The following is a 72,089-nucleotide window of genomic DNA, read 5'->3' as shown; positions in this document are numbered from 1 at the left end:
TTCTCTTACACCAGTGAAAGTTTTAACAATTACCATGAAACTACCACATGCTGGGGCCTACCCTCTCACTATCAGTGATGGGATTCACATTGGTTACTGGCCAGTGAGTGATCTAACCGCAAATCTGTATTTTATGGTCTGCTTCCTCCAGCCACTCCTGGCACCAAGTGTCATAGGTTAGCTTCCGCAGACAAGAAATTCTGAAAGGAATTTTGCATGAAGAAATTTTCTTGAGATGTGACCCCCATTATCTGCAACTGTGCAGATGTGAATTAAGCTAGATAGGGCAATAAGGGAAGTTGAATTGCGATTAAAACGTTTCAGTCAATTTCACAGGAAGCTATGAAGCTAGGATGGCTTTACAGACGTCTCAAATTGGAGCAAAGGTATTCTGGTCTATGTATCCCTTCATTTACAGGTTGCCTCAAGGAAGTGCATATGACCTTGAATAAGATGTTTTCTGTCCACTGAAAGCAATTCCTGAAGCTGTCAGCAATTAAGAATCCCATCAGCTGCCGAAATGAGTGCTTTAGTCCTGAAAGAATGGTGTCTGGGAGGCACATCACAGCATCTTCTTCTTTAAGTATACATTTTCCTACTGTTGTAGTGTTTATCCTAGAATTCAAAACATGCCTTGACCTATTAATGCCTATTTTAAAATAGTATCTTTACTGCTTCCCAGACAATGTGAGGACTTTAAAACACTCTGACATCATTTACTTTTTCTGCATTTTTGGTATGGTTGCCACGTATTTAGAATTTATCCGTATTTCAAACTCCATAAGATATATACCTTATTATTTTAAACAGTCAATAATCTTTCCTAATTTTAGAGACACTAAGTTTTACTGGTGCTTTTTTATTTCTATTAAAAACATTACTGTTTTTCCATCTGCGATTAGTTTTCTCCTGTTTGAAAAAAAATCTTCTAATATTACAGTTCTGAAGATAACAAATTCTTAGTTTTGTATATATTTTTCTGAAACTACTTTATTTCACCTTCTACTTTTAATTGAGATTTTTGAAGTACAACTTACATATGATTTTTAAAATCACATATTTTAAACAGAATGATAATTTTTGACAAATATATATACTTGATTCCATCAACCAAATACTGATGTAGAATATTTCAATCACTTCAGAAAGTTTTCCCCTGTTCCTTTTCAGTCAATCTTCTCTCCTACCTGTACTCAGGTAAACACATTATTACTACCACTATTAATTACTATCACTGTTAGGTAGTTTTGTAAGCTATATAGTATAATTTGAATGAAGTCATACCCTACATACTTTTATTGAGACTGGTTTAATTCATTCAGCACTGATGCCTTTGAAATGTATCCAAGTTACTGCATGTATCAAAGTTCATTCATTTTAATTTTGAATGAGATTTGATGGTAGATGTACCTAATTTGTTCACTTATAGATGAAGATGTATGTTGTTTCCAATTTGGGGATGTTATGAATTAAGTTGCCATAATTATTTATACACAAGTCATATGGATATATCCTTTCATTTCTCTTGATAAATGCCTAGAGACGGAATTGCTCGGTCACATGATGTTTATGATTTTTTATTAGAAGCAGGCAAAATATTTTCCAAATCATCTGTACCGTTTACTTTTCCAGATGGCTTTGAGTGAAAGTTTCTTTGGTCCATATATATATATATTTTTTTTTTTTTGAGACGGAGTTTCACTCTTGTTACCCAGGCTGGAGAGCAATGGTGCGATATCAGCTCACTGCATCCTCCGCCTCCTGAGTTCAAGCAATTCTCCTGCCTCAGCCTCCTGAGTAGCTGGGACTATAGGCATGCACCACCATGCCCAGCTAATTTTTGTATTTTTAGTAGAGATGGGGTTTCACCATGTTGACCAGGATGGTCTCGATCTCTTGACCTCGTGATCCACCCGCCTCAGTCTCCCAAAGTGCTGTGACTATAGGCGTGAGCCACCGCACCCGGCCTCTCTGGTCCATATTATCCCCAATGTTTGATATTGTCAGTCTTTTACATTTTGTCATTCTAGTAGATGTAAAGAGGCATGTCTTGCTGATTTTAATGTGTATTTCACTACTAACTAGGCTGAGCATATTTTCATGTGCTTCTTGATCATTAGTGCATTTTATTTTGTTTTCATTGTTTAATTTTATTTTTAATTTAACATACAGTAAAATGGAATTTTCTGGTATACATTACATAAATTCAAACACATGTAAGGATTTATGTAACTACTATTTAACTACCACCACCACAGACAGAATCAAACCAGTTGCAACATAGTCAAAATTTCCTCCTGTTTTTCCTTTGTAGTCAACTTCCTCCACCCTTAACCCCTACCAACTAATGATCTGTAATCTATCACTCTAGTTTTCTGTTTTTGAGAATATCACACACAACCCATGTCACAACTATGCAACCTGTATAGTTCCATGTCTAGAATGTCCTTACTCTTGTTCTGTAGCTAAAAGTTTTTTGAATTTATTAATAGTTTATGAATAAAGGGGCCTGTACTTTTTGTTACACAACAATGCATAAAGAATATAGCCAGTCTTGATGTCATCTAAATAGAATCATATAGATTATAACTACTTGTGATTAACTTTACTCACTTAGCATAATTCCCTGGAGATTTATCCAAATTATTGCACGTATAGATAATTTACTCCTTTATATTGCTGTGGAGCCTTTCATTTTGTGGATATACCAGTGTGTTTATTCATTCATCCATTGAAGAACGTTAGGGTGGTTTCCAGTTATAGGCAATTATAAACAAAGCTGCTCTAAACATTTATTTACAGAGATATCTTTGTGAGAAGAATTCTTCAATTTACTTTTGTAAGTACCTAGGAATGAGACTGATGAGTCATGTAGTAAGTGCAGGTTTAACTTTTTAAAAACCTACAATTTTTTTTTCAATGTGAGTCTATTACTGTATTGTACATTCCCACCAGCAAGGTATGTGAATTCCAGTTGCTATGCACTATCATAGCACTTGGTATTGTCAGTATATTTTGTTTTAGCCATTCCAATAGATGTATAATGTTACTGCATGGTGTTTTCATGTGTTTATTTAACATTTATAGGTTTTCACTGGTGAAATGTACAAGCATATTGCCCACATTAAGATAGGAATATTTGCTTCCTTACTGTTTAGTTTTGACTTATTGATATAGTCTGGATACAAATCTTTTGTTACATAAGTAATTATTTGAAAACATTTTCTTCCAGTCTCTAACTTATATTTTTATTCTCTTAGATGTGTGTTATGCCAGATACATATTTTTACTTTGTTGAAATCAAATTTATTATTTTATAATTTTCTTAATTGTGTTTTCAGTTTTATGGCTAAAAACACCTTGTCTACCTCTTGGTCACAAAGGTTTTCTCCAGTGTTTTCTTCTAATAGTTTTAGAATGTCACATATTACATTTAAATCTGTAATTCATTCTTTGTTAATTTTTTAAAAGGTATGAGGTTTACCTCAAAGATAACTTATTTGTATATGAATGTCCAATTTCCCAAAACCACTGCTTTTGCACCTCTATCAAAAATATGGTGGCCATATTAGTGTCAGTCCATTTCAATCTCTTGACTGTCTCTTCTGTCCTTTTATCCATGTTCCTATCTCTTAGCCAGTACCATACCATCTTGTATACTGCAGCTCTAAATTAAGTCTTAAAACAAGGTAATGTTATTCCTACAAACTTATTCTTTTTTTTTCTTTTTTGCTATTATAATTTTTGGGTTTTTTCCATAAAAATTTTAAAAGAGCTTGTCTATATCTGTAAAAATTTTTGCTGGTATATTCTTTGAAGTGATGTCCAGTATATAGGTCAAACTTGGGAGGAGTAACCTTTTTACCATGTTGAGTGTTCCAATCCAAGAAGATGGTATGCCACTCCAATTATTTAGTACTTTGATTTCTTTTTTATACTTTTACTTAGAATAAGGGAGTACATGTGCAAGAATGTTACTTCTTTGATAGTTCCTCTTGCTGTAAAGAATCTGCTTAGTTCAATTACATCTCACTTATACATTTATTTTACAGTTGCTTTTGAGGACTTAGTCATAAATTATTTTCCAAGACCGATATTGAGAAAGGTATTTCCTATGCATCATTCAAAGATTTTTATAGTTTTAGGTCTTACATTTAAGACTTTAAACGATCTTCACTTATTTTTATATGGTAATAAGTAGGGCTCCAGTTTTATTCTTCTTATATGAATATCCAGTTATCCCAGCAACATTTATTGGATAGGGAGTCTTTTCCCTATTGCTTACTTTCTGAGTCTGTCAAAGATCGAATGGTTGTCAGTGTATAGCTTATTTCTATATTCTTCATTCTGTTCCTTTGGTCTTGGTTTTCATTTTTGTACCAGCACCATGCTGTTTTGGTTATGGTAGACATCTAGTATAGTTTAAAGTCAGGTAACATGATGCCTCTGGCTTTGTTCCTTTTGCTTATGATTGTTATGATTATTCAGACTCTTTTTTCATTCCATATGAATTTTGGTATATGTTTTTCCAATTCTGTGCAAAATGACATTGGTAGTTTTCTAGGAATAGCAATAAATGTATACATTTCTTTGGGCAATATGGCCATTTTAACAATGTTGATTCTTTTAATCCATGAGCATGGAATGTTTTTCCATTTGTTTGTGTTGTCTCTGATTTTTTTCAGCAGTGTTTTGTAATTCTTCTTGTAGAGATCTTTCACCTTCTTGGTTAGATGTATGCTTAGGTATTCCTTTTTTTTTTTTTTTTTTTGCTATTATAGATGGGATTGGGTTTTGATTTGGCTCAATCGTTATGTTATTCATGTATATAAATGTTACTGGTTTTGTACTTTGATATTTTATCCTGACATTTTACTGAAGTCTTTTTATCACTTCTAGGAACATTTTGGCAGACTTTAGTGTTTTCTGGGCATAGAATTATAACATCAGTGAAGAGAGATTTTTAACTTCTTTTCCTAATTTGATGCCTTTTATTTCTTTCTCTTGCCTGATCCTCTGGCTAGGACTTCCAGTATTATGTTGAGTAAGAGTGGTGAGAGTGGAAATTCTTTTCTTCTTCCAATTCTCAAAAGAATGGTTCCAGCGTTTACCTGTTCAGCATGATGTTGGCTGGATGTATATCATATATGTCTCTTGCTATTTCGAGGTATGTTCATTCAATGACTAGTTTGTTGAATGCTTTTATAATGAAAGAATGTTAGATTTTATTGAAAGTATTCTCTGCATCTATTGAGGTGATTATATGGTTATGTTTTTAATTTTCTTAATGTGGTGAATCACATTTATTGATTTACATATGTTGAACCAGTCTTGCATAGCAGAAGTACAGCTTACCTCATTATGGTGAATTAACTTTTGATGTGCTACTGTGGTTTTCAAATATTATGTTGAGGATTTTTGCATCTACATTTAGCAAGAATATTGGTCTAAAGTTTTTCTTTTCTTTTTCCATTGTTGCTTTGCCAGATTTTGGTATCAGGATGATGCTGGCTTCATAGAATGATTTAGGGAGGGGTCCTTTCTGTTCAATATTTTTAATAAAAAGTTTCACTAGGACTGGTAGCAGTAATTATTTATACATCTGTCAGATTTAGGATATAAATCCATCTGCTCCTGGGATTTTGGAGGTGGTTGGGTTTTTAAAAATTATTACTTATTCCATTTTAGAACTCATTACTGGGGTCTGTTCAGGTTTTTACTTTCTTTCTGGTTCAGTCTTGGGGGTTGCGTTTTCTCAGGAATTTATTCATTTACTGTAGGCTTCCAATTTTTAAACAGAATTTTTCACAATGGTCTCTGAGTATCATTTGTATTTCTGTGGAATCAGTTGTAATGTCCTCTCTTAAATTTCTGATTGTGTTTATTTGGATATCTTCTCTTTTATCTTTGTTAATCTACTAGTAGTCTATCAATTTTATTTATTCTTTGGCAAAACCAACTTTTGGTTTCATTGATTTTTTTTTTACATATTTTTGCATCTCAGTTGTATTCGGTGCTTCTCTGATTTTATTTATTTGTTTTCTGCTGCTGGCTTCCTGTTTGGTTTGTTATCTTATTCTAGCTCTACGTGCAATGATAAGTTGTTAAAATTGAGATTTTTCTAACGTTTCATGTAGGCATTTATGGCTATAAACTTTCCTCTTAACACTGCTTCAGCATTGTCTCAAATATTTTCATAAGTTGTATCTTTATTTATATTAGTTTTAAAGAATGTTTTGATTTCTGCCTTAATTTTACAGTTAATTTAAGAGTCATTCAAGAGCAAATTGTTTCATACCCATGTGGGGTTTTGAGAGGTCTTCTTGGTATTGATTTATATTTTTATTGCACTGTTATTGGAGAGTGTGCTTGATATAATTTTACATTTTTTTAAATTTATTGAGATTTGTTTTATGGCCAATCATGTGTTCGTTCATTCTTAGAATATATTCTAAGAATGAATATATTAGAAGATGAGTAGAATATATGTCTATAGTTGTTAGGTGAAGGATTCTGAATGTGTCTCTTAGTTCTTAATTGGTTAAGTGTTGAGTTTAAGTCCATAATTTCTTTGTCAGATTTCTGCCTTAATGATCTAATACCATCAGTGGGGTGTTAAAGTCTCCCACTACTATCTTGTGCCTAGATAAGTCTTCTTGTAGACCAAGAAGAAGGTGTTTTATGAATCTCAGTGTTTCAAAGTTGGGTACATATATATGTGTGTGTGTGTGTGTATATATATATATAATAATTAAGTCTTTTTGTTGGATTCAGTTATTTATCATTATGTAGTTCCCACCTTTGTCCTTCTTGATTTTTACTGGTTTAAAGTCTGTTTCATCTGACAAAGGAATAATGACTCCTACTGTTTTTTCTGTTTGCATTATAGATCTTTCTCATCTCTTTAATTTGAGTTTGTATGTATCATTACAAGTAAGAGGGGTCTCTTAAAAATAGCAGACAGTTGGTTCTTATATTTTAATCCATCTTGCCTCTCTATGCCTTTTAAGGTAGACATTGATAACGTTCGCATTCATTGATGTGTTAGATTTTGATCCTGTCATCATGTTATTAGCTGAGTGTTTTGTAGACTTGATCATATAGTTGCTTTATAGTGCCTTTGGGCTATGTGCTTAAGTGTTTTTTTATAGCATGTGTCTTTCTGTCATTTCTGTGTTCAGCACTTCCTTAAGGACTTCTTGTAAAGCTGATCCAGTGGTGATAAAATTCCCTTAGTATTTCCTTATCTGAAAAGGACTTTATTTCTCCTTTGCTTATGAAGCTTGGTTTGTTGGGATATTGACTTCTTGGTTGGAATTTCTTTTCTTTAAGGATGCCGAATAATGGTCGCTAATTGATTCTGGCTTGTAAGTTTTCTGCTGGTAGTTCTATTGCTTGCCTGATGAGATTCCCACTGTAAGTGACCTGATGTTTATCTCTGGCTGCATTTAAGATTTTTAAATTTCTCATTGACCTTGGTGACTCTGAAAACTATGTGGCTTGGATTGTTATCTTTTATAGTAGTCTTACAAGGGTTTTCTGTATTTCTTGGAATTTCATACCAACCTATTTAGTAATATGGCAGAAATTTTATAGAATATATCCTAAATATATTTTCCAAGTTGCTTACTCTCTCTCTCCTTCTCTCTGAGAAATGCCAAGAAAAAATAGTTTGGTCTTATTATGTAATAACATTTTTTGTAGGTTTTGTCTTTTTTAAATTTTTTTCTTCATTTTTGTCTGAGTTAATTTGATAAACTTGTCTTTGAGCTGTGAGATTCTTTCCTCAGGTTGGTCTACTCTGAGATTAATGCTTTCAATGATAATATAAAATGCTTGCAGAGAATATTTCCTTTCCCAAAGTTCAGATTGGTTCTTTCTTAAAATGAGTATTTCTTCTTTCAACCATTGCACCATTTTACTGAATCCTTTGGATTCCATGGATTGGGTTTTTACTTTCTCCCATATCTTCATGAGATTCTTTCCCATCCAGATTTTGAAATCTGTGTCTGTCATTTCAGTCATTTCAATCTGGTTAAGAATCATTGCTGGGGAGCTAGGGTGCTAGTTTAAACATAATGGGGACTCTGATTTTTTTGAATCATCAAAGTTCTTGAACTTCCTCATCTGTGATGTCTGGTGTTTCTTTGTATTTTTGATTTTTTGTTTTCTAGTCTTTATTTCTGTTGAGGGTTTAATTCTGGTGTACGTTGAGAATTATCAGTTGTCTTCATTTCTCGACGCTTTCTGAGGGCTGAGGCTCTATACTGGGTCTTTATTTATAGCTAAATTCTTATCCTAAGTTTCATAGATGCAGTATACTAGCAAAATATTTTTGGTGTTGTCATTTTGGCCACAATCCAGTAGCTAGACCTAAGAGCAGTGGACTCCAGACAGGCTCTTAGTCACATGGCTCTTTGATATTTCAGTATATTCACAGTGATGCTCTGTGGTGGGAGAAGGGAGAGAGAAGATCCTCTCTCCAGGTCTACTCCAGGGCCTCAGGAGATCCCCTTCAAATCACTGGTGCCACTCCCACATTTTCATTTGCATGTGTTTCAGGCTGCAAGGCGCCTTCAGAAAGAGGCCATGGTTTGCACACAGGTTACATTCTTCTGGGGCTGACCCTGAGGACGGAGGCAGGCCCCACTCTGACACTGGCCCACAAACCTACATCTTATCCCTTCCCAGTATTCTGATAATGAGGGCTCCTCCTCACCTCAATCCTTGGACATATCTTTCAGCTTGGCACTCCCCATCTGTGTGCTGAAACCTAGGCCTAGGGCATTGGGACCATGCCTGCAGCTTTATCTTCTATTCTCTTTGGGTTAGGAACTGGCTGTCCTGGGGGATCTGAAGTACACCCAGGCCATCACAAAGTCACTCAGTGGGAACCGATGGTAAAGCACCCAGGCTGGGAATCAGAGGCTGTGTTGTGCACATATTCCTGCTATAGTGGCTAGGGAAGGGAATCTGGAGTAGCTGGTGGGCAGGTGCCCTCTAGGACAGAGGAACCACAATCCTGTGGGAAAGATGGCTCTGCTCTCTTTGGCCCACTGGTCAGCTGGAGTTAGAGCTACTCAAAGGAAAATGGAAAGCCTTGGGGGACCAGCGCCTATGACTGTGCTGTGTTGCCTCGGCCTGGCATGCAAATTCACCTGGACTCCATACAACTTGGAGTTCTGTCTCTGCCTACTCTTCAGGCAGATATCCCTTACAGTTCAAATGACCTATCTTGGGGTGGGGGAGTAAAGGATCTTTGTAGCTAGGGTTCCAGAAGTCCACAGCGAGTGTGGGCTGCCCTGCCATCATTTCACTTATCTCTTCCCTAGGAGCAATTCAGGGCCGGGAATTCATCCTGGTCCTCCACAGTTCCATGCAGGGTTTCCAGCTTCCTCCCTCTTCAGCCTCAGTATCTATATTGTATCTCTACAGATTTTCAGTGTTTTCTCTCTGAACATGTGTTTGAAGCATGTTGATTTAACCCATATTTTGGTCTCTAAGTAGGAGCAGTACTTCCTCACTGTGTCTAGTAAGACATCTTATACACCTCCTAGTTCTTAACTTTATTTCATCAGTATTTTGTAGTTTTCAACATACAGGTCCTGCACATATTTTGGTAGGTTTATACCTAAATATTTCACTTTGAGAGCTGTTGTAAGTGGTATACATTCTGATTTAAAATATACATATTTTTAAATTCTGATCGTCAATTGTCCACTGAATGTGGACATATTAGGAATGTGATTAATTTTTGTGTTTTAGCCTTATATCCTATTACATTACTTAAGTCACTGATTATTTCTAAAAGTTTTTTGTTGATATCTCTGCATAGTTTCTGCAGATAATCATGCCATCTGTGAATACGGGCAATTTTCTATTTTTTTCTCATTTTTTTTGTAGTAGCTGAACTTCCAGTATAATGGTGAATAAGGGTATTGAGAGCAGGCATTCTTGCTTTGTTCCTGATTTTAGGAAGAAATTATTAAGTTTCACCATTTACTGTTGTGGAACCTGTACATATTTTGCAGATGGTATTACTAGATTGAGAAAGTTTATTTTAGTCTTTGCAGAGAATTTTTATGATAAATGTATTAGGGTTCTCTTAAAGGGACAGAACTAATAGAATATATACACACATACATACACACACACACACACACACACACGTATATGTATGTATATAAAGGGGAGTTTATTAAGTATTAACTTACACAACTACAATGTCCCACAATAGGCTGGCTGCAAGCTGAGAAGACAGGAGAGCCAATCCGAGTCTCAAAACTGAAGAACTGGGAATCTGATGTTCTATGTCAGTAAGTATCCAGCACGGGAGAAACTTTTGGGCTGAGAGGCTAAGCCCATTACTTCTTTTTCATGTTTTTTTCTGCCTGCTTTATATTTGTTGGAAGCTGATTAGATTGTACCAACCAGATTAAGGATGGATCTGCCTTCCATAGCCCACTGACTTAAATGTTAATCTCTTTTGGCAACACCCACATAGACACACTTAGGATTAATATTTTGTATCCCTCAATCCAATCAAGTTGACACTCAGTATTAACCATCACAAGTCCACCCCTTGTCTACATGAACCCATGTACATCTCCTGAGATCATATGTAATCTTCAAATAAAACAATAATGAGGTTGTGATTATACCTAACATAATACAAGTATCCTTCATATAACCAGAAATGTGCCAATCCCAAACCCAAATACTATTACATAAAGTTAACAATACTTACATGCTCATATGAAGTCAATAAATCTTATGTCACATGATAAAAGGAAATAAAATGAAGATACTTTCTTAGTACAAGTATATACATGCAAAAACATGTTTTTAGCAAAAGGAAAAGAAAATGCTCATGACAGTTACAGCCCTCATTTCTGCAGTTGGTCACGTGGTTGTGGCTGGTATTGATGACTACCTTCTTCTACTACCCATTCTATATTCCCTTTGTCTTCAGCAAGTACCTCAGCAGGTCATGTTTTGTTTTGTTTTGTTTTGTTTTGTTTTGTTTCCTGGTGGAGTGACCCAAACCTTTATTCCTGAAGGGTCTGGGACATTTGTAGTCCTGCTTGGATTTGGCTGTTGTAATTTTCCATTGACCTGAATCACAGGGCATGAATAGTATTAAGAGACGCCCTAATAGATCTCCTGTATTCCATGCAAACTCTTCCTTACCTTCGATGTGGAGCTGTAGACTGATTTCATATGGATAGTCTGGGTCAATCACCACCACCAGCACTTTAATTCCCTTCTTAGCCTGTTGACTTAAATGTAGGAAGAGCCCAAAGTGTCCAGGTGGCAATCTTAACTTACAGTTTAATGGAATTGTTCTGTCTCCTGGTTGCCATGTTCCTTCCTCTGGGACTAAGACCTCTAAGGCAGCAGAATGTAATGTCACAGGAGCAGGAAGCAAAAATTTTGCTAGTGTATTACTAAGGGTGATGGTGAGTGGTGCTGCATCCCCTTTCACCCCTTGATTCCTGGACTCTTCAATTGTGGCTATGAAAGAAGCAGTACTATGCATCAGACGCTGATTCAGAGCATACGTGGCCTTCTGGAGAACTTTGCTCCAGCCCTGCAAAGTAGTGTCACCTAGTTGATGTTGTAATTGTGACTTCAAAAGGCCATTCCACCATTCTATCAATCCATCTACTTCAGGATGATTGGGAACATGATAAACCAGTGAATTCCACGGGCATGAGCGAACTACCACACCTCTATAGCCATAAAATGAGTGCCTTGGTCAGAGGCAATGCTCTATGGAATACTATGATGGTGGATAAGACTTCACAATACACCAAATCACAGTAACAGGCCAAGAGCAGTCTCTCAAAAGGAGAGTAATTATCTGCAGAAGACGGCAGGACCTTCCTCCAAAATCCTAGAGGCCTCTGCTGTGATTCACTTATGGGAGTCTGACACTCATACAGGGCTCTTCAAAGATGTAGGTGCTGCCCTCACAAATCTATTTCACAAAATATTGTTCAAGGGTGTATCTTCTGGACCCTTTCAGCTGGGATGAGTAGGTCTAAAGTCACTAATCCATTCCACAGTCCCAATCTCTGTAAGGCTTTGGATCCCTTCCTTCATATTAAACCAAGGGAGATGAGGCATCAGCATGCTCATAGTGGGCCATCTTTTAATCCATATTTCAGCTAACCAAGCAAATAAACATTAGAACCTTTTCTTAACTCCCTGATCTACAACGTTAAAGGCAGAGGTTCAACTTAGTGAACACAAATCAATAAATTCAGCCTGATCTGACTATGTTCCTTTCACCATTATCCCATATCCTTAATATCCATTCCCATATCTGTCTTCCAAATTGCTGTTCATATAAATTAGAGAACTCAAACAGATTTTTTTTGAGTGTGTGTACCTCCTCATGGGTCACACTCTCAACCTCACCTCTAGTGGCCTGCTGGGACTTTAGTCTAGTTATACATCTAGAAGTAAACTGAGGTATTGGGATTGTCTTCTGTGGAGAATCAACATTATCTTGCCTGGCAACTGCCTCAGGTAGTGCAGGGTTTAGCTCCTCAAACAAATGTGGGAAGGCTGATGGCAACATGGGTCAGTGCCAGGGGGAGGGGAATTTTGCTAATACCAGGGATGGGGAAGCTGTTCTTTCTGGCAAAAAAAAAAAAAGGTTCATCAGAGTTTACAAACTCAGTTTCCCCAGCTTCATCAGGATACTCCCACACATCCCTATTCCAAGTTGCAGGGTCCCATTCTTTTCCAGTCAATACCCTCACTTTAATAATAGACACCTGGCAAGGCTGTGTATGCAACTTTTGTTGCAGGTGAGCCACTTGCATAATAACAGTTTGTGTCTGTTTTTACAGAATTTCAGTTCTTTTCCTACAGGAGACAAAACACTCAGAGAAATTTTAGCAGATTTGAGACTCATGATCTGCTTCTGAATCTAGGAGACAGAATCTATGAGTTCATAATTTTCTTCATCAGTTTGTCTATGGAACTTAGGAGCAATCAACCAGCTTTATTATGTTCCTTGGTTCTCCACATATGTTCAAAGGTATTATGTATAGAGCCACTAAACTCCTTGCCTCTCATGAGAAGTGAACCAGGAGTGCCAAATTCATTTATTTCGCATAACTCTCTAAACAATTCATGCCAAGGACTATCAGTGTTCTTTATATTATTATAAGTAGAGTCCAACTTATACACTCACGAAATACCACAATACACTGTCTGCAAGCTGAGGAGGAAGGAGAGTCAGTCCAAGCCACGAAATTGAAGAACGTGGAGTCTGATGTTTGAAGGCAGGAAGCATCCAGAACAGTAGAAAGATATGGGCTGGGAGGCCAAGCCCATTGTCTTGTTTTCACATTTTTCTGCCTGCTCTATATTTGCTGGCAGCTAATTAGATTATGTCTACCCTCCCCAGCCCACTGATTCGAATGTTAATCTTTTGGCAACACCCACACAGAAACACCTAGGATAAATATTTTGTATCTCTCGTTGCAATCAAGTTGATCCTCAGTATTAACCTTCACAATGAGTAAATGTTCAGTTTTGTCAAAAATGTTATCCATCAATTGATATGTTCCCATGATTGCTATCTGAGCTTAGAGATTCTATTTTTTGAAAATTTAACATGTTTAATTTTTTTGGTATTTATGACTACAGATTATCCATTTTATTTTGGGTGAGTTTTGGTACTATGTGTTTTCCAAAGAATTGGCCTGTTTTATTTATGGGGTCAAATAAATGTGGTTAGGGTTGCCTATAGTATTTCTGTATTATCCTTTTAATGTTGGCATCATCTGTAATGGTATTTATCATTTCATTCAAAATATTTGTAATCCATGTACTCTATCTTTTATTTTAGACTCATTAAAAAATAATAATTGGTTAGCCAGTTTATGAATCTTTAACAGAAACATACCTGATTATATTGCTTTTCTGTATTATTTGTTTTCAAATGTGTTGCTTTCTGATCTCAAATTTATAAATTCCTTCATTATTTTCTATTGTGTTTTACTTTTTATAGTTTCTGGAGGTGACAGCTTAGGTCTCTGAATGACAGTTTAAATTTCTGATTACAGTCTTCATGCCCCTCTTTTTGCCGTAAGTTTCCTCTATGCATTGTTTTAGCTGTTATTCAAATTTGACATGTTGAGTTTCCATTTTTATTGAGCCAAAATAGACATCTCTGACACATAGATTATCTATATTTGTACTAATTTCTCAGCATTTGGAGGTTTCTGTATAATTGTTCTATTTCTGTTTTCTAGTCTAATTCCATTATGTCTATAAATCAGACTTTGTATGATTTTTAACTCAAAAGTTTATTAAGCTGTGTTTTATAACACAAATTGGTTAATATATGTCAGGGCAGAGATACCATTGGGTACATATTATTTTGTTCACTAAGTTTCTAAAATTTATATACTTCTACAGTTGATTTAAATATTTTTGATGTACTGTATTCTTTCTCTGTTTTGGCAATTTTAATGACAGAAAAGGCCTTTTAAGATTATGCCACTTGGTGTTGTGGCTTTGCTTATTTTTTATCAGCCTTTGTCTCTTTGCTCACATTGGATAATTTGTATTATTCTTTCTTTACATTTACTGATTTTTTTCTGTCATCTTTTTCTACTATGTAGCCTATCTAATAAGTTTTTATTTTAATTATTCTATCATTGTCTGTAATTACTATTTTTTACATCTTCTATATTTTTCTGAGAAGTTTAACAATATTTTTCTATTTAAAGAATATTTTAATTTCTTTTGGTCCATTATTAAATAATTGCCTAAAATATTTTTTCCACTAATTCCCACATCTTTGTTATATTTTTTCATTTGAATTTTTGATTTCCCTAGTTTTTGTAAATTACATGTAATTCTTTACATTCTACTTTAAATACTTTTAATTCCAGAATACATGTGCAGAACGTGCAGGTTTGTTACATAGGTATGCATGTGTCATGGTGACTTGCTGCACCTATCAACCTGTCATCTAGGTTTTAAGCCCCAAATACATTAGGTATTTGTCCTAATGCTTTTCCTTCTCCTTGTCCCTTACCTTCAACAGACCACAGTGTTTGTTGTTTTCCTCCCTGTGTCCACATATTCTCATTGTTCAGAATCCCACTTCTGTGTGAGAACATATGGTGTTTGGTTTTCTGTTCCTGTGTGAGTTTGCTGAGGATGATGCATCCAGCTTTCTCCATGTGTCTGTAAAGGACATGATCTCATTATTTTAATGGCTGCATAGTATTCCATGGTGTATATGTACCACATTTTCTTTATCCAGTAGATTATTGATAGGCATTTGTGTTGGTTTCATGTCTTTGCTATGGTAAATAGTGCTGCAATAAACATACATGTGCATGTGTCTTTATAGTAGAAGAATTTATATTTCTTTGGGTATATACCAAGTAGTGGGATTGCTGGGTCAAGTGGTATTTCTGGTTCTAGATCCTTGAGGAATTGCCATACTGTCTTCCACAATGGTTGATCTAATTTAGATTCCCAACAACAATGTAAAAGCGTTCCTATTTCTCCACAGCATCACCAGAATCTATGGTTTCTTGACTTTTTAATAATCACCATTCTGACTGGTGTAAGATGGTATCTCATTGTGGTTTTGATTTGCATTTCTGTAATGATCAGTGATGATGAGTTTTTTTCCATATGCTTGTTGGATACATAAATGCCTTCTTTTGAGAAGTGTCTGTTCATATCTTTTGCCCACTTTTTAATGGAGTTGTTTTGTTCTTGTAAATTTGTTTATGTTCCTTGTAGATTCTAGATACTAGACCTTGGGTCTAGATTTTAATGATTTTCAGACGGGTATATTTAAAAAAAATTTTCCCAGTCTGTGGGTTGTCTCTTCACTCTGATGCTAGTTTATTTTGCTGTGCAGAAGCTGTTTAGTTTCATTAAATTCCATTTGTCAACTTTAGCTTTTGTTGCAATTGCCTTTGGTGTTTTCATCACAAAGTCTTTGCACATGCCTATGTCCTGAATGGCATTGCCGAAGTTTTCTTCTAGGGATTTTATGGTTTTGGGTTTTACATTTAGGTCTTCAATCCATCTTGAGTTAACTTTTGTGTAAGGTGTAAGGAAGAAATCCAGTTTTAGTTTTCTGAATATCATGCCAAGTTATTTTAAATTGTGTTCTGGATATTATTAGAATCTGAAGTCTTCTTTAGCTAATGGAGAAGACATCCTGTGGTTACTTTTGTTATAACAAGCAATCAACCCTGTTGTGTTCAGGACACAAGTTCTGAAGTCATTTGTGGATTGTGCTTTTAATGACAGTACAATGGTATTTGTTTTTGTTTTAAAATAGTTTATAGAAGTATGATTGACACAGAAAGCTGTATATACTTAATGTATACAATTTAGCTTGGAGATAAATATACACCCATAAAACTATCACCAAAATTAATGCCATAAACATACACATCACCTACAAAAGTTTTTCTTGCCTTTTTCCTTTCTATTTTTGTGATGATGAGACATACCATTAGATTCACCCTTTTAGTAAATTTTTAAATCTATAATTCAGAATTGTTAATTATAGGCACTATGCTGTACAGTAGCTCTCTTGGATTTTTCATATTGAATAACTGAAATTTTATAAACTTTGAAAAATACATCTATGTTTCCACCTCCCCCAAGCCCCTGGCAACCATCATTCCACAGTCTGCTTTTTCAAGGAAAGCAATATAGACAAATGAATTGGAGCACACTAAAAAGCTTCTGCACAGAAAAAAGTTCAGTGTTGTTTGGATCTCTTCCACATGCGTTTCATTCACTTAGATCTTGGCAGCGGTCTGTCTGTTTAGAATAAAATCTGTGGATGTACAGCTTTGAGGTAAATTTAGAACTTTATAAACAACATTTTGGGTTCACTTTCTTGACCATATTCCCCTCAAAAATATCCCTGATACTTTCCAGCTTCTGGGGATTCCCCATTTTAATCCTCTGGCCATATATATCCATGGCTATATTTACTCTGCTCTGCTCCATACTTATTGTGTCTTTGCCTATGTACAGGTCCAAAGAACAGAAGGAGAGAGAAAAAAAATTAAAATGTAAAGTTTTTTCTATCTTCAGGTTTCAGTCTCCTGCAAGACCCTCTTTCACTATTGAGATAATATATAATTATAAGGTAATATATAATAAAACATAATATAATCTTTAATATTTTTTCAATTCTTTTGTTATTTTCTCCATATAAATCCTGTCTCCTACCACCACCAATGCCACCTCCTTTGTATGGATGCACTAATCAGTGTGTTCAAGCTCTTATTCCACATACCAGTCTATTTTTCTGCACTGATAACCTCCTCATGTATATCAGGCTATTTTGTAAGTATGTTTTAAGCCCACAGTGTTTCCTCAGCCCCTCTAACCTGGGGGATTCAGTCTTCAAACCTTATTTCTTCTGAAGATTCTATTAGTGTTGGGTTTCAGGCTTTGTTAGTGTAAATCTAGATTAATTCTTAACCTAGGGCATTTTTCTAACTTTTCAATTGTGGCGTTTCTGGGGTCACATGCTTGGTAATCAGAATATAAGATGGTCTCTGAACTCTACAAGGTCTGGCTTTCCAACATTCCTAAAGACTGTTTGACCTTTTTTATCTTTCTTCTTTTCTTATGATTATAGAAGTTATTCTGACATAAGCCTCATATCATCTCACCCAGAGCATGGAAAGTCTAGTTCTTGGCCAAGAACTTACAGAGAATACAGATTTCTGGGTCACTACAGATTAGCATCCTCCCCTGCAATGCTGTGTTCCACAGATTATAATCCCTTTAGCTGACTGGAACTCTGTGATCAAAACCACTGTGTTCGGCTATGGCTAATGCTACTATTAATAAATAGTTTGTTATATTTAAAAACAGACTTTCAACTTTGTATCTGAATCTCTATGATACAGAATTCAGAAAATAGTTAAGGAAACAGAGCTCCTTTTTACAGAAAGGGGCTTTCTAAATGTCTAATTCCTTAATGTTTTCATCTGGAATAATTCTGTCACTTTATGGTCTTTATTATTTTCTCCTATCAAACACAATAAAGTCAGATTTCTGGTTTGGACTATGAGTGTAGCTGGCATCAGCATAACCCTTTCTGCTGAGAACAAATATGAATGCTGGATACACTTCTAGGAATAATTATATTCAAATATAATTCATATACCAAAATAGTCACTCATTTAAAGTGTATAAATCAGTGATTTTTTAGCAATTTACAGATGTGTGAAACCTTTACTACAGTCAATTTTAGAATATTGTCATCACCCCAAATAAATAACACCTTGTACCTTTTAGCTATTGCCTCTATTCTCACATATCCCTACCCTAGGTAACCACCAATTTACTTTATTGAATTGTCTATTCTTGACATTTCATGTAAATTAATCATAAAATATGTGGTCTTTGTGACTGACTTCTTTCACTTTACAGAATATTTTTTACGATTAATCCATGTTGGCCAGGCATGGTGGCTCGTGCCTGTAATCCCAGCTACTCGGGGGGCTGAGACAGGAGAATCACTTGAACTCAGGAGACAGAGGTTGCAGTGAGCTGAAATCATGCCACTGCACTCCATCCTGGGCAACAGAGTGAGATCTTGTTTCAAAAGAAAAAAAAAAAAGGATTAATCCATGTTATGTCATGTTCCAGTATATTATTTCATTCTATGGTTGAGTGATATATACCACATTTAGTTTATCCATCTGTCAGTCAATAAACATTTGAATTTTCATTTTCTGTCTATTATGAATAATGCTGCTATGATCGTTTATGTGTAAGTTTGTATCTTTATGTATGTTTTCATTTCAGTTGAGTAGACACCTAGAAGTGGAATAATTACAGGATAGCATGGTATTACTCTTATTTACTTATTTGTGGAACTGCCATACTATTTCAGAGAGGGCCTGCACTATTTTTTATTTTCACCAGAAATGTATAAATGTTCAAATTTCTCCACATCTTCAACACTTGTTATTACCTGACTTTTTTATTAAAGCCATCCTAGTGCACATGAGATAGTTTATTATTCTATTTGAATTCATATTACCATGATTAGTAATGATTTTGAACAATTTTTTTGCATGCTTATAGGCCATTTGTGTATTTTTTGGGGGGAGAAATATCTGTTCAAATCTGTCACCCATCTTTTTATTGGGTCATATTTTTTATTTTTAAATTGTGAGTGTTCTTTATATATTTCAGTTATAAGTTCATTAACAAAAATATGATTTGCAAATATTTCATCCCTTACTTTGGGTACTGTTTTCACATTCTTGATAGTGTCATTTGAATTATAAAAGTTTTTCATTTTGATAAAGTCTTATTCATTTTTTTCTTGTGTTGCTTATGCTTTTGGTGCATTTGTAAAAATTCATTGCAAAACTCAAGTTCAAAAATGTTACTCATTTTCTTCTATGAGTTTTACAGATTTAGCACTTATACTTAATTAATACACTTAAAGTTAATTATTGATATGTTGTGTTGTAAGAGTCCATCTTCACTCTTTTGCATGTGGCTCTTTTGTTGTCTCAAACCATTTTTTGAAGACTATTTCCAAAATGAATGATCTTGGCAACCTTGTCAAAAGTTGATACATTCTAAAAAGTTGACTGAAGGTATCAGAGGATAACCAAGACAAGCAGAAGATGAAAAGTCATAATTCACAGAGACATGTGGAAACACACTGAGGCAAGATTCGCATTGTCATTTTTACTCTTGGTACATTTGTCAATTCCTCATTCAATGTATAAATGCTGAACTGAATGCAGCAGCCTGTATGTTACCATAGTCTCCCTGGCTGGAGTAACAATATTGGAATTTAGTGGGACAAAGCAGTTTGGAGACACAGGGCAAAAATCTCAGGGAAAAGGAAGTTTCAGAGAACTGACCCTGTTTTTGTGCATGAAATTCTCTCTCGAATTGGTTTTGTACCCATGACCTGGGTTAGAGGCAAATAAGTAAAGGTGATGTTGTAATAGTTTCAAAGAGCCAGAATGTATAGAAAAGAATCCAGTATGTTATCCTGGGGAAACAAGAATCTAGATTCAGGGCATTTTTTTTTCTTTTCATTTGAGGTCCAGGAAGTGCTTTATCCTATGTATAAAGTCAAACCATATATAGACCAATATTTTATACATCAAAATTATCTATTCCTACTCTACCTGCCAGTGAGAAAAAATACAAATATTTATGGAGAAAAATACATGATCTAAAGCCTTTATAATTTTTTAAACAGTATGTCCAGCACCAAAAACCATTGCCAGGAAATAGGTCTATGATATGCTAGGCTTTGGGTCCCCAGTCAAATCTCATCTTAAATTGTAATCCCCAGGTGTTTAGAGAGAGACCTGGTGGAAAGTGATTGGATTCAGGAGGTATTTTCCCCCATGATGTCCTGGTGATAGTGAGTGAGTTCTCACAAAATCTGATAGTTTTATAAGGCAATTTTCTCTGCTCTTGCGGGCACTCTCTCCTGCCACCATGTGAAAAGGTCCAAGTTTGCATCCCCTTCACCTTCCACCATGATTGGAAGCTTCCTAGGCCTCTGCAGACATGTGGAACTGTGAACCAATTAAACCTCTTTTCTTTATTAATTACCCAGTCTCCAGCAGTATCTTCATAGCAGTGTGAGAACGAACTAGTACAGGACAGAAGTTTGAAAACCAATAGAAAAAAAGATACAATATTACAAAGATATCACAGAATATGGAAGTTATCTGTGTCATCTGACACAGGCATTAACAGAGCTACACTTAATATTTTCAAGAAAATGGATTAAAACATAGATAATTTCAATAGAAATATAAAATCTAGAGCAAAAAATCAAATAGAAACTCTAGAACATAAAAATACAAAAATTGACATTAAGAAGTAAATATTAAGATGTAAATAGAAAGGTATACATAATAAATGGGATTATCAGTGCAGTTGAAAGAAAATGAAGAGATTTGTGATTCCTTTCAGCTGCAAGTTTGCCAGGTTTAGTACACAAAAATACAGGCTACTCAGCTAAATTTGAACTTTATATAAACAGTAAATAACTTTTAGTAGAAAAAAATACTTAAATATTATTGAGAAGCTTACTCATTGTGAATTTGAATTTCAAATTTATTTGAACCTCCCTCATTTTGTCTCAAAACCCTAATCTGCTCAACTTTTCATTATATGAACTTGTAATATTCTTGCATTTTGAAATACATAGGTTCAAGGGTGCCTTAAAATATATTTACTGTGTGACTCATTTGAAATATTATTTTCCTGTTTGTCAAAATATATGTAATCTTTGTCTAACAAGCTGTGCATGATTCCCTTTAGATATTTACTGTTGTTTACATTTTCTGTAAATGCAATATTTTTCCAGTAACTTCCCTGATTTCCAATGGTTTCTAAAGCATTTTACTTCATCATGTAACTTCTCTTTTCTTGAATTTCTTGTGGTACTGCTTTAAAAAGAAATATAAGCAATCAAGTTAATATTGACCCTGTCCTCCTACCCCATGACTGTCTACTATAGCAGTATCCAATTGAATAATTTCATAATTGTTCCAAGCTGTTAACTTTTGTAAAGTTGTTTATTCTGATTTTGTAATGCATATACACACATTAATGGTTTATGCATGTGTTCCTTTTCTATAAAAATATGCTTCTTTTATCTATTTGTTGTTTATCTCATTTGCAAATCTGTGTAACTATCTACCCATCAGAAAGATTTGTTTGCCTTCTTAACCAGTCTGATGGTTGATTCCGACTTCAGAGGATAAGGATAAACAAACTACTCACGTAGTGGGGACTCATTCAGACAGGTATATCTCTGACTTTTTAAACTTACAAAAATCAGGTTTATGATACCTATGTGTCTCATCAATTACTTCCAATTGCTTTCATTTTATTTTTCTCTTATGCCAGTATCACTACCACATTTTAAAATGTGCATTGATATTTTAGTGGATTGCAAATGACCTTTTATTTCTTTTTTGGGATTTTTTTTTGGAGCACCTATATGAAAAAAAATTTTCTCTTTCAAAATGTAGCTGTAAAATATGCACACAGGTACCATAAGGACATGCTTTGATTTTAACTCCCCATCCTCCAAGTGGTAGTTACAGATCTAGGAAAATACTAAAAGTGTATATTTCTTCAGAGCTAGTAATTAATTTGATATTCTGACACAATATATATTTATAACAGCTGTATTCTGTCTATAGCTTTTCTGTTGCATGCTAAACAGCATGTATTGGAATAATTTGAAAAGAATTAAGAGATTTGCAGTCTTTCCAGGTATGAAAGTTTAGTAAGTAAATATTTTGATTTATAGAATTCATGTGAATGGAAATGATTGCTCCCTAAAAAGTACTTGCCTATTTCTGAGCTATTCCTTGGTACTGACAAAAATCTTCTAAAACCATTAAGCGAATGAAAGATCAGATTTGTATAATCACATTTGCACATTATATACTAGGCATTAATTCAAAAACTGTAAATTACTGAAGCATGCAGCATTTTCAACAGCTCTCTGTAGAAATATTGAATAGGATTTTCCAAATCATAAACGTTTGGTAAACAAATGAACACCTATGAGCTGTATTCATCTTTTTAAAGAAAGAGCCAATTTATATATAAAATAATGTAACCTTGTGTGTGCCATTTGAATAATATGTTTTTATTCCAATGCTATATAAACTTTTGTAATAGATCATTAAAATAATATTGACTAAATGATTCATAGTTTTCGAAACAAAGCCAGATTTATTTCTAGGCTTTTTACAGGAAAAAAAAATGTTTGAATAAATTATGTTATATATAGATGTGTGTACATATATTTATAAATATATATGATAGATATATACATATATACATGTATATTTGCAAATACATGTATATATACATATAAATTTAATGTTTCCTTGTACATCATCTTATCTTGAAAATTCAAGATCTGAGGCATTGGGGCATAAAATATGTTTTAAATTTCTAACTACCTAAAATTAAAGAACTTTCCTGAAAAAGATTTACTTTGTATGAGGGACAGGCCCTGGAAATTTTTAGAGTATGAAGATAATAATTATGATATATTTACATAATAGTAGACAATGAAATCTATTATATTTCTAATGCAATTGGTTTTTTTAAGGAAAATTTGTATTGTTTTAATTATTTTTATGTACAGAAAACTCCACAGTGTACATTTAACCCAGTTTCGTGGCCAGTTCTTTAGCCTTTGCCTTTTCGAGCTTGGCAATGCGAGCCACAGACTTGGGACCCAGGACATTGCCTCCCCAGTGACAGCAGATCTCATCATATCTGTCATTGTAATTGGTGCAGATAGCTTCCACCAGCTTAGCCAAAGCACCTTTGTCTTCCAAGTTAACCTGTGTGAACATGACAGCAGTTTATGTCTTCCTGTGGACTAGACATCCCAGTCTTGCCTTCCCCTTGATAATGCAGTAAGGGACTCCCATTTTACGACACAGGGCAGGCAAGAAGACAACCAGCTCAGTGGGATCCATGTCGTATGCAGTCACCACCAGCTGAGCTTTCTTGTTCTCCACTGAGGCAGTGACAGTGTTAACTCCTGCTCGAAGGACAGGTGGTCTCTTAGTGGGGACATCCCCTTTGCCAGCCGCTTTCTTCTCGGCCAGGGCCAACAGCCTCTGCTTCTTCTCTTGCTTTGTCTCTGGTCTATACCTGTGGGCCAGCTTAAGCAGCGGAGTAGCTATTTGGCGTTCCAGGGCCCGGGTGAACTGGTTAATTGCAGGAAGCCCTTTCAGCCGCTTATAGAGGATGGCTCTCTGCCGCTGCAACCTGATAGAGTGGGGCCATTTCACAAAGTGGGTGAGGTCTCTTTTGGGCTGGATGTCCTGTCCAATGCCAAAATTCTTAGGCCTTTTCTCAGACAGGGAATTCGCCACTTTCTTAGCCTCCTGCTTCTTCATGACAGCAGGGGCCGGAGCCACCTTCTTTCCCTTGGCCTTCTTTCCTTTCGGCATCTTGGGTGGCAGGAAGAGGCTGCAATTGGTTTTTATACAAATTTAATATAATTCTGTTTGTTATGTTTTTATGTGCATTGTTGTAAAACAAATTATAATTAAACAAGTCAATCAACATATTTTAGAGGCTGCAATTGGTTTTTATACAAATATCACATAATTCTGTTATGTTTTTATGTGCATTGTTGTAAAACAAATTATAAATTAAGTCAATCAACATTTTAATTCCATGTGATATTGGCAACTACACAAGCTGTTCATTTCTAACTAAAGTTTTTATTATCAAAAGCATATTCTCATGGTAAAAATGCAAAAGCATGAGAATGAATAGAATCAAAAAGTGTATATCCCCTCACTACTATCATTACAATCTAGAAAGATACTACTGAAAAGATTGCATGTCTGTATCCTTCAAGAAATGGTTTACAGAGGTACATATCTATGCACACAGATAATAGGCTGAGAGAGAGAGAGAGAGAGAATGTAGATAGGGAGTTATACAGCTATATGTAAATACACATGTGTACACACACACACAACAAATAGTATAATGGTCTCTGGACATGTATATGAATACATCTATAAATTCTCAGATGTAGAAATCATATTTTAAATTCTAGTAGATATAGTCAGGTCCTCCTTCCCCACAGATAAGTAACGGCTTACTTTCCCACTACAAATACCAAAGTATTAATTTTTTACTCTATTCAACAGTGAACTTTATCAAAATTTAATCCATTGCCACTTTGATAGATAAAATATAGTACCTCTTTGGTACTATTTCAACAGTTTATGTTTTCAACTCCATGTAGAACTTGTGATATTGAAATAAATTGCAGATCCAACAAAGCTGTAAATAGGGACAAATTATTTTTATAATTTTGGAAGTCTTGGATCTTCCTAAGGAGTAACTCAAATCCTAGAAATCATATTAAAAGTTTATTCAATTGGATTTCATTTATATTAAAATCCAACATATATTTTGAGAGTATTTCTAAAATGCCTGTGTTCTTATCTTTGTTAATCTATTCAAAAAGAGTATCAAATTATTATTATTATTTTTTGAGATGGGGTGTCACTCTGTCACCCAGGCTGGAATGCGGGGGCATGATATCTCACAGCAACCCAGGCTCCAGGCTCAAATGATTCTCCCACCTCAGCATCCCAAGTAGCTGGGACTACAGGTGCATGCCACAGCACCCAGCTAGTTTTAGTATTTTTTGTAGAGATAGGGTTTCACAATATAGCCCAGACATAAGCAATCTGCCCACCTCAGTCTCCCAAAGTACTGGGATTATAAGCCACCTTGCCCAGACACAAGAAAGAGTTTCAAATTCTTTTTAAATTGTACTTTAGGTTCTGGATTACATGTGCAGATCATGCAGGACTGTTGCATAGGTACACACATGGCAATATGGTTTACTGCCTCCCCATCTTATTTTAAAATCTGGAAGAAGAACCAGTATGACTAATTATTACTTTTTATTAATGGTCATCTGGGTGACATTTCAATGTCATCTGACAAATTTGCATTGAAATAATGTGGCTTTGTATATGCTATTTGAATAGCTTCAATGCAAATTTGTCAGGATAGTTTTATTATTTTTGTTTGAATAATATTTAATTTTTATATTAATGTAAGGAACAGGGATATCTTCTCTGGATTATTTGAGACCCAAAACAAAGAATATTTGTGTATTAATTTAGCTCTTAATTCTTTCAAGAAAGTTTTAAATGCCATGCACCAAACTTGTTAAATATCTTAGTGTTTCATATCTGTTGCTGATGCAAATGATATATTGTTTCCTTATATTTTCCCAGTTTATTACTTACTATATATTGAAAATCTATTGCACTTTGTATATGAATTTTGTACCCAGCTACCTTATTGAATTACACTATTGATGTTAATTGCTGTGCAAATATTGCTTTCAAGAATGCAATCATATAATCTAAAAATAGCATGTTTTGCTAAGTATTTATTCCCTATTTCTTGTATTTATCTAATGTTGTTATCCAAAAAACTCAGAAAAGCATACGGGTTGTTATCTGTTATCCAGAAAATTCAGAAAAGTAACAAAAAAATGTATTGTTGCTTTACTCATAGCTAGAGTTTTACTAACAAAAAATGATCCCGGTTTTGTTGTGAGATATTTATACTGAGATATATGTAGTTATATCTAACACTTTGAAAGAAATATCAAATTACTGCTATCTCATTAAGAATTTTTTGTTTAATCATATGTCTGCAGGGTACATGCACAGGTTTGATACATGCATATTGTATAATAATTGGGTTTGTGCTTCTAGTAAGCACATTACTCAAATAGTAAACATAGTACCCAATAGGTAGCTTTTCAACCCCTGCACTCTTCCCTGCTTCTTCTGTCTTGTAGTCTGTAGTGTCTGTTGTTTCCATTTTTAGGTCCATGGGTCCCCATTGTTTAGCTTCCACTTATAAATGAAAACATGCCATATTTTATTTTGTTTTTGCATTACTTCACTTAGAATAATAACCTAGAGATGACAAAAAGCACCATTTCATTACTTTTTGTAAATGTGTAGTATTTTGTGGTGCTTTTATACCATATTTTTAAAATCCAATCTACCATTGATGGAAATTCAAATTGATTCTATGCCTTTGTTGATTCAATCACTATTGTGAATAGTGCTGTGTAAAACATATGAGTGCTGTTGTCTTTTGGCAGAAAGGTTTGTTTTCTTTGGGTAGATACATAGTAGTGGGATTTCTGGGTCAAATGGTAGTTCTACTTTTAGTTCTTTGAGAAATCTGCATACTGTTCTTTGTAGGGGTTGTACTAATTTACATTCATATCGACAGGGTATAAGCATACCTATCTCCCACCACCTCACCAACATCTGTTATTTTTTGACTTTCTTAATAACAGCCATTTGAATGGTGTCAGATGGTATCTCATGATTTTGATTTGCATTTCTCTGATGAATACTGATGTTGAACATATTTTTTATATGCTTGTTGACCCCATGTGTTTCTTCTTTGAAGGTGCATTTTCTTTGGAGAAGTGTCTTCTCATGTTCTTTGTCCACTTTTTAATATGGTTATTTGTTTTTTACATGTTGATTTATTTATGTTCCTTATAGACTTTGAATGTTATTCCTTTTCTGGATACATAGTTTGCAAATATAACTTTTGTATTCTGTAGCTTGTCTAATAATTGATGTTTGTTTTGCTATGCAGAAGCTCTTTAAGTACCATTTGTCTATTTTTGTTTTGATATATTTGCATTTGATGTGTTATAAATTCTTTGAGTAGGCCGATATCTAAAGAGATTTTTCTAGGTTTTCTTCTATGATTTTTATAGCTTCAGGTATTACGTTTAAGTCTTTATCCACCTTGAGTCAGTTTTTGTGAGAAGTAGGAGTCTAGTTTTAATCTCCTGCACATGGCTAGTCAGTTTTTTCAGCATCATTTATTGAATAAGGGGACTTTTCTCCCTTATTTATTTATTTATTTATTTTTTTTACCTTGTCCAAGATCAGTTGGTTGTATGTGTGAGTCTTCGTTTCTGGGTTCTTTCTTCTGTTTCATTTATCTGTATGTCAATTTTTGTACCAGTACTATAATGTTTTGGTTGCAATAGTCTTGCATAATAATTTAAAGTCATGTGAAGTGATGCCTCCAGCTTTGTTTTTTTTAGTTCGGATTGCTTTGACTATGTAAGCTTTATAGGAGTGTTACATATTAACTTCAGGGTTATTTTTCCTAATTCTGTGAAAAATGACATTGGTAATTGTATTAAGGTTCTCTAGAGGAAGAGAACTAATAGGATATACACATATATATGTATGTGTGTGTATATAAATATATATATAGTCGTTTATAAATATATAGTTATTTATTGAGTATTATTAACTCACATGATCACAAGGTTCCACAATAGGCCATGTGCAAGCTCAGGGGCAAGGAAGAAAATCCAAGTCTCAAAGCTGAAGAACTTGGAGTCCAAGGTTCAAGGGGAGGCAGCATCCAGCACAGGAGAAAGATGTATGCTGGGAGGCTAAGCCAGTCTAGCCATTTCACATTTTTCTGCCAGCTTTAGATTTGCTGGCAACTGATTAGATGGGCCCCACCCAGATTAAGGGTGGGTCTGCCTTCCCCAGCCTACTGACTCAAATGTTAATCTCTTTTGGCAACACCCTCACAGATACACCCAATATCAATACTTTGCATCCTTCAATCCAATCAAGTTGACATTTAATATTAACCATTACAGTAATTTAGTAAAAATTGTTTTGAATCTCTAGATTGCCCTGGGAGGTATGGTCATTTTAACAATATTGATCTTTCCAAACCATGAGTATGGAAAGTTTTTACAGAGGTGTGTGTCTGTCATCTACTGTTTTTTTCGTTAATGTTTTATAGTTCTCTTTGTAGAGAGATTTCACCAATTTGGTTAAATGTATTCCTAAAGTTTTTATATTTTATGATTATTGTAAATGTGATTAAGTTTTTTATTTGGTTCTCAGCTTGAACATTATTTGTGTATACTGATTTTGTATGTTGATTTTGTATCCTGAAACTTTACTGAATTTATCAGGTAGGATGTCATAGGAGGAATCTTTGGGCTTTCTATGTATAGAATCATGTCATCGGAGACAGATAATTTGACTTCCTCTTTTCCCATTTGAATGACTTTTATTTCTTTCTCTTGCCTGATTTCTTTGGCTGTGACTTTCACTGCTATGTTGAGTAGGAGTGGTGACAGTAGACATCCTTGTTTTGTTCCACTTCTTACGAGAAATGCTTTTAGTCTTTCCCTAGTTAGTGTGATGTTAGCCATGGATGTGTCATGCATGGCTTTTATTATTTTGAGGTGTACTCCTTCAATGCCAGGTTTTTGAGGGTCTTCTTATCACAAAGGGATGTTGGATTTTATTCAATTTTTCTTTTCTGCATCCAATGGGATGATTGCTTTCTTAGTTCTGTTTATGTGGAAAATAGTATTTATTTATTTATTTATTTATTTATTTATTTATTTATTTATATCCCAGGGATAAAGATCACTTAATTGTAACGAATTATCTTTTTTTTTTTTAAATATGCTGCTGCATTTGGTTTGTTAGTATTTCACTGAAGATTTTTGTGTCTATGTTCATCAGGGATACTGGCCTGTAGCTTTCTAGTTTTTAGAGTCCTTACCTGATTTGGGAGTCAGAATTATACTGTTTTCATAGAATTAGAGAAGAATCCTTTGTTCTCAACTTTTTGTTAAACTTTCAGCATGATTGGTGCCAGCTCTTCTTTATACGTCTTGTAGAATTCAGCTGTTAATCCACCTGGTCCAGGGCTTTTTGGAATTGGTATTTTTTTTGTTTTGCTTTCTTTTTAAATACTGCCTCAATTTTACAGCTAATTATTGGTTTGTTCAATCTTAACAGGTTGTGTATTCTCAGGAATGTATCCATTTTCTCTGTTTTCTAGTTTGTAATGCATAGAGATGTTCATTATAATCTCTGAGGATCCTTTGTATTTTTGTGGTATCAACTGTAATGTCACCTTTGTCATTACTTACTGTGCTTATTTAAATCTTCTTTTTTGTTTGATAATCCAACTAGAGGTCTATCGCGTTTTTATATTTTCAGAGAACCACCATTTGTTTCATTGAATCTTTGTATTTTTTTGTCTCAATTTCATTTAGTTCTCCTCTGATCTTTGTTATTTCTCTTCTTCATCTAGCTTTAGACTTGTTTTTTTTTCCTAATTTTCTAGTTCCTTGAGGTGCAACATTAGGTTGTTAATTTTACATCTTTGTATATTTTTGATGTAGGGATTTAATGCTTTGATCTTTCCTTTTAATACCACTTTTGCTCTATCCTAGAGGTTTGGTATGATGTATCTCTATGTTCATCTGTTACTAAAATTTTTTAAATTTCTGCATTAATTTTGTTGTTTACCCAAAAGTCATTTGGGAGCAAGTTTCTTAGTTTCCATGAATTAGTGTAGTTTTGAAAAATTCTCTTACTGTCAATTTCAAATATTATTCCACTGTTGTCCATTAACTTGCTTGATATAATTTTAATTTTTCCAATTTATTAAGACTTGCTTTATAACCAAGCATGTGGTCAATTTGACAGAATGTTACATGCACAGATGATAAAAATGTATATTCTGTGGTTTTTGGATGGAGTATTCTGTTAATGCCTATTAGGTCCATTTTGTCAAAAATCTGGTTTAAGTCCAGTGTTTCTTTATTAATTTTCTAACTGGATAATCTGTCTTGTCCAGTCATTGGTGTGTTGAAGTCACCCAGTCTGTGGCTGTCACACAGTCTGTGGCTGTCTGTCTCTTTTCTTAGTTCTAGTAGTATTTGTTTTATAAATCTGGGTTCTCTAATGTTGGGTGCATATATATTTAGAATAGTTAAATCTTCTTGTTGCATTGAATCCTGTATCTATATGTGAAGCCCTTTTCTTTTTTAATAGCTTTTGGTTTAAAACTGGTTTTACATGTTATAAGAATAGCAATCCATGCTCTTCTGTGTTTTCTATTTGCATGATTGATCTTTCTCTACGTTTTGGTTTGAGTCTGTGATTTAGTTTGAGTCTGATGGGATTTCTTTTATAGGTGATTTGACCCTTTTTTCAGGCTGCCTTCAATATTTTTTCTTTAGTGTTGACTTTGGATAGTCTGATAACTATATGCCTTGGGGACCATCATCTTCTATGGTGCTTCACGGGTGTTCTCACAGGTGTCATTTTACATGAGATGGATTTCTTGAATGAAACAGAAGATTGAGTCTTGTAATGTTTTTGGATCTTTTAAATGAAGTATGTAGGCTATTTATATTCAAACATAATATTGATATGTAAAGTATTATTTCTGTCATGATGTTGTTAGCTAGTTTCTTTGTAGTCACAATTACATAATTATTTTATAGAATCTGTGAGCTTTGTATTCATGTGTGCTTTAATGGTAGCACATATCATTCTTTCATTTCCATCAGAATTTCTTTGAGCATTTCTTTCAGGAGAAGTCTGGTGTTGATATATTCCATTGGTGTTTGCTTATCTGGGAAATACTTTATTTATTTTACCTTTATAAAGCTTCATTTCACAGGGCATTAAATTACTGGCTGGCATTTTTTTATTTTATGAAGGCTAAAAATAGGCAACCGCCATCTCTTCTGACTTATACTTTCTGTTGAGAAGCCTACAGTTAGTCTGATGGGATTTCTTTTATAGGTGATTTGATACTTTTCTCAAGCTGCCTTCAATATTTTTTCTTTAGTGTTGACTTTGGATAGTCTGATAACTATATGCCTTGGGACCATCATCTTCTATGGTGTTTCATAGGTGTTCTCTGAATTTATCATATCTGTATGTGAACTTTTCTAGCAAGATTAGAGAAAGTTTCCTCAATTATTTCCCCAAATATATTTTCCAAGTTGCTCACGTTTTTAAAACTCTCTTAGAAATGCCAATAAGTCTAGGTTTGGTTACTTTACATAATTCAAAATTTCTCAAAATCTTCATTCATTGTTATTTTTTAATTTATCTGAATGGTTTGAGAAACCTGCCTTGAAGCTATGCAATTATTTCTTCTGCTTAGTCTAGTCTACTGTTAAAGCTTATGATTGTATTTCAAAACTTTTCTAGTAAAATTTTCAATTCTAGTTGGGGGACTGGCAAGATGGCCGAATAGAAACAGCTCCTATCTGCAGCCCCCAATGAGCTTAACACAGAAGACAGGTAATTTCTGCATTTCCAACTGAGGTACCTGGCTTATCTAACTGGGACTGGTTAGACACTAGCTGTAGGCAACTAAGGGTGAGCCAAAGCAGGGTGGTGCATTGTCTCACCCATGAAGTGCAAGGGGTGGAGGAACTTCCTCCCTAGCCAAGGGAAGCCATGAGGGTCTGTGCCATGAGCAAAGGTGAATTCCAGCCCAGACACTATGCTTTTCCCATGTTCTTTGCAACCCACACACCAAGGGATTCCCTCAGGTGGCTACATCACCAGGGCCCTGGGTTTCCAGCACAAAACTGGGCAACTGTTTGGGCAGACACTGAGCCAGATGCAAGAGGTTTTATTTATTTTTTTTTTCATATCCCAGTAGTGCCTGAAATGCCAGTGAGACAGTACTGATCACTCACCCAGAAAGGGGGCTGAAGCCAGGGTTCCAAGTGGTCTAGCTCAGCAGATCCAATCCCCACAGATCCCAATAAGCAAACATTTACTGGCTTAATTCTCTTGCTGCCAGCACAGCAGTCTGAAGTTGACCTGCGATGTTCAAGCTTGGTAGTAGAAGGGGTGTGCGTCATTACTGAGGCTTGAGTACGTGGTTTTCCCCTCACATTGTAAACAAAGCCACCAGGAAGTTTAAACTGGGTGGAGCCCAGTTTAACTGGGCAGTGCATCTCTGAACGAAAGGCAGCAGCCCCAGTCAGGAACTTGTAGATCAAACTCACATCTCCCTTGGACATTTTACCTGGGGGAAGGGGCGGCTGTAGGTACAGCTTCAGCAGACCTCAACATTCCTGCCTGCCAGCTCTAAAGAGAGAAGCAGATCTCCCACCCCAGTGCTCGCTCAAGCTCTGCTAAGGAAAAGACTGCCTCCTCAAGCGGGTCCCTGACCCCTGTGCCTCCTAACTGGAGGACATCTCCCAACAAGGGTCAACAGACACCTCATACAGGAGAGCTCTGGCTGGCATCTGGCAGGTGCCCTTCTGGGATGAAGACCTCAGAAGAAGAAACAGGCAGCAATCTTTGTGGTTCTGCAGCCTCGCTGGTAATATGCAGGCAAACAGGGTTTGGAGTGGACCTCCAGCAAACTAAAGCAGACCTCAGCAGAGGGACCTATTAGAAGGAAAACTAACAAACAGCAAGAAATAGCATCAACATCAGCAAAAGGACATCTACACAACAGCCCCACTCAAAGGTCACCAACATCAACAACTAAAGGTAGATAAATCCACTAAGATGAGGAAAAACTAGCACAAAAAGGCAAAAATTCCAAAACCCAGAGCACTTCTTCTCCTCCAAAGGATCACAACTCCTCACCAGCAAGGGAACAAAACTGGACAGAGAATTAATTTGATGAACTGTCAGAAGTAGGCTTCAGAAGGTGAGTAATAACAAACTCCTCTGAGCTGGAGGAGTATGTTTTAACCCAATGCAAGGAAGCTAAGAATCTTGAAAAAAAGGTTAGAGGAATTGATAACTAGAATAATCAGTTTAGAGAAGAACACAAATGACCTGATGGAGCTGAAAAACACAGCATGAGAACTTTGTGAAGCACACAGAAGTATCAATAGTCAAATAGACCAAACGAAAGAATATCAGAAACTGAAGATCAACTTAATAAAGTGTGAAGACAAGATTTGAGTAAAAAGAATGAAAAAGAATGAACAAAGCCTCCAAGAAATATTGGACTATGTGAAAAAACCATACTTATGAAGGTTTACACTCTTCAGGATATTATCCAAGGGAGCTTTCCCAACCCAGCAAGACAGGCCAACATTCAAATTCAGGAAATACAGAAAACACCACAAAGTTACACCTCAAGAAGAGTAACCCCAAGGCACATAATTGTTAGATTCACCAAGGTTGAAATGAGGGGAAAAAATGTTAAGGGCAGCCAGAGAGAAAGATCAAGTTACTCAAAAAGGGAAGCCAATCATTCTAACAGTGGATCTCTCTGCAGAAACCCCAAAAGCCAGAAGAGAATGGGGACCAATATTCAACATTCTTAAAGAAACTAATTTTCAACCCAGAATTTTATATCCAGTCAACCTAAGCTTCATAAGCAAAGGAGAAATAAGATTCTTTATAGACAAGCAAATGCTGAGAGATTTTGTCACCACCAGTCCTGTCTTACAAGAGCTCCTTCAATAAGCACTAAACATGGAAAAGAAAAACTGGTACCAGCCACTGCAAAAACACACCAAATTTTAAAGACCACCAACACTGTGAAGAAACTGCATCAACTAACAGGCAAAATAACCAGCTAGCATCATAATGGCAAGATTCCATTCATATATAATAATATTAAACTTAAATGTAAACAGGATAAATGCACCAATTAAAAGACACAGACTGGCAAACTGGAAAAATGGTAAAGACCCATTGGTGTGCTATATTCAGGAGACCCATCTCACATGCAAAGAAACACATAGGCTCAAAAGAGATCGAGAAACATTTACCAACAACAAAAAAAAAAAGGAAAGCAAAAAAAACCAGAGGCTGCAATCCTAGTCTCTGATAAAACAGGCTTTAAACAAACAAATGTCAAAAAAGACAAAGAAGGGCATTACATAACAGTAAAGGGATCAATATAACAAGAAGAGCTAACTATCCTAAATATATATGTACCCAATACAGGAGCACTCAGATTCATAAAGCAAGTTCTTAGAGACCTACAAAGAGACATAGAGTCCCACACAATAATAGCGGCAGACTTTAACATCCCATTGTCAATGTTATACAGATCAATGAGACAGAAAATTAACAAGGATATTCAGAACTTAAACTCAGGTCTGGACCAAGTGGACCTAATAGACACCTACAGAAATCTCCATCCCAAATCAACAGAATATACATTCTGCTCAGCACCACATTGCACTTATTATAAAATTGACCACATAATTGGAAGTAAATCATGCCTCTGCAAATGCAAAACAATGATAGTCATGACAAAAATTCTCTCAGAACACAGTGCAATAAAATTGGAACTGAGGATTAAGAAACTTACTCAAAACCCAACAGCTACATGGAAACTGAACAACCTGCTCCTGAATGACTACTGGGTAAATAATGAAATTAAGGCAGAAATAAAGAAGTTATTTGAAATAAATGAGAACAAAGACACAGTGTAAAAAGAATCTCTGGGACGCAGTTAAAGCAGTGTTTAGAGGGAAATTTATGGCACTGAATGACTACAGTAGAAAGCGGGAAAGATCTAAAATCGACACCTTAACATCACAATTAAAAACTAGAGAAGCAAGAGCAAACAAATTAAAAAACTAGCAGGAGACAAGAAATGACTAAGATCAAAGCAGAACTGAAGGAGATAGACACAAAAACATCCCTTCATAAAACTCATGAACCCAGTAGATTGATTTTGAAAAGATTAACAAAATAGGTAGACCTCTAGCCTGACTAATAAAAAAGAAAATAGGGAAGAGAGAACAATCAAATAAACACAACAAAAAATGATAAAGGGGATATTGTCACTGATCCTACAGAGATACCATCAGTGAACACTATAAGCACTTCTATGCAAATAAACTAGAAAATCTAGAAGAAATGAATAAATTCCTGGACACATACGCCATCCCAAGACTAAACCAGGAAGAAGTCAAATCCCTGAATAGACCAATAATAAGCTTTGAAATTGAGGCAGTAATTAATAGCCTAAGAACCAAAAAAGAAGCCTAGGTACAGACAGATTCACAGCCAAATTCTACCAGTGGTACAAAGAGGAGTTGGTGGCATTCCTTCTGAAAACCTGGAAGACACATAACAACAAAAAAAGAAAAGAAAAGAAAATTTTAGGCCAATATCTGTGATGATCCTCAATAAAATACTGGCAAATCAAATTCAGCAGCATATCAAAAAGGTTATCCACCACCATCAAGTTGGCTTCATCTCTGGGATACAAGGCTGGTTCAGCATTCGCAAATCAATAAACATAATCCATCACATAAACAGAACCAATGACAAAACCACATGATTATCTCAATAGATGCAGAAAAGGCCTTTGATAAAATTCAATACCCCTTCATGTTAAAAACTCCCAATAAACAAGGTATTGATGGACTGTATGTCAAAGAATGCTATTTATGACAAATCCTCAGCCAATATCATACTGAATGGGCAAAATCTGGAAGCATTCCCTTTGATAACTGGCACAAGAGTAGGATGCCCTCTCTCACCACTCATATTCAACATAGTATTGGTAGTTCTGGCCAGGGCAATCAGGCAAGAGCAAGAAATAAAGGGTATTCAAACAAAAAGAGAAGAAGTCAAATTGTCTCTGTTTGCAGATGACATAAACAAATGGAAAAACATTCCATACTCGTGGATAGGAAGAATCAATATCATAAAAATGGTCATAATGCCCAAAGTAATTTATAAATTCAATGCTATCCCCATCAAGCTACCATTGGCTTTCTTCACAGAAGTAGAAAAACTACCTTAAATTTCATGGAACCAATAAAGAGCTCATATCGCCAAGATAATCCTAAGCAAAAAGAACAAGCTCGAGGCATCATGCTACCTGACATCAAACTATACTACAAAGCTACAGTAACCAAAACAGCATGTTGCTGGTACCAAAAGAGACATGTAGACCAATGGAACAGAACAGAGGCCTCAGAAATAACACCACACATCTACCGCCATCTGATCATTAACAAACCTGACAAAAACAAGCAATGGGGAAAGGATTACCTACTTAATAAATGGTGTTGAGAAAAATGGCTAGATCCAGGACAATTCTCTGCATTACCAGACAGAGAGTTTGGTTTTCTTCCCTTAATTTCTCCCAGACCAACAGAGTCTCTTTCTGTTCTGAGCCACTTAAGTCTGGAAGTAGAGTGATACAAACACTCCTGTGGCTACACCCCTGGGACTGTACTGGTTCTTGCTCAAGTCCTGCTTTAACTGCTCCCTGGCTACTTCCTATGTTTTCTTAAAGCCTTAGGGCTCTACATTCAGCATGTGGCAATGCTAGCAAGGCCTGTTTCCTTCAAGGTGGTGGCAAGTTCCATCAAATCTCAAGTGGGTGCAGAGGGGACATCTGTTAGTCAGAGACTAGAGTCAAAATCCTTGGAAGTCTACCTGGTGTTATATAGTATTGTGGCTGAAACCGCTAGATAAAGCTATTCCCACTCTTTTCTCCCCTTAAAGACAGAGGAGTCTAACCATGAGACCACTGCCACCACCTTTTTTTGCTGCCTGGCCTGGGACTCACCCTTAAGGACAGTGAACTCTCTTCTGGCCCAGGGCAGGTCCAAAACTGCCTTTCAGGACTCAAGTCTTGGAGTCAAGGACCAGAAGAGCCCTTCTGGTGCTCTATCTCCTTGTAGCTGAGCTGGTACTTGAAGCTATTAAGTCTTACATGCTTATCCAAAGCCCTCAGTGTAGTTCCTGGGTGTTGCTATTGTTTTCTCAGGATCCACGAGTCCTTCAGTTAATAAATCATGAATGCTTCCAGGACTGGATTTTTCTCTTCAAAGTAGTGGCAGTGGGTCCCAGGGTGTGTCTAGAACTGTTAGCAAAAAGGTAGAGCCTAGAACAGGGGCTCGATGATTCTGACAAATGCCCTATCCTTCTGTGTCTCAGCTGGTATCTAAAATGCAAGACAGCATCCTCCCCACTATTCCCTCTCCTCTCAGTAAGCAGAAGGAAGGAGTCTCTTTTGGAGCCATGAGTTGAACAGCCTAGGATTAGAGGAAGGGTTATGCCCACACTCCATTACCTCAGCCAGCTTGTGTCTAACAAATTATGTGTTCTCCAAGTCCACTGTCTCTAGGCAAAGTTCAGCATTAGGCCTAAGAGTTACAGTCCTTGTGGCCTTGACTGCCTTTCAAGCTCACTTAGAGATGCAGAGAACTTTAGCCTCTGGTGGCAAGAATTGTAGGAACTCAAGTTCTGACTGCTGTGGTAGGCGTATCTCCTCTGTCTAGGAGTGGTTTAAATGCTCCCTCTATGTGAAAGCATTACTTGAGTTTGGCCTGGTTTTATCGTTTGTTCTATCTGGACTGCATTGAGTTCAGTGCCTCACAATTGTTGTGCTCTCTCTCCCCCAGCACACAGAAATGATCTGTGCACCAGGCTACTTCTGCTGGGGAAAGGGGGAATGGTGATGTTGGTGAGTCAACACTGCTTTTTCTTTCCTTTCATTACCTTTTTCAGCAATATGAAGTTAAAAGCAGGTACTGAGAGTGCTCACCTGAATTTTGGTTTGTATGAAGGTGCTTTACTTATGTAAATAACTTAAATTGGTGTCTTTGTAGTAGAAGGAATCAGTGGAGCCTTGTAGTCCACCATTATGCTCCTTGGCACATTTGTTTCTAGGAATATATCCATTTCTCCTATGTTATCTAATTAGTCGCCATATACTTATCTAGTAGTCTCTTGTGATCTTCTTAATTCTATGGCATCAGTTGAAATGTCTCCTGTTTTACTTTTATTTTTGTTTACTTGATTCTTCTGTATTTTCCTTAGTTAGTGTTTTGGATCTGTGTCCCCATCAAAATCTCACATCCAGTTGTAATCCGTACTACTAGAGGTAGAGCCTGGTGGGAGGTGAATGGATCTCGGGGGTGGTTTTCCTCAATGCTGTTGTCATTATAGTGAGTGAGTGAGCTCTCACGATATCTGGTTGTTCAAAAGTGTGAATAGCACCTTGCTCTTCTCTCTCTTGCTTCTACTCTGGCCATGGGATGTGTGTGCTTCTCCCTTGCCTTCCACCATGCTTGTATGTTTCCTGAGGCCTACCCAGAAGCTGAGCAGATGTTGCCATGCTTCCTGTACAGCCTGTGGAATCATGAGCCAATTAAACTTCTTTTCTTTATAAATTACCCGGTCTCAAGCATTTTTCTGTAGCAATGTGAGAATGGACTAATACAGTTTGTCTACCTACAGGTTTGTCAGATTTCTTCTTTGCAAAAACCCAACTCTTAGTTTTATTGATCTTTTCTGTTGTCTTTCTTGTCTCTATTTGATTTTTATTCTAATGTTTACATTTCTTTCTTTCTCCCAACTTTTAGCTAAGTTCTTTTTCTTGAGATGCAAAATTTGACTATTTGAGACCTTTTTTTTCTTAACGAAGGCATTTATTGCTATAAACTTTACTCTTAGAACTTCTTATGCTGAATCTTAAAAGTTTTTGTATGTTATGTTCCCATTTTTCATGTTCTCATAATGGTTTTAAATATCCCTTTTATTTTTTGACTCTTAGTTGTTTAGGAACAAATTGTTTAATTTTCACATTTTTAAAATTTTACAAAATTTTTCCTACTGGTGATTTCTAGTTTTATAACATAGTGGTCATAAAAGATATTTGATGTGAATACAATATTCTAAAATTTGTTAAAGGTTTTTTTGTGGTATTCTAATGAATATTCCATATATACTTGAAAAAAAATTGTGCTAATGCTATTGGATAAAATGTTCCATATCTCTTAGGTCCATTTGTTCTATGCCTTTGAATGAGCAAACACGTCTTTCAGTATTTGCAGACTACTTTTGGCAGATAAAGACCTTCTGTTGAGTTCCTGTGCTGATTGGATTGTCTCTAAAATGGTGGCCAAGTGGTGTTTGAATCAGGTCATGTGACCGCTGCTGGTTTTGTGATGGAATTTGCAGTTATTGGGCTTGTTACCAGGGACTCTAGTGAGTATGGATCCTATATGTTTTTCAAGTTGACAGGACTGACTCCAGTTCTTTGGTCAGCATGTATGGCACTAGAAAAGGGATCGATTCAAAATCTGCAGATGGCTTTCTTGTTTCCAGGTGATGAATGGGTACTGCTTCTTCTGGGTCTCTAGGAAAGCTTAGACTGGGGAATTCTGAAGGTCCTCAGACAGGTGATACTGACCATAGACCATGGCTGGAAGGGCTTTGAACTTTGTCCAGGGCTACTACAAGTCTGTAGCCATGACTGAGGCCTGTAAGCCTGCCATTGCTTTCACAGGTGGGTATGTCTTCTAGTGAGTCTCTTGGAAATCAGAACTATTCTTAGACCATAGCTGACATGAGCTGGAGTCAATTTACACAGCTGTGTTAATACTCACAGTAGGGCCATGGTTAGTAGGCTTGCCTACAGAGGTAATGATGGGTGAATTTTTCTCTAGGTCCCACTGCAGTGTGAGAAGAACTCCTCTCAAACCACAGCTTAGAGGGGCTGGGCTGAGTTACAGAGCTATACCAGAATCTGCTGTTAGGCCAATGTCACCTGGCCTAGGTATCCCTCCATAGACATGCATGTATTCCTCTAGGCAGAGCTGCTCTCAAACTACAGTAAGAGAGACTGGTTCTAAGTTTGAAAACCATTTTAGTATCTACTGTGGGAATAAAGTCAGAAAGCCTTCCCCAGTGACACTAGTGTGCATGACTCCTCCTGGGCCTTTGACAGAGATTTTTTGTTATAGGAACAAGGTAAAATACTGCTGTAGACAAGTCCACAGGGAAACAAGGCTGTTTCTAGGTTTGGCACTAGGAATATAGTTTTTGAGTCTAGCACCAGGGCATAGGTCTTGACTCTTAAAAAGGCATTCTTAGGTCCTAGGTGCCACTACAGTTTCACAACCTCCTATCTCAATCCTAAGGTTTCCACAAAAGCACTTTTGTCCATGGATGCCAGCAAAGTTATTGCTCTGTGGCAATATGAGTGCAGCGGCTCCTAATTCTCCATTTTGCTGAATATCACTCTTCTCATTTTATGATTTTTATCCACTGACTTTTGATTAGTATGGTAAAGTATGTTAAATATTTACCTAAGATTAAACCTTTTCTAGCTGATATTTTATTTAAGGTTTTACATCTTTTCGAAAGTGTACTGCATTTTTCTTTTTTATCCATTTTCTATATCAGTTTTGCTGTCAGTATCATGTGAACTTTAAAATAAATGCAAGTTTTTTTACTCGTGTTCTGAAACTGTTAGTTTGCTAAGGTTGTCATAATGTTATAAGAGTTATTAAGAAATTATTTTAGGCACATAGAAAAAGAGGTCCTTGGAAGTTTTTATATATTTTTTTAATTTTTTATACCAGGGGAAAGCACAATTGCAGTCCCCCACTACTACAAATTATTCAGTAGAGTTTCCCACATTTGGGGAAATCACAGGGGTCAGCACATCCAGAGTGCAATGGATAAGCCTTGCCCTGGGAAAACCACCTTCGTGATCATGGTATCTCCCCTGCCAGGTAAGTATAGTTTTTGTATTTTTTTAAAGCAGCTCTGGAAACATTTCTTGTCTAGAAGGAAAGCCCCGGCTCTTAGAGCCAGGCTGGCAACTTTTGATATGCAATTGCCAGCCATAAGAAACTGGGTCTGCCCAAGCATGGTGATTCCTGCTGCCTCCTTGCCCTTGCCCCGACATGTGCCTGTCAACATGGCCACCTCCATATATCCCCATCTGTAGAACATCATGGCACCCTGTATTTGCATATTAAAAGGCTAGGGTGGGAGGGCCACATTTTTCGTGGACTATGTGAATGACATGCCTTGTCCAACCAATCCCCTGAGCCCTATGCAAATCAGACACCACCTCCTCCAGCCTACTCATAAGCAGCCACCTTTCTGTGGCACATGGGGTCTCCTTTCTGGGCTTTGGAGCCCCCCTTCCTCTGTCTCTGTACAGGGGAGCTTCTCCCTTCTTTCTTGCCTATTAAACTCTCCATTTTATAAATGTCCATATTGTTTTATCCAATTCGGATGAGACAGAAGCCCTGGTGTTCCTCCACTCATTGGAACCATATCAATAGCAACAGACCAAAGACTTGGGTCTCGAAACTAATGGCTTCATTTTGACTGAATTACATATTTAGGGGCTACATCTGAATAGTCACATTCTGAGATATGGAGTGCTAGAGTATCAACATCTGAATTTTAGGGGACCACAATTCAGACCATCACAGAAAGAGGTAAAATAATACTGGATTCATCTGTGTTCTAATGATTTAATATAATTGACTTACAAAGAAATTCTATGACTGTTAAGTTTTAAGTAGTTCTTTGACTACATTTTCAAATCCAGTTTCTCCAATGACATTTTGTCTGCTTAGATTTTTCTAGCTTTTTAAAGAAACAATTTTGTCACTTTATATTTCCCAGGAAATCAGGTATTTCATCTATGTCTCTGATATTATTTTCATAAACTCGATTTAATAATGTTCTTATATCATTTTTTCTTCTTCTGTATCAGTTTCATTTTCCCATTTATATTTTTTACGTGTGCATTTTGTACCTTCTTTTTTCAAATATTTAGGAAAGTTTGTGATTTATCTATATTTAAAGAACAAATTATTTGATTAACTTATGTGTCTACTGTTTATTTTTCAATTTTTAAAATTTTCATGGTGGTCAATATTCTGGTTTAAAACTATGATACTCTGTAGTCTTGAGTTCATCCTGGGAATGTATGAGAAATAAATAAATGCTTCACAAGGTAGAGAACTGTAGTATTGGTAATTTAAGAGCCATGTATTCAGAGTCAAATAGGCATAAAATTAGATCCTGAACATGTATGATTTCAGACAAGTTATTTAAACTTCAATATGTTTGCTATTTACAAAAGAAGTGTAGTGTGCCTATCAATGTGGGTGATGAAAGGACTACATAAGATGGCAGAGGAGTTAAGAGGAAAAGTTCTGCAGAGTGATTGGTCTTTAATCCTCAATCTATTTCCTCTGTGTGTGACTGTGTTTAAATGATTTATCTTTTCTCAGCCTGAGTTTCCTCATTTGTAAAATAGAAATAATAATACTGATCCAGACTACTTTTGAATAATGATTAGAATTAATATTTTTAAGCTTTTCAGAGAATGGCCCTTAGTAAAATAGTAAAAGAAATGAAGAAATCGTATTACTACTAGTGTATTTGGGCCCTAATATTTAGAAGAGGCCTCAATGAACAATAAATGACTATTAATGAGGAAGGAATTTTTAATATATTAGAACTGGCTATGTGTACATTTATCTGAACACCTGACCTATAAATATGTTGTAAATTAATTGGCTTAACCAATAATTTTCATGAGATCAATATTTCTTATTGTCAACTACTTTTTTAAAATTATAAGATATGCTAATACAAAATTTCCTATCTGAATCGCTTTTGAGTGTACAGATCAGTGGCATTAAATATATTTACATTGTTCTGGAACCATTGCCACCATCTACCTCTAAAACATTTTTATATTCAAAAGCTAAGAATATACCCATTAAACTATAATTACTCATTTCTTCTACATCCATCTCCTGGCAACTACCATTCTACTTTCTGTCTCTATGAATTTGACTATTCTAGTACTTCTATATCAAATATAAATGTACTTGTCCATTAATGACTAGCTTATATCACTAAGTTTTGAAAATGTATTTAAGATTTATCCATGTTGCAGCACGTGTCAGAACTTTCTTCCTCTTTAAGGCTGAATAACATTGCATTGTTCATATATTAGGCCCTTCATATTTTTGGGTTGTGCATCCATAGGTTCAAATAGCCATGTATCAGAAATATTTTTTTTAATGGCTAAATGCTTCTGTACTGAGCATGTGTAGACATTTTTTCCTTGATATTATTTTCTTAACAGTAGAGTATGACAACTCTTTACATAATACTTACATTGTATTGGGAATTATAACTAATCTAGAGATTACTAAAAATACAAAATCACATGTGTATAGGTTAAATGCAAATGCTACATCCATTTATATTAGGGACTTTGGCATCCATAGATCTTGGTATCCACAAAAGGCCCTGGAACCAATCCCCCATAGATAATGAGAGACTACCATATATATATCAAATTTTGTGTATTTATTTGTCTGTGAATGGACACTTGTATTGCCTCCATCTTTTGACTCTTGTAAATACTGCTGCTATGAACATGGGTATACAAATATCTGATTGAGTCCATGATTCAATTCTTTATCTGATAGAATTCTTTACTTAATTAAAAAATAAAACCTACCAAACTATGTTTTGCTGCAGCTGCAATACATTTCTAATGGCAGTGCAAAAAGATTCCAATTTCTCCACATTCTTACCAACACATATTTTCTGTTTTTTCTTTTTCTTTCTTTCTTCTTTTGGGGATAATAGTTTTAATGGTTGTAATGTGTGATCTCATTATGGTTTTTATGTGCATTTCCTTAACAATTAGTGATATTGAACATATTTTATGTGCTTATTGGCCATTTGTATCTTTAATGTCTATTCAAGCCTTTTATCAATTTTATAATTTTGTTTGTTTTTATGTTATTGAATTCTATTTCCCCCATTCTCTGGATTGACTTTTCCCTCTGTTGATAGTACCCTATAATGCCAAAAAATTTAATTTTGATGTAACCTAATTTACCCATTTTTTAATTTTGTTTACTGTGCTTTTGATGTGCCATTCAAGATATCATTACCAAATCCAGTGTCACAAATCATGTCCTTATATATTTTTCTAAAAGTTATATTGTTTGGGTGTTTAAATATATGTTTTTGTGGCTGGGCATGGTGACTCATGCCTGTAATCCCAGCACTGTGGATGGCTGAGGCAGGTGGATCATGAGGTCAGGAGATCGAGACCATCCTGGATAACATGGTTAAACCCCATTTCTACTAAAAATACAGAAAATTAGCCAGGTGTGGTGGCATGTGCCTGTAGTCACAGCTACTGAAGAAGCTGAGGCAGCAGAATCCCTTGAACCTGGGAGGGAGAAGTTTCAATGAGACAAGATTGGGCCACTGTACTCCAGCCTGGGCAACAGAGCAAGACTCCATCTCAAAAATAAATAAATAATGTTTTTTGTTATATTTTTAATATCTTTGTATATAAAGTAAGGTAAGGGCCCAACTTTATTATTCTTTTTTATGTGGATACACACTTTGCTCAGCATTTGTTGAAAACACTCTTATTCACCAATTAACTGGGTCTTGGCATTGTTGTCAAAACTCATTTGAACATTATACAATTTTTTTCTGTAGTATCTGTTCTACTCTTTTGGTCTATATATCTTTCTTTATGCCAGTCCCAGGCTGTTTTGATTGCTTTAGTTTTATAATATGTTTGCTATCAGAAAGTATAAGAGCTCCAATTTTCTTTCAATATTGCTTGAGATATTTGGTGTCCCTTGAAATTTTATATTAATTTTAAATATATATCTCTATTTCTGCAAAAAACTATACTGGAATTTTGAAAAAGATTTTTTACTTTATTTTACTTTAGGCTCTGGGGTGCATGTGCAGGTCATACAGGGTTGCTGCTTAGGTGTATACTATATCCTGCATATCCTCCCCATATTATCCCTCCCCACCCTTCCCACCCCCCGCTGTTCCACCCAAAGCCCCGCCAATTGCCCCCAGTGTGTGCTGCTCCTCTCCCTGAGTCCATGTGATCTCATTGTTCAACACCCGCCTATGAGTGAGAACATGTGGTGTTTGGTTTTCTGTTCTTGTGTCAGTTTGCTGAGAATGATGGTTTCTAGATTCATCCAAGTCCCTACAAAGGACATGAACTCATCATGTTATATGGCTGTGTAGTATTCCATGGTATATATGTGCCACATTTTCTTTGTCCAGTCTATCATGAATGGGCATTTGGGTTGGTTTCAGGTCTTTGCTATTGGAAACAGGGCTGCAATGAAGATACATGAGCATGCATCTTTATAGTAGAACCATTTATAGTTCTTTGGGTAAATACCCAGTAATGGGATTGCTGGGTCAAATGGAATTTCTATTTCTAGATCCTGAAAATCACCGCACTGTCTTCCACAATGGTTGAACTAATTTACACTACCACCAACTGTGTAAGAGTGTTCCTATTTCTCCACATCCTTTCCAGCATCTGTGGCCTCCAGAGTTTTTAATGATCACCATTCTAACTGGCGTGAGATGGTATCTCAATGTGGTTTTGATTTGCATTTCTCTAATTACCAGTAATGATGAGCATTTTTTCATATGTTTGTTGGCCTCATATATGTCTCTTTTGAAAAGTGTCTGTTCATATCCTTTGCTTACTTTTGAATGGAGTTGTTTGCTTTTTTCTTGTATATCTGTTTTAGTTCTTTCTAGGTTCTGGATATTAGCCTTTGGCAGATGGGTAGACTGCAAAAATTTTTTCCCATTCTGTTGGTTGCCGGTTCACTCTAGTGATGGTTTATTTTGCTGTACAGAAGTTCTGAATTTTAATTAGATCCCATTTGTCTATTTTGGCTTTTATTGCCATTGCTTTTGGTGTTTTAGTCATGAAGTCCTTGCCTATGCCTATGTCCTGTATGGTTTTGCCTACATTTTCTTCTAGTGTTATAATGGTGTTTGGTTTTATGTTTAAATCTTTAATCCATCTAGAGTTAATGTAGGTGTAAGGTGACAGGAATGGGTCCAGTTTCTGCTTTCTGCACATTGCTAGCCAGTTTTCCCAATACCATTTGTTAAACATGCAGTCCTTTCCCCATTGCTTATTTTTGTCAGGTATGTCAAAGATCAGATGGTTGTAGATGTTTGGTGTTGCTTCTGAGGCCTCTGTTCTGTTCCACTGGTCCGTTTTGGTACCAGTACCATGCTGTCTTGATTATTGTATACTTGTAGTATAGTTTGAAGTCTGGCAGTGTGATGCCTCTGGCTTTGTTCTTTTAGCTTAGAATTGTCTTGGCTATGTGGGCTCTCTTGTGATTCCATATGAAGTTTAAAGTAGTGTTTTCCAGTTCTGTGGAGAAGGTCATTGGTAGCTTGATGAGGATAGTGTTGGATCTGTAAATTACTTTGGGCCGTATGGCCATTTTCATGATATTGATTCTTCCTAACCATGAGCATGGAATATTTTTCCATCTGATTGTGTCCTCTCTTATTTCATTGAGCAGTGGTTTGTAGTTCTCCTTGAAGAGATCCTTTACATCCTTTATTAGATGTATTCCTAGGTATTTTCTTCTCTTTGTAGCAATCGTGAATGGAAGTTTGCTCTTGATTTGGCTTTCTGTTTGTCTGTTATTGGTATATAGGAATGCTTGTGATTTCTGCACATTTATTTTGTATCCTGAGACTTTGCAGAAGTTGCTTATCAGTTTCAGGAGATTTGGGGCTGAGACAATGGGGTCTTCTAAATATACAATCATGTCATCTGCAAATAGAGACAGTTTGACTTCCTCCTTTCCTAATTGAATACCCTTTATTTTTTTTCATGCCTAATTGCTCTGGCTAGAACTTCAAATACTATATTGAATAGGAGCGTTGAGAGAAAGCAACCTTGTCTAGTGCCTGGTTTCAAAGGGAATTCTTCCAGCTCTTTCCCATTCAGTAGGATATTGGCTGTATGTTTGTCATAAATAGCTTTTATCATTTTTTGATAGGTTCCATCTATACCTAGTTTATTGAGAGTTTTTAGCATGGAGGGCTGCTGAATTTTGTCAAAGGCTTTCTCTGCATCTATTGAGATAATCATGTAGTTTTTTTATTTGATTCCATATATGTGATGGATTATGTTTATGGACTTGTGTATGTTGAACCAGTCTTGCATCCCAGGGATGAAGCCTACTTGATTGTGATGAATAAGTTTTTTGATGTGCTGTTGCATTGGGTTTTCCAGTATTTTATTAAAGATTTTTGTGTCGAGGTTCATCATGGATATTGGCCTGAAGTTTTCCTTTTTAGTTGAGTCTCTGCCTGGTTTTGGTATCAGGATGATGTTGGTCTTATAAAATGAGTTAGGGAGGATTCCCTCCTTTTGATTTGTTTGATGTAGTTTCAAAAGGAATGGAATAAACTCCTCTTTGTATGTCTGGTAGAATTTGAGTGTGAATGCATCCGGACCTGTACTTTTTTCGCTTGGTAGGCTATTGATTGCTGCCTCAACTTCAGCCCTTGATATTGATCTATTCAGGGTTTCAACTTCCTCCTTGTTTAGTCTTGGTAGAGTACAAGTGTCCAGTAATTTATCCATTTCTTCCTTGTTTACTGGTTTATGTGCATAGAGCTGTTTGTAGTAATTTCTGATGGTAGTTTATATTTCTGTGGGATCAGTGGTGATATCCCCTTTATTTTTTTATTGCATGTTTGATTCTTCTCTCTTTTCTTTTTTATTAGTCTGGATAGCAGTCTGTCTATTTTGTTGATCTTTTCAAAAAACCAGCTCCTGGATTTATTGATTTGTAGAAGGGTTTTCTGTGTCTCTATCTCTTTTCTGGGTCTCTATCTGAGTTCAGCTCTGATCTTAGTTATTTCTTCTCTTCTGATCGCTTTTGAGTTTTTTTTGATCTTCTTCCTCTAGCTCTTTCAATTTTGATGATAGGGTGTCAATTTTATATCATTCCTTATTTCTCATGTGGGAATTTATTGCTGTAAATTTCCCTCTTGACACTGCTTTAAAGGTATCCCAGAGATTCTGGTAAGTTGTGTCTTCATTCTGATTGGTTTCAAGGAACATCTTTATTTCTGCCTTCATTTCATTGTTTAACCAGTCGACACATAGAAGCAAGTTGTTCAGTTTCCAAGTGTTTGTGCAGATTTGAGTGTGTTTCTTAATCCTGAGTTCTAATCTGTTTGTGCTGTGCTCTGATAGACTGTTTGTTATGATTTCCATTCTTTTGCATTTGCTGAGACATGATTTGCTTCCAATGATGTGTTCAATTTTAGAGTAAGTGTGATGTGGTGCTGAGAAAAATGTATTTCTGTGGATTTGTCATGGAGGGTTCCGTATATGTCTATTAGGTCTGCTTGGTCCAGCTCTGCATTCAAGTTCTGTATGTACTTGTTAATATTCTGTCTCATCAATCTGTGTAATATTGACAGTGGAGTGTTGAAGTCTCCCACTATTATTGTGTGGGAGTCTAAATCTCATTTAGGTCATTGAGAACTTGCTTTATGTATCTGAGTACTCCTGTGTTAGGTGTAGTATATATTTAGGATAGTTAGCTCTTCTCGTTGGATTGATCCTTTTTCCATTATGTAATGCCATTCTTTGTCTCTTTTGATCTTTGTTGGTTTGAAGTCCGTTTTATCAGAGACTGGTATTGCAACCCCTGCTTTTTTTTTGTTCTCCATTTGCTTGGTAAATCTTCTTCCATCCCTTTGAGTCTATATGTGTCTTTTTATGTGAGATGGGTTTCCTGAATACAGCACACCAATCTATCTTGACTTTTTATCCAGTTTGGCAGTCTGTGTCTTTTGATTGGGGTGATTAGGCTGTTTACACTTAATGTTAATATTGTTATGTGTGAATTCGATCCTGCCATTTTGTTACTGGCTGGTTTTCTTGCCCAATAGTTAACTCATTTTCTTCATTGCATCCTTGGTCTTTACCATTTGGCATGCTTTTGCAGTGGCTGGTAATTGTTCCTTTCTGTGCTTAGTGTTTCTTTCAGTCTTGTAGGGCAGGTCTGGTGGTGATGGAATCACTCAGTAATTGCTTGTCCATAAAGGATTTTATTTCTCCTTCACTTATGAAGCTTAGTTTGGCTGGATATGAAATTCTGAGTCGAAAGTTCTTTTCTTTAAGGATGTTGAATATTGGCCCCCACTCTCTTCTGGCTTGTAAGGTTGCTGAGGGATCCACTCTGAGTCTGATTGGCTTCCCTCTGTGGGTGATCTGACCTTTCTCTCTGGCTGCCCTTGGCATTTTTTCCTTCCTTTCAACCCTGGTGAATCACAATTATGTGCCTTGCTGTTGCTCCTCTTGAGGAATATCTTTGTGGAGTTCTCCATATTTCTTGGATTTGAATGTTGGACTGCCTTGCTAGGCTTGGTAAGTTCTCCTGGATAATATCATGGAGCATGTTTTCCACCTTGGATTCATTCTTCCTGTCATATTCAGGTACAACAATCAATTGTAGATTAGGACTTTTCACATAATCCCATATTTCTTGGAGGCTTTGTTTCTTTTCACTCCTTTTTCTCTTGTCTTGCCTTCTCTTTTTATTTCATTAAGTTGATCTGCAATCTCTGATATCCTTTCTTCTGCTTGATTGATTTGGCTATTAACACTTTTGTTTGCTTCACGTAGTTCTTGTGCTGTGTTTTTCAAATCCATCAAGTCATTTATGTTCTTTTCTTAGCTGGGTATTCTAGTGAGCATTTTGTCTAACCTTTTTTCAAGCTTTTGGTTTCTTTGCCTTGAGTTATAACATGTTCCTTTAGCTCAGAAAAGTTTGTTATTATCCACCTTCTGAAGCCTGTTTCTGTCAATTCGTCACACCCCTTCTTGGTCAAGCTGTGCTCCCATGTTGTTGTTGAGTTGTGATCCCTTGAAGGAGAAGTGTTCTGGTCTTTGATGGTTTCATCTTTTTTGCACTGGCTGATTTTTTTCCCGTCTTCATGGATTTACCTGGCTGTGATCTCAGGGAGGCTGCTTGATGAGGTCACTTGTCTGCCTGTCAAGGTGCTACTGGGTTTCTAGGGACTCCTTCAGGTTACTAGGTAAGCTTCCTGTGTCTTTTCTGTTTCCACTGGGAGATTAGGCCCACCTCTTCTGCTGACCTGGTGCTGGGTGGTCAAGAACACTGTCTGTTGCTACATGGGCTTCCTGTGTTTTTTGTTAAAACATGAAGCCTAGTCCTACCCATTTTTATTATTTTTTATTGCATTTTAGGTTTCGGGGTACATGTGAAGAACATGCAGGATTGTTGCATAGGTACACACATAGCAGTGTGATTTGCTGCCTTCCTCCCCATCACCTATATCTGGCATTTCTCCCGATGCTCTCTCTCCCCAACTCCCCACCCCCTGCTGTCCCTCCCCTATTTCCCCCCAACAGACCCCAGTGTGTGATGCTCCCCTACCTGTGTCCATGTATTCTCATTGTTCAACTCCCACCAATGAGTGAGAACATGCAGTATTTGATTTTCTGTTCTTGTGTCAGTTTCTGAGAATGATGGTTTCCAGGTCCATCCATGTCCCTACAAAGGACATGAACTCATCATTTTTGATGTCTGCTTTATATTCCATGTTGTATATGTGCCACGTTTTCCCTCTCCTGAAGCAGCTCCCTGATCCCCGTATATCCAAAAAGTCACCTCATAAAGGAGAGCTCAGACTGATATCTGGCAGTTATCCTTCTGGGACAATGATAGCAGAAGAAGAAACTGGCAGCAACCCTTACTGTTCTGCAGCTGCTGCAGGTGATAGCCAGGCAAGCAGGGCCTGGAGTGGACCTTGGCAGTCCTACAGCAGAGGGGCCAGACTGTTTGTTAGAAGGAAAACTAAAAAAACAGAAAGAAATAACTTCATCATCAACAAACTGGACATCCACTCAGAGACCCAATCTGAAAGTCCACAACTACAAAGATGACAGGTGAATAAATCCACAAAGATGGGGAGAAACCAGCACAAAAAGGATGAAAACACTGAAACCAGAACACCTCTCCTCCTCCAAGGGATCACAACTACTCACCAGAAAGGGAACAAGGCTGGATATAGAATGAGTGTGATAAATTGACAGAATCAGGCTTCAGAAGGTGGGTAATAAGAAACTTCTCTGAGCTAAAAGAAGATGTTCTAACCCAATGCAAAGAAACTAAGAACATTGAAAAAAGATTTGACAAAATGCTAACGAGAATAAACAACTTAGAGAGAAATATAAGAAGTGAATTGATGGAGCTGAAAAACACAAGAACTTTGCGAAGCATACACAAGCTTCAATAGTTGAATTGACCAAGCAGAAGAAATGATATCACAGGTCGAAGATCAGCTCAATGAAATAAAAGGAGAAGGCAAGATTAGAGAAAAAACGGTAAAAAGGAATGAACAAAGTCTCCAAGAACTATGGGACTATGTAAAAAGACCTCATCTACATTTTATAGGTGTACCTGAATGTGATGGAGAGAATGAATCCAAGCTGGAAAATACTCTTTAGGATATTATCCAGGAAAACGTCTGCAACCTAGCAAGGCAGGCTAATATTCAAATCCAGGAAATACAGAGAACACAACAAAGATATTCCTCAAGAAGAGCAACCCCAAGGCACATGATCATCACATTCACCAGGGTTGAAATGAAGGAGAAAATGCTAATGGCAGCCAGAGAGAAAGGTCAGGTTACCCACAGAGGGAAGCCCATCAGATTCACAGTGAATCTCTCAGCAGAAACCCTACAAGCCAGAAGAGAGTGGGGGCCAATATGTAACATCCTTAAAGAAAAGAACTTTCAACCCAGAATTTCATATCCAGCCAAACTAAGCTTCATAGATGAAGGAAAATAAAATCCTTTTTGAACAAGCAAGTACTCAGAGATTTCATCACCACCAGGCCTGCTTTACAAGAGCTCCTGAAAGAGGCACTACACATAGAAAGAAACAACCAGTACCAGCCACTCCAAAAGCATACCAAATGGTAAAGAGCATCAACACAGTGAAGAAACTGCATCAACTAATGGGCAAAACAGCCAGCTAGCATCAAAATGGCAGGATCAAATTCACACATAAGAATATTAACCCTAAATGTAAATGTGCTAAATGCACCAATCAAAAGACACAGATTGGCAAATTGGATAAAAGGCCCAAACCCATCAGTGTACTGTGTCCAGAAAACCCATCTCACATGCAAGGATACACAAAGGCTCAAAATAAAGGGATGGAGGAAGATTTACCAAGCAAATGGAGAGCCAAAAAAAGCAGGAGTTGCAATTCTCATCTTTGATAAAATGGACTTTAAACCAACAAAGATCAAAAGAGACAAAGAAGGACGTTACATAATGGTAAAAGGATCAATGCAACAAGAAGAGCTAACTATCCTAAATATATACACACCCAATACAGGAGCACCCAGATACATAAGGCACGTTCTTAATGACTTACAAAGAGACTTAGATTCCCACACAATAATAGTGGGAGACTTTAACACCCCATTCTCAATATTAGACAGATCGATGAGACAGAAAATTAACAAGGATATCCAGGACTTGAACTCAGACCTGGACCAAGCAAACCTAATAGACATTTACAGAACTCTCCACCCCAAATCCACAGAATATACATTCTTCTCAGCACCACATCGCACCTACTCTAAAATTGACCAAATAATTGGAAGTAAATCACTCCTCAGTGAATGCAAAAGAACGGAAATCATAACAGTCTCTCACACCACAGTGCAATCAAATTATTACTCAGAATTCAGAAACTAACTCAGAACCGCACAGCTTCATGGAAACTGAACAACTGGCTCTTGAATGTTGACTGGATAAACAATGAAATGAAGGCAGAAATAAAGATGTTCTTCGAAACCAACGAGAACGAAGACACAACATACTAGAATCTCTGGGACACATTTAAAGCAGTGTCTAGAGGAAAATATATAGCAATAAATGCCCACATGAGAAGCAAGGAGAGATCTAAAATCAACACCCTATAGTCCTACCCCTTTGATGGTTGATTATGTCTTTCTTCCACAGGGCTGGATCATTCAGAGTTCAGTTCAAACTGTGGCACTGGTTGTATAACCCACTAGAGTTAGTGCTTCAGTCCTCTGGGTTTTGGGGAAGAGTAGGGACCTACCCAGCCACACCACCTGTGTCCACACTTTCAGCTCCCTCTCTCTGGTCATGGCGGAGGAGCCCACCCAACTGCTCTGTCTTCCCGTCTTCAGCTCCCTTTCTCTCCAGGCAGGGGGAGGGGGTGATAGCTCAGTCCCCAGGCTTTCCTGGCCAGCTTATGGGCTTATGTGTCTGCTTAGATCTGTGCACCAATCCGGGACACCATCCTGGATTATTATTCCACTCTGCACTTATAATTCCCAGTGCTTGATTTGCTAAGATCCCCTGTTCTGTGTATTGCTTAGGCTTTGGGGGAAGCGCTGTATTTGGACTGGAGTGCCAGAAGGGGAGCCTCCGACTCGCCAGTCAGATGCACTTTCTGGGTGAAGCAGCAGCACACATCCTTATCTCAGTCTGCCATGTCTGGGCTTTGCTCACCGTCAGACCAGACTCCTTGAAATGTACCTGGTACTTCAGTTGGAGCTAGGAGATCTCTGGATTTCCACATCTCTCTCACTGGGTGTCGTGCACCAGAGTTGTGTCTATTTGGCCATCTTCACTCCTTGAAAAAGATTTTATTTAATTCTTAGATTTCTTTGGCTACTGCAGTAACATCTTAACAATATGAACACAAGATAATCCATGAACAGAAGATATATTCCTACTTATTGGTGTATTTTTCAATTTTTTTCAGCAATATTTTTTAGTTTTGAGTGTACAAGGTTTTTCACCTCTTAAAGTTTATTCCTAAGTAGCTTTATTATTTCTGATGCTATTTTAAATGGACGTGTTGTCTTGATTTTCTTTTCAGTTGTTTCATTGGTAGTATACAGAATAGCCACTGATATTTGTGGGTTCACTTTTTATCTTGCACTTTTGCTAAATTGATTAGTTCTAAGAGGGTTTTTTTTTTGGAATATTTAGGGTTATCTATATATAAATTATGTCATCTTCAATCTATCTACAAGAAAAATCCTTTTTCTTTTCCAACTTGGATGTCTTTTATTTCTTCGTTTTCCTTTTTCTTGCCTAAATGATCCATTGCTTTGTTGAATAGAAGTGGCAAAAATTGACATCTTTGTTTTGTTAATGTATTCTTAATACATTAAATCAATATAAAACATTTTATTGATATTAAAATTAATATAAAACATTTTATTACTATTAATATTAACATATATAAGACCTGCTAATATTGAATATTAAATATTAAATTGTTAAAACATTTTACTGTTTTATTAAAAGGCATTAACAATTGTGGCAATAAAATATTCAGACATCAAAAGTTGTTTGTATATAATAGACACAATCTGTAAGTAAGTTTGTAAAGAATATTAAATATTCTTCTGACATGTAACATATAGAATTTGGATATGGCACATAATTTACATTATTTTTGTGACAAAAAATTAAATATTTTTAAAATTAGTCCTATTAGCAGAGTTTATAATAAAAAACACACTATAAAAATAATTGTCCAAAACTTTATATAATATTGCTTGCATATTTAGTTTGCAGAACATTTGACATATATACTGCATAATTTAAATTTTAAGGTGCTTAAAAACTGCATATCTCATTCATACAATGAATTGATGTGCTATAGCATGAGCCAAAACTTTCTCAGAAAAAAAGATACATTCTCAAATAAATATGCATACTTCCAAAAAATAAGCTACATTTAAGTAATATAATGTATCAAAAATATAGTTGTGTCCTCTGTTTCATGTTGCTGTACTTGAGTAATATATAATAGATGTATCTCAAAATAAAAACATGAGTACCATGCTAGTTTTCCTGCCTTTCCAGACTGGACCAGTGCTCATCTTGCATATGTTGATTGATGTCTTATGTCTCCCTAGAATCTATAAAACCAAACTATGTTCTAACTCCCTTGGGCACATTTCATCAGGGCCTCCTGAGGCTGTCCTGGGCACACATTCTCAACCTTGTCAAAACAAACTTTTTAAATTAACTGAGACATATCTCTGATTTTTGGAGTTCACCTCTTCTTCAACAAAAATACCTCTTCAAATCTTTAACTTTCATTACATCTCTTATTTTATGGTAACTTTTACCTTGTTTTATATATAACCTTTAAATAAGGCTTGAGTTAGACAAAAGATATTTCCCTTTTAATGATAACTTTTAAAAAAACAGTTTTCTATATTTTTTCCAATTGTAAATTACTCAGATACCTGATATCAGTTAATAACCTTTATATCCAAAATTATGACAAGTTTGCTTACAAGCATTTATTAAATTACATTTGCCTGATTAATTTATTTAGTATTAATAGTTTACCTAGATAACTTTACTGACTATCACAGTTTTTGTAAGTAATTTCCCTATTAACTGTTTTTATAGCTATGAATTTCAGGTGTTTACTTAAGAACTTTAAAGTTAAATATAAGGGTATTTTTTTAACACTCAGGATTTAGCTGTTTCCATTGAACCAACAATAGTCCATGTCTTATTAATAAAAAATTACACAAGCAAAGATCATTCTGTCTTGGGTTGGGTTTTATACTTATATAACCCTTACAGCAAATCATATAGTATTCTTCAGGAATAAGCATCTTGATCAACAAATGCAAACAAAAAATGCTAACAATTCTTAAGAAATTTCTAATATTATTTTATATGTTTTGTCTGTGTCCCCACCCAAATCTCAACTTGAATTGTATCTTCCAGAATTTCCATATGTTGTGAAAGGGGTCTGGGTGGTGGGGGTAATTGAATCATGGAGGCTGGTCTTTCCTGTGTTCTTTTTGTGATAGTGAATAAGTCTCATGAGATCTGATGGGCTTATCAGGGGTTTTCACTTTTGCTTCTACCTCATTTTCTCTTGCTGCCACCATGTAAGAAGTGTCTTTTGCCTCCTTCCATGACTCTGAGGCCTCCCCAGCCAGGTGGAACTGTAAGTCCAATTGTTCTCCCCAGTCTCAGGTATGTCTTTATCAGTAGCATAAAAACGGACTCATACATATTTTATCAATAACTTTAAAGACAACTAATTGATGATTAAATATTTTAGTTAAGTCATGTGAACCTGAAAAAGCATTTAGTTAGGATTTTCTTTTAAGTATTTGATTTAGGTGCTTTTATTTTTTTAAGCCAATTAGTTAAAACACTTTTAGATATTTTTAGTAGTAAGACATTACACAACACATAAATACATAGATGTATTAGGAGTGCTGAATCTTATAAATTTATAAGACCCCTTTTCTTTCTCTTTTATTTCCCTATCTTAGGCTTTCAAATTCTTGATAACCTGTTTCACTACCTTAGGTAGTTTTCAGCTAACTAGTCTTAACTTTGAATATTAAAGGAAACAACCCATAAGTCAAAATCAAGTACCAAAATTTACATCTCAAGTTACAAAGAAAAAAATTCTGGTGTGCTAGAAAAAAATTAAAATGGATTTGCTTGTCAATTAAGCATATAATAATGGAAATTATAAAGGCTTTTTAAATACACATGCATGTGAACACACACACACACACACACACACACACACACCCATAGCTTTTACTTTGGAACTCTAACCATGAGAACAATACAAATTCACCAGCATGCAAAAAAAAAAAAAAAAAAAAACCTGTTAGATCCAAGCAATGGTTTTTATCTCAGTAGAAAGAGTAACAGCAGATTTAAAGCAGGCAGAAAAGAAAAATAGAGAAAAACATAACTTAGGAACTTTATAGTTTGCAGATCTACCTTAGGGTTATTTTTCCTTAATGTAAATGTGCACAAAGACCAAACAACTTCCATTTTATAGGAACTCTGCCAAGTAGATGTGTCATAAAACCAATGGAGTGCCCAAAAGGGGGTCATTCTTTTGGTTATTTTCCCATTCTTAGATTGTTTCCCACCTTTGTTTTTTTTTTGTTGTTTTGTTTTGTTTTTTAAAGAAGGAATGGAGCGGTAGCCTAGGGCTTTTGTGGGGTGTGTTGAAATGTGTGTTACTGATGACATTGGCTGCTGCCATCATGCTGGCTGCTGCAGGGAAGCCCAGCTGGGGGCTGCACACTCTATGGAGCCAGTGGGAGCCTTGCCCCTTCTGAGTTGGGAAGTGAGCTCCCTGTGCCACTGCAGCTTCCCAAACCCCAAATGGCAGCTGCAGACCCAGGCCTCTTTTACAGAGCAAGCAGGAGCCCCACCCTCCTGGGCAAGGCTACACCGGACCAAAGTGCAGCTATGAATCCAAGCCTCTCCATGCTCATAGCGGAGCCAGGAACAGGCAGGATCTGCTTTCTCAGTGCAGCTGCAGCCTACGCAGAGACCTAGGTTGCAGACCAAGCCTTCTGCTCCAGGAAGCAGCCAGGAGCCAGTGACAAGAGGGAGGGAGCCCTACCCCTTTTCATTTGGTGGAGCAGGAACTCCTAGGTGCAGCTGCCACGGCCCTCCTAGGCACAGCGTCCAGGCGTCTCTGCAGCTTTCACCCTGAGAGGACCCAGGAAGAACCCCCTAATCCCTGCAGGCTCACAGGTGTCTGCTCCCACCTGCCTGTCCACTCTCCTTTCCCAGCACTTGCTCCAATTTCAGAGAAGGCTGTAGGCTAAGTCCCAGGGCCATGAATGACAGCAGGAGGCAGACTGGTTCCTGGGAAAAAGGGGGCTGGTCTCCAGTAAGGCCCCACATTCAGGCCCGGGAGGGCATGAAGGCTGGGGCCAGGCTACCAGTCCTGTGTACTGGAGTGAGAACTCATGGTGCCTCTTCTGGGCCCACCCATGGCTGCTCCTGGACCAGTTCGCATGCATTTCTTCCCCTCTGAGGTTTATAAAAGCCCTGAGCTCAGCCAGAGCAAGGGAGAGGATGGCCAGAGGATGAAGAGAGTAGAGGAGGGAGAGACAACCAGCTGCAGAAAGCAGTACTCTTTCAGCTGATAGCTAGAGACATTGGGATGAGCAGCTGCAGAGAGCAGAACTCTCTCTGCTGACAGCTGCAGAGACAACATGTCAGGAAAGAGGAGTCTCTCTGGTGAAAGACTCAGAGACCTGCCAAGATATCGGAATGACTTGCTGCAGAGAGGAGTCACCCTCTCTAAGGCCTCCTCTCTGCTAAGAGCTGAACGTTTCACTGGGCAGGGCCCACAGAGAGGAACTACCCACTCCTCTGAGCTGTTGTAACACTAAAAAAACTCTTCCTCTTCACAATTCACTTGTTTGTGTACCTCGTTACTCCTGGATGCAGGACAAAAACTCAGGCAAAGGCGCTGCAGCCATAGAGGTTTCCAGCAAGAAAAATAGATACCCCAGAGGTCCTGTAAAATTACCACTGAGTCATTGCTGCCCTCTTACATGTCTATTTCTCTCCAGTGGTCTAAGCCCCTCTAGGAGGGCTCAAAGCGTTAAGTGACCAGCCCCTGTATATACTTCCAGGATGAGCCTATTTTGAACTAATTTCATTGGGGATTCCCTGTAGGACTCCTGTACATCATGGAGGGTCAACACCCCAGACACTCCCACAAGGCCCCCAGTCACCCAGGGGTACCATTTTAGCTAGGAGGAGCAAAATGCCCTTCTTTTCCAAGCAGAGGAAACTCAGTCTCTCATTTACCTATGAAAACAACAATACAGATCCTAGTGCAAATGCGTACAGTCAAGCCAAATTAAGATTAATTTTAAGAGAAAAAGCAATGGAGAAGAGTCTCTCAAGGGCCCTTAACTAAAGGGAGATTCTGTGCTCAGAAGGACTTACCAGTTCTGCCAGAGGGGAAACTCAAATTCGTGGAGGCTTCAATGGGCCCCAGCTGGTACCTTAGCTCCAAGTTCAAGCAACTCCTTTGGAGTCCTGAGTCTTCTCTGAGACCCCACTTGTTTTGCTACCAAATTATTGTGAATAAAAAGAGTCAAACTCTGTAAATTTTAAGAGATTTATTCTGAGTCAAATATGAGTGGCCATGACCCATGACACAGCCCTCAGTAGGTCCTGAGAACATGTGCCCAAGGTGGTCAGGATGCAGCTTAGTTTTATACATTTTAGGGAGGCATAAGACTTCAATCACATACATTTAAGAAATACTTGAGTTCGGTCCAGAAAAGTGGACTTGAAGTCGGGGGGGGAGGGTCTTCCAGCTTATAGGTAGATTTTAAAATTTTCTGATTGATGGTTGGTTGAGTTTATCCAAATACCTGAGATCAATAGAAAGGAATGTCTGGGTTGCAATAAGGTTGTGGAGATGAAAGTTTTATTATGCAGCTAAAGCTTCTAGGCTTTAGAGGAATTAAGTTATACATTTTTTTTATCAGATTTAAAGTCTGTGTTGATATTAATGCCAGAGAGGCATAATAAGGATGTCTGACTCCCATTTCCTATCATGGCCTGAACCAGTCTTTCAAGTTAAATTTTATTCTAAGAGCCCTGACTGAGAAGGAAGTCCATTCAATTGTTGGGGGCCTGAGAATTCTATTTCTTGTTTACACAGTGTATTGAAAACTAAGAAACCTCCCCTGAGCTTTAGTTTCCATATTTTCGGAGGGCTTCATTATATACGTATGACTGACCAAATAATTGGATATTTGACTGAGCTCAATTTTTAGCCTGATTCCATTCTCTGGAGGTTAGACAGAGATATCAAGTAGCCCAAAGCCCTAACTCTCTGATGGTGTTTGCTTTTTCTTTTATGACCAGCCCCCCATTCTGCTGGTCATTTTATTACCATAAACTATTTTGTGTTCTGACATGATTCACCTCATTAGCATAAACTTATGTCTGGTTCCAGATCCCATAAAGAATAACAAAAACTTTCTATCATTTGAAAAATTCTAGTGGTTTAGAGGTTACCTCTCAAGAACCAGGGAAAAAGTCCCAGACAATGACCTTCTTTATGCAGGTTTTCAATAAACAAACTGTATGTGGAGCATACTTCCAATTATTTCAAATATATTTGATAGGAAATATATGCAAAATTATTATATGTGCCAATTTCCCTGTTGTTAGGTTGTATTCTTTGTATGTTTTTATTTTCCACTTTTCTAAAATGTGCATATATTAACTGTGTAATTACAAATACATATTAACTAGAAATGACTTTGGAAGAAACTCATCTGGGGAAAAGTATTAGTAAAGGTGCCATTTCCTTTCTTGGATTCATTTTAGATATTTTTCAAGCCACTGAAAAGAGACTAGAAAAAGTCTTAAGGTAAAACTTTCAAAATTCTATTCCATAGAAGATACTGAAAATACTCCTTTAAAATGTGGAATCTTTTGATCTACTGATGTGAGATATAGTAGCTTTTAAATAATAAATTTCTCCTTTGGTAGATCCAGTAGCATGCTTTGTTTTCAGAAGTGTCTTTGAAAATTGCATGACAGATATTAATGTCAAAGCATCTGAACTGTAGTAGTAGGTCTCTCCATAATTATCTTGTACTTCATTAAAATTTGAACTTAAAAATGATTCTTAAAACTAGTATATGTAACGAATGTCTTATTAGACAACATCTTATTCTCTACACCTCAGCATGTTCAACTCTAAAAATATATGCAAATTATTTCTTTTCAAACATTAAACCAGAATTGAGGAACATCTTGAATCATCACAGGAGACTAACAAATTACAGTGGTGTTCATGTAAATGAATACCTGTTAAAGAGCTAAGACACTCCTGTAGAACACTATTCTATGAATCAAACCAAAATCTATACAGAAAATACAAGTATACTCATTTCCAAAGGAATGTTGAAAATGCTATTTGTTTTAAAATGTACAAACATAAACACATACAAATCCAAGATAAAAGTAATGACAAAAAAGACTTAAAAAAATAACAAAGAGAACTGTGTATTACATATACCTGAATCAAGCGCTCTTCATAAAAAGGCCTGAAAATGGTTTAAGTAATATAATTCCAATTAATCTGTGAAATGAAGGCAAGAGAGTAAATCAGCAACTTATCTGAGTTCAAAAATAAAATGTATGGCAAAATAAGACTCCTAATTGTTTACTTTACTCCCAGAGAGATCTGTTATATTTGTTGTTCTGTTTTGTAGGTCATGTACTACAACAGACAGATTTTTTTGTAAAAGCTCTTAATAGAATGGAGAGCTTTGTTTGCTTATTATTCTTATGTTTTAACAAAAATATTCACGTCACTACATTTTTGTATGTACATTTGCTCTGTTAATCAAAAAAGATGCATCCTTTTTTTTAATTTTTTATTGCATTTTAGGTTTTTGGATACATGAGCAAAGCATGCAAGACAGTTGCGTAGGTACACACATGGCAGTGTGTTTTGCTTCCTTTCTCCCCTTCACCCACATTTGGCATTTCTCCCCAGGTCATCCCTCCCCACCTCCCCCTCCCACTGGCCCTCCCCTTTTCCCCCCAATAGAGCCCAGTGTTTAGTACTCCCCTCCCTGTGTCCATGTGTTCTCATTTTTTATCACCCACCTATGAGTGAGAATATGCAGTGTTTCATTTTCTGTTCTTGTGTCAGTTTGCTGAGGATGATGTTCTCCAGATTCATCCATGTCCCTACAAACGACACAAACTCATCATTTCTGATTGCTGCATAATATTCCATGGTGTATATGTGCCACATTTTCCCAATCCAGTCTATCATCAATGGGCATTCGGATTGATTCCAGGTCTTTGCTATTGTAAACAGTGCTGCAATGAACATTCGTGTACATGTGTCCTTATAGTAGAACGATTTATAGTCTTTTGGATATATACCCAGTAATGGGATTGCTGGGTCAAATGGAATTTCTATTTCTAAGGCCTTGAGGAATCGCCACACTGTCTTCCACAATGGTTGAACTAATTTACACTCCCACCAACCGTGTAAAAGTGTTCCTTTTTCTCCACATCCTCTTCAGCATCTGTTGTCTCCAGATTTTTTAATGATTGCCATTCTAACTTGTGTGAGATGGTATCTCAATGTGGTTTTGATTTGCATCTCTCTGATGACCGGTGACGATGAGCATTTTTTCATAGGATTGTTGGCCTCATATATGTCTTCTTTTGTAAAGTGTCTGTTCATATCCTTTGCTCAATTTTGAATGGGCTTGTTTGTTTTTTTCCTGTAAATCTGTTTGAGTTCTTTGTAAATTCTGGATATCAGCCCTTTGTCAGATGGGTAAACTGCAAAAAATTTTTTCCATTCTGTTGGTTGCCGATTCACTCTAGTGACTGTTTGTTTTGCCGTGCAGAAGCTGTGGAGTTTCATTAGGTGCCATTTGTCTATTTTGGCTTTTGTTTCCAATGCTTTTGGTGTTTTGTTCATGAAGTCCTTGCCTACTCCTATGTCCTGGATAGTTTTGCCTAGATTTCCTTGTAGGGTTTTTATCGTGCCAGGTCTTATGTTTAAGTCTTTAATCCATCTGGAGATAATTTTAGTGTAAGGTTTCAGGAAGGGGTCCAGTTTCTGCTTTCTGCGCATGGCTAGCCAGTTTTCCCAACACCAACCAGATATGTTGTGTTGCCTCCGGTGCCTCTGTTTTGTTCCATTGGTATATATCTCTGTTTTGGTACCAGTACCATGCTGTTTTGATTACTGTAGCCTTGTAGTATAGTTTGAATTCCGGTAGTGTGATGCCCCCTGCTGTGTTCTTTTTGCTTAGAATTGACTTGGCTATGCAGGCTCTCTTTTGGTTCCATATGAAGTTCATGGTGGGTTTTTCCAGTTCTGTGAAGAAAGTCAATGGTAGCTTGATGGGGATCGCTTTGATTCTGTAAATTACTTTGGGCAGTATAGTCATTTTCACGATATTAATTCTTCCTAACCATGAACATGGAATGTTTCTCCATCTGTTTGTGTCCTCTCTGATTTCGTTGAGCAGTGGTTTGTAGTTCTCCTTGAAGAGGTCCCTTACGTTCCTTGTGAGTTGTATTCCAAGGTATTTTATTCTTTTTGCAGCAATTGTGAATGGCAGTTGGTTCTTGATTTGGCTTTCTTTAAGTCTGTTATTGGTGTAGAGAAATGCTTGTGATTTTTGCACATTGATTTTATATCCTGAGACTTTGCTGAATTTGCTTGTCAGTTTCAGGAGTATTTGGGCTGAGGCAATGGGGTCTTCTAGGTGTACTATCATGTCATCTGCAAATAGAGATAATTTGGCTTCCACCTTTTCTGTTTGAATACCCTTTATTTCTTTTTCTTGCTTGATTGCTCTGGCTAGAACTTCTAGTACTATATTGAATAGGAGTGGTGAAAGAGGGCATCTTTGTCTAGTGCCGGATTTCAAAGGGAATGCTTCCAGTTTTTGCCCATTCAGTATGATATTGGCTGTTGGTTTTTCATAAATAGCTGTTACTACTTTAAGATACGTTACAACGATACCGAGTTTATTGAGGGTTTTTAGCATAAAGGGCTGTTGAATTTGTCAAATGCCTTATCTGTGTCAATAGAGATAATCATGTGGTTTTTGTTTTTGGTTCTGTTTATGTGGTGAATTACGTTTATAGACTTGCGTATGTTGAACCAGACTTGCATCCTCGGGATGAATCCTACTTGATCATGATGAATAAGTTTTTTGATTTGCTGTTGGAATCGACTTGCCAATATTTTATTGAAGATTTTTGCATCTATGTTCATCATGGGTATTGGCCGGAGGTTTTCTTTTCTTGTTGGGTGTCTGCCGGGTTTTGGTATCAGGACAATGTTGGTCTCATAAAATGATTTGGGAAGGATTCCCTCTTTTTGGATTATTTGGAATAGTTTCAGAAAGAATGGTACCAGCTCCTCTTTGTGTGTCTGGTAGAATTCGGCTGTGAACCCGTCTGGACCTGGGCTTTTTTTGTGTGGTAGGCTCTTCATTGCTGCCTTGACTTCTGACCTTGTTATTGGTCTATTCATAGTTTCAGCTTCCTCCTGGTTTAGGCTTGGGAGGACACAGGAGTCCAGGAATTTATCCATTTCTTCCAGGTTTACTAGTTTAGGTGCATAGAGTTATTTGTAATATTCTCTGATGATGGTTTGAATTTCTGTCGAATCTGTGGTGATTTCCCCTTTATCATTTTTTATTGCATCTATTTGGTTGTTCTCTCTTTTCTTTTTAATCAATCTGGCTAGTGGTCTGTCTATTTTGTTGATCTTTTCAAAAAACCAGCTCTTGAATTTATTGATTTTTTGAAGGGTTTTCGTGTCTCTATCTCCTTCAGTTCAGCTCTGATCTTAGTTATTTCTTGTCTTCTGCGGGGTTTTGAGTTTTTTTGATCTTCCTCCTCTAGCTCTTTCAATTTTGACGATAGGGTGTCAATTTTGGATCTCTCCATTCTCCTCATATGGGCACTTATTGCTATATACTTTCCTCTAGAGACTGCTTTAAATGTGTCCCAGAGATTCTGGCATGTTGTGTCTTCGTTCTCATTGCTTTCAAAGAACTTCTTTATTTCTGTCTTCATTTCATTGTTTACCCAGTCAACATTCAAGAGCCAGTTGTTCAGTTTCCATGAAGCTGTGTGGTTCTGGGTTGGTTTCTGAATTCTGAGTTCTAACTTGATTGCACTATTGTCTGAGAGGCTGCTTGTTACGATTTCAGTTGTTTCGCATTTGCTGAGGAGTGCTTTACTTCCAATTATGTGGTCAATTTTAGAGTAGGTGTGATGTGCTGCTGAGAAGAATGTATATTCTGTGGATTTGGGGTGGAGAGTTCTGTAAATGTCTATCAGGTTTGCTTGTTCCAGGTCTGAGTTCAAGCCCTGGATATCCTTGATGCTTTTCTGTCTGGTTGATCTGTCTAATATTGACAGTGGAGTGTTAACGTCTCCCACTATTATTGTGTGGGAGTCTAAGTCTCTTTGTAAGTCATTAAGAACTTGCCTTATGTATCTGGGTGCTCCTGCATTGGGTCCATATATGTTCAGGATCGTTAGCTCTTCTTGTTGTATCGATCCTTTTACCATTATGTAATGGCCTTCTTTGTCTCTTTTGATCTTTGTTGCTTTAAAGTCTATTTTATCAGAGATGAGAGTTGCAACTCCTGCTTTTTTTTGCTCTCCATTTGCTTGGTAAATCTTCCTCCATCCCTTTATTTTGAGCCTTTGTGTATCCTTGCATGTGAGATGGGTTTCCTGGATACAGCACACTGATGGGTTTTGGATTTTTATCCAATTTGCCAGTCTGTGTCTTTTGATTGGTGCATTTAGTCCATTTACATTTAGGGTTAATATTGTTATGTGTGAATTTGATACTGCCATTTTGATGCTAGCTGCCTGTTTTGCCCGTTAGTTGTTGTAGATTCTTCATTTTGTTGATGCTCTTTAGCATTTAGTGTGATTTTGGAATGGCTGGTACTGGTTGTTCCTTTCTATGTGTAGTGCGTCTTTCAGGAGCTCTTGTAAAGCAGGCCTGGTGGTGACAAAAATCTCTGAGTATTTGATTGTTTGCAAAAGATTTTATTTTCCTTCACTTATGAAGCTCAGTTTGGCTGGATATGAAATTCTGGGTTGCAAGTTCTTTCCTTTAAGGATGTTGAATATTGGCCCCCACTCTCTTCTGGCTTGTAGTGTTTCTGCCGAGAGATCTGCTGTGGGTCTGATGGGCTTCCCTTTTTGGGTGACTCGACCTTTCTCTCTGGCTGCCCTTAGTATTTTCTCCTTTATTTCAACCTTGTTGAATCTGACAATTATGTGCCTTGGGATTGCTCTTCTTGCGGAATATCTTTGTGGTGTTCTCTGTATTTCCTGCATTTGAGTGTTGGCCTGTCTTGCTAGGTGGGGGAAATTCTCCTGGATGATGTCCTGAAGAGTATTTTACAGCTTGGATTCATTCTCTTCGTCCCCTTCTGGTACACCTATCAAACGTAGGTTAGGTCTTTTCACATAGTCCCACATTTCTTGGAGACTTTGTTCATTCTTTTTTGTGCTTTTTTCTCTAATCTTGGTTTCTCGTTTTATTTCATTGAGTTGGTCTTCGACTTCAGATATTCTTTCTTCTGCTTGGTCAATTCGGCTATTAAAACTTGTGCATGCCTCGCGAAGTTCTTGTATTGTGTTTTTCAGCTCCTTCAATTCATTCATATTCCTCTCTAAGTTATCCATTCTTGTTATCATTTCCTCGAATCTTTTTTCATATCTTTTTTCAAGTTCCTTAGTTTCTTTGCATTGATTTAATACATGTTCTTTTAGCTCACTAACGTTTCTCATTATCCACCTTCTGAAGTCTAATTCCGTCATTTCTTCACAGTCATTCTCCGTCCCGCTTTGTTCCCTTGCTGGTGAGGAGTTTTGGTCCTTTCTAGGAGGTGAGGTGTTTTGGTTTCGGGTGTTTTCCTCCTTTTTGCGCTGGTTTCTTCCCATCTTTGTGGATTTATCCACTTGTCGTCTGCATAGTTGCTGACTTTTCGATTGGGTCTCTGAGTGGACACCCAGATTGTTGATGATGAAGTATTTCTGTTACTTGGTTTTCCTTCTACCAGTCTAGCCCCTTCGCTGTACGACTACTGAGGTCCACTCCTGGCCCTGCTTGTCTGGGCTGCACCTATAGCAGCTGTGGAACAGTGAGGGATGCTACCAGTTTCTTTTTCTGCTATCTTTGTCCCAGGATGATGCCTGCCAAATGTCAGTCTTTTGGATATAGAGGGGTCAGGGAGCTGCTTGACGAGACAGTTTGTACTTTATAGGAGCTCAATTGCTGAGCTGTGAGCTCTGTTGTTCATTCAGGGCTGTTAGGCTGCTATGTTTGTTTCTGCTGCAACCGAGCTCATTAAAAAAAACCCTTTTTTTCTCAAATGCTCTGTCTTGGGGCATTTGGGCTTTATTTTTGCATGTCTGTTGAGGTGTCCTGCTCAGCTAGGAGGCAGTCTAGTCACTGTTTGCCTGCCGAGGCTCCGCCCTGCTGTTGTGTGGTTTGCCCTGTTCCTGCAGGCTCTGCTCTTCTGCTGCGGTCTCCACCACGGGCTATGCCCTGCGGTGGAGTCTCTCTGTTGTACCGGGTTGCCTCGGCAGCAGCAGGCTGCATCAGCAGTGAGCGTGTATCTCAGTAGGGGTGGGTTGCCTCGGCAACGGCAGGCTGCGTCAGCAGTGGGCGTGTATCTCAGTAGGGGCAGGTTGTTTTGGTAATGGTGGGCACCCCTCCCCCACAGAGCATCTCAGGGACCGTCTGCACGGGGAGCATTTGGAATCGCGGTTTTGTCCATCCCACTGGGCTACCCCAAATGCTGTGTCCCTGCAATTTCCTGGGCTGGCCCACTGTCCAAGTCCCATTCAGTCTCAAGTCCAGCCCTCTCAAGTCTCAGGTTGCTGGTTCAACAGGGCACCAGAACAAGTGTGCCCTGTGGGGAGCACTGGGTAGGGCCGGCCGCCACCACCCCGGCTGCCAGCTTCGCCAGGCAGTTCCTCTGCCTGGCATCCCGCATCTCCTTTATACTTGGGAATTTCCCCGTTCTGTGGGCAACAGAGATCAGTCTGGAAATGCAGCTCTAACTCACCTCTCCGCGGATTCAATGAGAGCTTCAATCCTGGGTTGTTCTCACAGCACCATCTTGAGTCCTCTCCTCCATTATTTTTTTTTTAATGCCTGTGTGTTTTCACAATTCATAGGGCAGCAAAAAAATTCAAGGTTCCCTCTGTAGAAACAAGAAAATTTGAAATTAAAAATATGTTATAATAAAGTAAACATATTCTGAACAGATTTTCATATTTCATTTTAAGCAAGAGGCAATCCAGTTTATTTAACAAAAACATGAAAGAGGTTATGAGAAGTAGCAATTTCCTAACTGTATGAAGATACAGTTCTTTGTACCTGTGAGATAGCTCATAAAAGCAGTACCAAATCAGAACACTGTGGCATTGGTATTAAGGCATATTGTTTCATATTGTCTCTAAGCCATATTTCGATGTATTTTCTAGAGATAATCTCTTATCCCAACTAGTGAAGTTACAGAATAAATAAAATAGGATATAGAACCTAGAGGCAAAGTTTATATGAACATTGTAACTTTCATCCTGCAATTCTGATTACAGCTTCCAAGATTGCCTCATTGTTCTGGTTTAAAATTTAGTTGATTTTCACAAAGAGGTTGCAATAATGCATTTTAGCTATTCAGTGTCTGTGACACTTAAGCTGCTTTGCTTTGTGAGAGTATAAAACATTTAAAATCAATGTTGCTTTCCTTGTGTTCCTATTTTGAGTCTTTTCTTCCATTTTTTTAAAGAGAAAGAAAAAGAGGGAAAAAGAGGAAAAAAAGAGGGAAAAAGAGAAACAGAGGGAAAAAGAAATATTACTTCATTCCTAAAATGGGTATCAAAAATGGCCAATCAATATTTTGTGTGTTTCAAGTGGATAATGTTTATTTTGTGTGTTTAAAATGGAGAGCTCTATTGAGTTTATTTGTTCTGGTTCTGAGTTCAAGTCCTGGATATCGTTATCAATTTTCTGTCTCGTTGAATCTAAATCTCATTATGGGTCTTATGTATCTGGGTGTTAAGATCTCTTATTATTATATTAATACTTTTACCCTTGTATCCTTGTAGCTTTGAAATCTATTTTATTAATTGTGAGAATTGCAACTCCTGCTTTTTACTTATTTGTTTTGGCTCTCCATTTGGTTGGTAAGTTTTTTTCCAACCCTTTATTTTGAGTCTTTGTATATCTTTAGATATACCATTAGATTTTGTCTGTATCTTTTGATTGGGGGATTTAGTCGATTTAAATGTAGGGTTACTGCCATCTGATATTAACTGGCTATTTTATCCTTTCGTTGATGTAAATTCTTCTTTATGTTAATGCTCTTTACTTTTTGGTATATTTTTAGAAAGGCTCATACTGGTTGTTCCTTTCTATGTATAATACTTCTTTTAGAAGTTCTTGTAAAGCAGGCCTGGTGGTAGTAAAATCTCTAAGTACTTGCTTGTTCCTGAAGGATTTTATTTTTCCTTCAATTGTAAAGCTTAAATTGGCAGGATATGAAATTCTGGGCTGAAAGTTCTGTTCTTTAAGTATATTGAATATTGGTCCCCACTCTCTTCTAGCTTGTAGGGTTTCTGCTGAGAGATCTGCTGTAAGCCTAATAGGCTTCCCTTAATGGGTATCCTGATCTTTCCCTCTGGCTGCCCTTAATATTTTCTCCTTCATTTCGATCCTGGTGAATCTAACGATTATGTGCCTTGGGGTTGGTCTTCTTGAGGAATATCTTTGTGGTGTTCTCTGTATTGCCTGGGGTTGAATAGTGTCCTGCTTTGCTAAGTTGGGAAAATTTTCCTGGATAATGTCCTGAAAAGTATTTTCCAGCTTGAATTCATTCTCTCCGTCACATTCAGGTACACCGATCAAACGTATATTAGGTCTTTTCACATAGTCCCATATTTCTTGGAGACTTTGCTCATTCCTTTTTATCCTTTTTTCTCTATTCTTGTCTTGTCATTTTATTTCATTAAGTTGGTCTTCAACCTCTGATATCCTTTCTTCTGCTTGATCCATTCGGCTATTTAAGCTTGTACATATTTCACTAAGTTCTCGTGTTGTATTTTTCAACTCCATAAGTTCATTTTTATTCCTCTCTATATTGTCTATTCTTTTCATCATTTCATTGAACCTTTTTTCAAAGTTCTTAATTTCTTTACATTGGGTTAGAACAAGTTCCTTTAACTCCCAGAAGTTTCTTTTCATCCACCTTTTAAAGCCTACTTCAGATAATGGAACACAGTCCTTTTCCATCAGGACTTGTTCTGTTGCTGATGAGTCCTTTTCCATCAGGGCTTGTTCCATTGCTGATGAGTTCTTTTCCATCAGGGCTTGTTCCGTTGCTGATGGGTTCTGATTTCGAGTATACTTGGCCTTCTTAGGCTGTTTTTTCCCTTCATTGTAGATAAACCGCCTTTCTAATTAGGTTTCTGAGTTGACGTCCAATTTATTGATTCCCAGTACTGGGATCCGAGCAACCCACTGTGGCGGCCTAAATAGCAGCAATAAGATTGATGGTGCTCTTCTGCCCGGGAATCTATGGTCTGGCTTCCCTCTTGAGTCCGCAACAAGCGGCTCTGACTTCCCGGAGCTCCGAACTCCGGTCAGTAGGGGAAGCAGTCCCGTTTGCTCTGCATGAAGAGCTGCTGTGCCGAGACACCGGCAAAACCACTGCAGTGGCCACAAGAGTCGCGCTGGCGACCTGTGGGGCTCCTCCACTGGGAATCAGCTGATCCGTGAGTGACGAAAATTCGTCTAAAAGTGTGGCGTCATCTCGTTCTCTGAGCTTTCACTGGGAGCTACAATCCCGAGCTGTTAGTGATCGGCCATCTTGGACCGGTCTTCCTCTTCCATGTTTATGTTTAAATTTCAAGCACAAATTTGGAAAAAAAGAGACTTAGGTGAGTAAATATATATTTGCCTGTTCAATGTCTATAAATTATTTTTAAATATTCTGATAATTAAAAAATACTGCAATAAGAAAAATCTGCACACATGAAGTATCAAAGAAAACAATTAGAAAAAGTAGAAATGGCGATCACATTTATATTCATTTTAAATGCTCTGAGAAACCTCATATAATGTAAGCAATGTTAAAAAATGATCATTTAAAATTATCATTATCACATCATCCAAAATATGTGTTCCCATATTAAGTAACACTAACCAGGTTTTGATATTTCTAGAATTTTTCAAATTGTTCACTGTATTTCTGGCTCATGCTAAATTGAGAAGTCATACCAAGGAACTATTTATTTCAGTTTTTGGCTCTTATTCATGTATGATGTTCTTAATATCATTAAATTAGCCACAAATTGAACTGTGATTACATAGTAAAATGCAATGTGAACAATCTACTTGTGTAGATTTTTTAGTCTCAGTTGGTGCTTGCTTTCAGAAATCATTTTTAAAAATTGATAAAATTTTGACTGGGTTTCTTTTTGACTCAAAAACAAATTGAAATGTGTCTTCGTATTACTGATTTGCTCTGCCAAGAAAGAATTATATGTTTTATGAATTCAATTTTTTCTGTCAGTATGATAATTAAGAGAATATAAGATTTTCTTAGCTCTTCATTACACATTTTAAAACTTCAGTAAGACTGCTTTAATGTTTTCCCAGATAATATGTATTATATACCATACATTTATATTTTAAAAATGTACAGCTAGTATTGAGGAAATGTGAAGATCAGATATAAAGGAAAACAATGGACAGACCATTAAAACATTAATGGAATAAATATATTATGTTTGGAAAAGAAAAAAAGGAGAAAGTAACATATATAAAGAGAAGAATGTAATAAAATGGTTATTAATCTAGCTAAAAGAGTGAAAATACATCTTTAGAGGTTATGATTCAAACTGAATTTTATCAAAATATAAATACAAAGAAAAATGTTTTCTATAGAATTACATAATTACTAGGTTTATTCATTTGTTCTTAATGGGAAATATCTTCAAAAGGTCAATGAAGATGATTTCTAAAAATGTGTTTTCAATATTCAATAACATTTCTCATGATTGATGAAAGTAAATAATTTGAAAAAAACTAAGGCATGAGAAAACTTAGGTTTTATTCTTTTAAAGTTAAAATTATATTCAGCAGATTTATGCTTTTATAATTTTTAAAGCTGAGTTTTTATATATTTTCATTTATTTTTCAATTTTTTTTCTAAATTTTACTAAGTATAATTTCCAAAGGGGTTTAGTTCATACTAGTTTTAATCTGGCTATTCATCATTCAAAAGAAGAGTAAACTTCTAATATGAAAATGCCCTATATCAAAGTTATTTGTTGGTTGAAAAACTTTAAAATGAACAATTACACATTACTTATGTTTGTGGGTACATTCCAGATATATTAATTATTCCTACAAATTATAAATAATTTACCAACTTAAAGATAGAAGAGCAGTGAGTTATGAAAGATTACCAATAAATAGAAATAAGTACTATTTCCAGATTCTTTCCATTAGCTATATTGTTTGTGTAACATTTCACGATGTATGTAGATGACTTTTTTAAACACTGTACCGTCTTAAATCAATTTAATAACAAAAAACTT

General features: G+C 36.7%; 1 non-coding gene and 1 pseudogene across 1 annotated transcript; both read right to left on the bottom strand.

The window, feature by feature from the left end:
* Nucleotides 1-23,153: 23,153 nt before the first annotated feature.
* On the bottom strand, nt 23,154-24,028 carry LOC100385085 (large ribosomal subunit protein eL8 pseudogene; annotated as a pseudogene).
* Nucleotides 24,029-40,771: 16,743 nt separating this feature from the next.
* Nucleotides 40,772-40,935, bottom strand: LOC118150861 (U1 spliceosomal RNA). The gene has a single exon (XR_004738986.1). It is a non-coding gene; the product is annotated as a U1 spliceosomal RNA (small nuclear RNA).
* Between the last annotated feature and the right edge of the window lie 31,154 nt (nt 40,936-72,089).

This window comes from Callithrix jacchus, chromosome X (assembly GCF_049354715.1).
Source record: "Callithrix jacchus isolate 240 chromosome X, calJac240_pri, whole genome shotgun sequence".
Taxonomy (NCBI): Eukaryota; Metazoa; Chordata; class Mammalia; order Primates; family Cebidae; genus Callithrix; species Callithrix jacchus.
Note: the sequence above shows the minus strand (reverse complement) of the source record. Positions and strands in the feature narration are given on the sequence as shown.